This window comes from Chenopodium album, chromosome 9 (genome assembly GCF_948465745.1).
Source record: "Chenopodium album chromosome 9, dcCheAlbu1.1, whole genome shotgun sequence".
In the NCBI taxonomy this organism is placed as follows: domain Eukaryota; kingdom Viridiplantae; phylum Streptophyta; class Magnoliopsida; order Caryophyllales; family Amaranthaceae; genus Chenopodium; species Chenopodium album.
This window is the reverse complement of record NC_137842.1, coordinates 60,766,743-60,838,831: the sequence shown is the minus strand read 5'-3', so window position 1 is coordinate 60,838,831 and position 72,089 is coordinate 60,766,743. Positions and strand designations below refer to the sequence as shown.

The following is a 72,089-nucleotide window of genomic DNA, read 5'->3' as shown; positions in this document are numbered from 1 at the left end:
CTTTAATCTTGGTTGGATCTATCTCTATTCCTCTAGAGCTTATGACGTATCCCAAGAGCTTGCCTGAGGTTACTCCAAAAGCGCATTTTGAGGGATTTAACCTCATATTATATTTTCTTAGTCTTTTGAAAAATTTCCTTAAGGCTACTTGATGGCCTGGACGGTCTTTTGATTTTACAATCATGTCGTCTACATATACCTCGACTTCTTTGTGCATCATGTCATGGAGCAAGGCAGTTGCTGCACGTTGGTAAGTAGCACCTGCGTTTTTCAACCCAAATGGCATTACCGTGTTACAGTAAGTGCCCCATGGTGTGATAAAAGTTGTTTTCTCCATGTCTTCTTCCGCCATGAGAATCTGATTGTACCCTGCGTATCCATCCATGAATGAGAGGAGCGCGTGATTTGCTGTGTTGTCTACCAGAATATCGATGTGTGGCAAAGGGAAGTCGTCCTTTGGACTTGCCTTATTTAGATCTCGATAGTCGACACACATCCTTACCCTTCCATCTTTCTTTGGTACTGGGACGACGTTAGCGACCCATTAGGGGTATTTGGATACCTTGATGAAACCTGCAGTTATTTGTTTTTGAACTTCTTCTTTTATTTTAAGTGCTACATCGGGTTTCATTCGACGTAGCTTTTGTTTTACAGGTTTCATTCCGGGAATTAATGGTATAGTGTGTTGAGCTATTTCTCTGTTAATGCCTGGCATATCTTCATATGACCAAGCAAATACATCGATAAATTCTTTAAGCAAGTTAATTAAATCGGTTCTTTCTTGTTTATTTAATGTTAGTTCGATTTTAACTTCTCTTTTATGAGTTGAATCATTTGAGATGTCAACTGTTTCAGTCTCTTCAATTACTGGTGTTTTCTTTTCAAGTGTTTCCATTGCTTTAATAAATTCTTTATCTTTTTCATCGTTAGCTAAGCAATGTTCGTCATCTTGGGTTAGGGAAGAACACGAGAAGTAAGGAGAAAGAGCGATATTATTATACTCTGAGATCATTACATCAAAGAGTGATATGTCCTCAGGGACTGGATCACTAACTATCCTAGGAGAAGAAACAGGAAGGGAAGGCGTTATAACTAAAGACTTAGAAGATTCTAAAGGGAAAGACTTTGACTCAGACTCTGACTCTGACCCTGACGATTCTTCAAACATTGGCCCTTGTCCTGTCGTGATTGATATCTTCCTCCCACTTGGAGTAATCACCCTAATAGTCTTGCGCCACCCTTGCAGTAATCCTTCAGCTGGAGTAATTAGCTTCGAGGGATCGAAGTTTTCACTTTGTAGGACCGTTTGAATGAGTGAGGAGTTGTCTTCCTCATAAATTGGCTCATTCTTTTCTCGCCCAAACAGTAATCCCATGACGTTAAAGTCAAAGCATGGAGGTGCTTTCTCCTTATGGACGGGAATTGGGATTTCATCAGTGAAATAGCAATCCAAGAAAATCTCGAATCCTGGTTGTCGTATGCCATTTACAACAAATGGTTCAGGAAATTCATAGCATGGATAGTCCTCTCCTTCCTTTATAAACTGACCATTAAGCGTAAGAGGGTACTGATCCATGGAAATTGCTTTCTTTTGAATGCGAGCGTCCCTACGTGCTTTTAATTTGTCCTGGGCTCGCTTGAGATCTTTCCGAGTCGGTTCGAAACCAAGTCCGAAAGTATCTAGTTTAGGGAGGCCAGGTGACTCTATTAATTTTGCTATCCCCTTTTTCTTTCCTAAGGTCATCCCAGGGAAGTGTCCTTGTTTTTTCAGCATAGTGTTGATAATCATGTTGGAATGGGGGTCGTGGCAAAGAGATGTCCTTTCATCCTCTTGGATTAAGGAGACTTCTTCGTTAAAGCCCCATAGGTCTTCATCATCTTCGTCGTGCTCCACGTTGATGATTGGATTCTCTATTGACTTGATCCTCATTGGTGAAGCATCAATGGTGATGGGAATTCCTCCAACTATAGCTTTCACTTGTTGGTGGAGAGATGAAGGGACGGCCTTTAGATCATGGAGCCAAGGGCGTCCTAACAACAGATTGAATGAGGCTTTGATGTCTACCACTTGAAAAGTAGTAGCATGTTCTATTACTCCTGCCGTCACATTTAGGGTTATTTTGCCAAGAGCTTGACGTCGAGTATTATCGTAAGCTCTTATTCCTTGTGTAGACGGAGTTAAATCCTCATTCTTTATGCCGAGCATCCTCGCAGTCCTAAGTGGACAGACGTTAATAGCCGATCCATTGTCTACAAGTGTCATGGGAACATTCATTCTCTTGCAGACTACTGTGAGGTTTAACGCTTTGTAGTGCTTGTCACCTTCCGGGGGTAAATCTTTATCAGAGAAGGTGATTAGATTAATTGGACTAGGGAGATCACTCGTGAGGAAGTTAACTAGTCCCTCAGGAGTGGTGTCAGAATCGATCCCAATTTTATCCAAAGCATTCATCACAGCCAACCTATGTTCTCGAGATGTTGCTAGAAGCTTCCATACATTCATCTCAACTTTTGTCTTCTTGAATTGTTTAACAATGTCATTGTCCTAGATGATAGGTATGGGAACTTGTTGTACGGTAGGCATGGGTTGCGTTGAAACAGGAGGTTGTATTCTCCCGGATCTTGTGAGGACGTCTATTGATGTATCTTCTTCAGCCCAAATGTCGTCTGTGGTGTATGATATGGAAGGTGAAGGTTCTAATATGTCTTTTAGATAGACATCTTCTTCATCACTTTCCCATACTCCATTCACATTTATATCCTCTTCTTGTTGAACTTGGACTAATTCCTTTCTATCAATCATTTTCTGCACCAAATCCTTGAATTTGAAGCAGTTTTCTATGGTGTGTCCTCCTGACTGATGGTATTGACAGTAATATCTATCTGTTCTTTTTAATGATTCAAATGGTCTCGGTTCGAGAGGTTTGACCTTGCCACTCTCGGAGAGCATTTTAAACATTTGTGCATACGGGATCCCAATTGGAGTATAAATTTTATTGCTCTTCTTGGGTCTTTCGGTGACTTGTAAGGGAAAGTATTTTGCCTCATAAGTCGTTTTTACTGGTGTGAATTCTCTCTTGGGTTCTTGATCATATTCCTTGCAAAGTTCATTCAGAATTTTGAGAGTTTCATGTAACAGTTGTGATGTCTCCCTCAGATATAGTGTGAGTATTCGTATCTCTACCTCATTTGCTAGTTCTGGAGGATTATCCTCGATATCGAAAAAGATCTCTTCTTCTTCTTCTTCGGTCATTTTAACAGGCTTAATGAGAGATGAGGGGTCGACTTCGCTTTCTTCATCGGAGATAACCAATGTGTGAGCTAGAGGTGCATTATCAATACTCGGTTTCTTACTGGCAGGAGGCAACGGCAGCTTATTACTGTCAATCAGGTCTTGGATAGCTTCCTTAAGTTTCCAACAGCTTTCAGTAGAATGGCCCCTACCTTGATGATACTTGCAATGTGCATTAGGGTTCCAATTAGGCGACCTTTTCTCGACTGGTGGATCTCCAAATGGTCCAATGGGAGTTATAAGACCTTTTTCATTTAGCCGATCAAATGCGGTGTCATAACTCATGCCAATAGGAGTGAAGTTTCTCTTAAACAGTTTCTTTTGTCCTTGGTTGTTCATGGCAAGGACTTCTCCTAGATTAAAGGTGCTAACATTATTTGAGTGGGCGGTTTTGGAAGAAGAAGGATTGTCGTTCTTCTTTCCTTTCCAGCCACTGTTGGAGTTATTGTTGGCAGCTTTAGATTTAGCTAAGTCATCTTCAATATTAATCCCAATATCATAAACAGCCTTAAAGGTATGAAGGTTATTTTGATATTTAAGATGTTTTGAATATTTTTCTTGGAGATTTTTAATAAACAATCTCACGGACTCTTTTTCATTTGGTACCTCAATCATTTTAGCTGAGGTTTCTCTCCATTTGTTAAAGAAAGATGTGAAGCCTTCATTCTCCTTCTGCTTGAGAATTTCAAGTTCTCTATGGTCAGTTTCGACTTGAACGTTGCACTTGTACCTATCAACGAAAGCGTTTGCTATGGATTCCCAGGTAGAGGTCTTTTCTTTTTCAAGAGAAAAGAACCATTGTTGGCAAACGGTCTCGAGAGATAGCGAGAACAGCGAAGGGAAAATTTTCTTATCGATACCCTTGATACTCATTATTGTTTCAAATGCTCTTAGATGGAAGTAGGGGTTGTCGATTGCCCTAAACTTTGGGATGTCGTTGGCACTGAACTTCTGCGGAAGAAGATCCTTATCCAGTGAGACCCCTTGGGATGTGAGTTCTTGAAACTTGTAGTCGCTGGACAACTTGCTTAGGCTTTCTTGCATGAGGTCCATTTGTTGTTGCTTCGCGGGATCCTCGATCTTAAGTGCGAGAAGCTTTAGTGTCTCAGTTACAGTGGCCAATTGGTTCTTGAGATCGTTAACTTCTTCCTGAGTTGCCATTATAACTCTTGCTTTCCTCTTGCGGGCTATAGGTTTGTCGAAAAGTTGGACTTGTACGAAGAGGTTATCTTTGATTAATCGTCCTTCCTTTCTTGACCACGCGCTGTAGATTAAGCCAGTTTGCGTTTTAATTACTTGACTCGAATCAGTTTGACTCTATGGCTTTTGTTTAAATAAAAGAAAAAAGTATGCATATTTTTAGGGAGGAATAATGTACATGTGTTTAGGGAACTTAAGTACTATTATTTATTGGAGGATTAATATCCGACTTACCCCCCTAAAAAAATGACGAAAAATAACGCGCGCACACAAGACTCCCTTAATCATGGTCAAGACATGTGTAATAGTGTGTGTATTGAGTGTAAGTGACATGTTTGGACTCTTGTGTAAGACCATGGGACTTAGTGCCTAAACTCGAATATTGATTCAATTAAGCAGAATTAACCGAATTAAATAGGAAACTGAATAATTAGACATTAGGTGATGACTCGACAAATAATCCGAACTGTCGGCCAAGCGACAGGACTGGCGTCACAATATGGTGGTTGGCGCCAGACTTTTTAGTAAATGTCTGGCGCTACACACCATACAGTGGCGCTACAGCCCAAATTTTGGCACCAACATTGGAGCCTCGGTCTGGGACTGTTTTCGATATTATTAGTCAACTTGGGTATGCCTTAAGTCGTACTAGGTCAATTCCGATTAAAAGAAGAAAAAACGTTATGGACTCGAATTAATTAATTAATTAATTAATTAGGCAAAGTTCTTTAAGTCACTAATTATAATCTCAACACAAATCAACAAACGGTTAGGAGGAGCATGGAAAATATATGCACAACAAATAATGCACAATTAGTCAAGTAGGCACAATATGATGCAATGAGTTCGCAACCTAACCATGGCTCTAGTTCTCTAAAGTTCGGGATATGGTTTAGTCAAATAGGGTCCATGGTTAATTGTTCAGATGCACCGCATAGAATCCTAACCGTGAAGGGTTAACGCGTGTGGATAGAACACCGCGAGTTTTTAGAAAAAACTCACTTCCATGGTTTGGTGAATTCAACATCTCAAATGTACCCTTTGTTGCCAGGAGCGTTCAATCGGGTAGATAGAGCATGAATTCCCAGAGGGTTATGTCCATATGTAGAACACATATGGGTTTCAGAAAAATGAGAAAAAAATTCAATCAGGAAGTAGGATTGAGCAAACAATACGAAAAATCGGTCGAAATTAGAACGCATATTTCTGGCTCGGTATTGGGGGAAATTGGCGCCAGCAAACAGAGACTGGCGCCAACTTTTAACTGTAGTGCCTGGCGCCAATACTGGCGTCTGGCGCTACGGCTAAAAGTATGGCGCCAAGCTCTGGCCCCTGACGCTACTTCCCACATGCCTCAGCAGCTTTCTGTGCTCAATAAAATCATCTAGTTTCGCGCGGTGTTATTTCAGTCCTAGTTGTGAAAGACATTTCTCAAATTTCCTACGTGTAAAATCCTTATGTTTTTGACTCATTACGGATGGTCTTTCCAATGAGAACCTTTTTATGCATATGCCACAATGTTAATCAAAATTACGCACATGAAATACTTAGAACTTTTCGAGTCTCATCCACTCATTCTAAATCATTGCCGAAACAAATTCAGGAATTAAAATAGAAATCCTCCCAAGTGGAGTCGCCAAAAACTGTAGGGAATAGTTTCAAGCCTTTAAAATCCCACTAGCTTGAACCCCACTGTGATCATACACTAAAGTACGGTGGCGTCCAAAAGGGAAGAAGATAGAGCAAAAGAGTCGCCAACAAGTTTTTAAGGAACTTGTAAACCGTTCACGAGGTGAAGGTTACACCCCTTAACGATCCAAGAGATCGTCAACTCCATAAGGTCATGAACCAAATAAGGGTCCGGGGATGAAGGTACAAATCCAACCTAAAAGAGATTGAACCTGCCCTAATAATAGGCCTCTACTTTATTCTGCTCGTATTCATGTACGCTTTCTGATTAACATACAATCAATAGGATTAACCCTAAACCTGTTTAATCTATGTTGGTTGAATTTAATGCACAAATAAACTATTATTGGCGATCACTTGAATTATAATCACAATTAACCTAACAAGATTATTAATTATCTTATTAAGCGTGATTGCAAGTACCAATTCCCTTTAACCTGCAATAAAAGGTGATCAAGCAATAACAATATACAACAATATGCATATCAAGCAACATAATAAATAATCATCATCAATCATAATCATAAATATAATAATCATAATCATGTTAAAGCATAGCAAGATCCTAGGCATGATACTAACAAGATTAATAACAAACCCTAGCATGTCACTAAGCATTAAAAATCAAATCTTTAACCCTAACATGATACTAACATGAATTAATATTAGGAAGAGAATAGGAAGCATCGTAACAATCATATTTAATATTAAAAATACCTTAGACATGATACTAGGAATCATAACAACAATATAAACATGATTTCTACATCATAATATCAATAAATCAATTAAAGCACTTACTTGGATGCCTCGTACCTCTTTCTAATAACAAAATACACACGTTAGTAACTTCAAGGAAAATAATAAACAAAACAATTAAATTAAATAATTTAAATAGAGATTTGGGACCAAACCCTCAGAAATTAAAACCTTTCACGTCTAGGGCGAAGGCAACTTCGAATATGGCTAGGTGTTTCTAGATCTAATGAATGCGGAATTTTGTATGAAAAAGCAAGAAAGAAAGAAAGAATGCTAAAAGATTAATGCTATTGAGAATTGACGAAAGAAAGATGACGAATAAAGAGAATTAGGTGAATGAGATGAATGATGATAAAGAATAAGGAGAATTAGTGAATGTTGATGATTGTTGATTGTAGATTGATTCGTCCGTCAATCAAAACGGAATTTTTGATACGATATTTATAAAGAAAATCGGCCAAAAAAGATAATTTATCAAAACAGAGTCTGAAGATCACAGAACCAAATTGGCGCCAGCCCTGGCTCATTGGCGCCAGGACCAGTGGCTAGCGCCAGACGCCAATGGCTGGCGTCTGGAGCCAATCCTGGTTCCAAGCGCCAAGGCCTGGGGTTGGACGCCAAACCGGCTTTTAACACGTTTTCGAAAATCTGATAATTTTACCGTACTGGAAGATAAAATAATATAATTTCAGTCGAAAATGCTATTTGATCTAATTAAAACTCTAAAGAATCCTAATTGAATTAAGAATGATAAAACCTTCTAGAATGTTCTAGAAGACCAAAACCATTCCTAATTACATTAGGAATGATAAATCATATTAGGCCCTCCCCTAGATCATTGGGCCGTACTTAAAACTCAAACCGGGCCCAGTCTAGTAAATTGGCCATAACTTCCTCAATATTCATTGGAATTGGGCTTATAATATATCGTTGGAAAGGTCTTTGCAAGCCCCATCCAACTACACCACTATTGGACCCATATCATGGACCAACCAAACTGGCTCGGCTGTTTTCCCTAAAATAAAGTTTTCAAAAACAGAGAGAAGAGAAAAGAAAAGAAAAGAAACTTTCCGCAACACTAGACCTTTCCACACTTTCGTTTCATTCGATTATGATTCGACGTGAAAGGTACTCATCACTGGGTTTGGTTTTGGGGAGACACAAATGGGTGTCTACACTCATATATACTCCCTACTTTTTTTTCTTTTTAAAAATTTACTCATTTTCCTTTTTAGATATGTTTTGTTATTTACTCATCTAACATATACCATTTTAAGAAAATGGCACTCACAACTTGTACTCTTATTATCTAATACTATTTCAAAATTTACTTTCACAATAAACAATTGTCTTTCTCCTAAATATAATTGTTAGGAATATAGGAAAATATATTATTGTGATATATTTTCCATATAGATCTTATGATATTATATTTAGGATAATAATATATCTTAGTGATATTCTAAAATAGATTTATGAAATTTTATATGATAGAGTTTATATTGTGTAGGTTATCTTTTGTAGGCTATAAATAATAGCCAAGATCATCAATACAATTTAAGCTATTTTCTCATAAATAATTTAGCATGGTATCAAGAGCAGGTTAAATCTTGGGGCCGTTCACAAAAATTTTCCCCCTGCCGGTGGGTTAGAAAATAATACTCACCGGCGGGATTCATAAATTTTACCGAAAAATTCCGCTGTGCAATTTTTTTTCTTTTTTTGTGAGTTGATTCGGGCATGATTTTGCTCTTTTGGATATAAGTTTGGTTTTACTCTAAAAGACCAATAAGAGAATTGAGTGTGGTTTACTCTGAAAGACCAATAAAAGATTTGAGTGTGGTTTACTCTGAAAAACCAAGATTTGAGTGTGGTTTACTCTGAAAAACCAATAAAAGATTTGAGTGTGGTTTACTCTGAAAAACCAATATTTGATTGGAGCTTGGTTTTGCTCTGGAAAAACCAAAAATTGTTATATTTGCAGGTTCGAAAAGAATGACGTTCCTGTTTGATTGATGACAGATGAGTTCGAAAAGATGAACGTTCTCATCATTGAAGAAAAAAAAATTGAAGGCGACATCAACAGAGTAGTGCAACTCGATCAACTTCAACAAAGTGCGAATTTCCAATCGTAACGTTCGTGTTACTGCCGTTACGATTGCGGGAGGGTGTTAGGAATATAGGAAAATTATTATTGTGATATATTTTCCATTTAAGCTATTCTCTCATAAATAATTTAGCAATAATTGATTGCAATCTTGATTTCGTGAAAAGGAAAGTGTGCATATAGAAAATAAACGGATGTACTACAACCAATCCCCCTTTTAATTTCCTAGGCTAGCTTTTTCTACAAAACATGTATTCCGATTTGTTAAGTTTCTCATCAAAGTGGTTAGAAATTTTATTCCTCTTTATTTTGGCTTATACGATATTACTAATGCATGCTATTATGCAAAGTTATGTACTACACCAGAAATTGATTAAGTTGTTCAATTTTTTTGTTGGTTCAATACTTAAATAGGTATTAGAACTTTTTGTGTGAAACTATCTAATAAAACTAAAATTTTGTCAGAATCTAGCTAATAAAAAAATGTTGTAAAAAATTACCTATTAAAAGGTAAAATTTAATAAGATACTATCATTGACCGAATTTCTACCATTGACTTAATATTACGACTTTGATCCACCTTAAAATACCCCCGAAACAACTGTAAGGGTTGGTTTACAAGGTGGTAAGGTAATTTTCCAGGTGCTTGGGGGATATTCCGAGTTGCAGAGGATAGATTAGTGTTTTGGGATGGTGGTTTTTGGAGTTAGAGGTGGTGGCTTTGGGGTTGAAAGGTGGTTTAGGTGTGATATGATGGGTGCAATTTCAGAAAGCGATGGTTTCAAGAATGTTTTGACGCCGTTAACGGTGGGTTTTATAACATTTTACCATTTGTTAGGTAGTTTATATGTAGCATTTTACCTTTATTCGGTAGTTTATTCCTTTAAAAAAAAAGGTAGTTCATTACAACATTTTTTCATTAGCTAGTTTCTTATAAAATCTGGTTTTATATATTTTTTTTTAATTAATATCTTCGCAATCATTACCCATATCGTCCGTGCCAACAATTAGTTTTGCATCAAATGAAATCTTGTTTAGAAAAATAACACCAAAATCCTTATATGGGGTACACACAAAGAAAGAAGACCGTATATGTCCATTCAGGTCTTGTATACTTCACTTTAAAAATTATACATATATAATAAAGATATTTTCAAATTAGAAAATATAATTTCAACTTAGTAAAAATAAGTTCAATAAAGTAGAAATATTTCAATTCAGTAAAAATAAGTTAAGTTTAAGAAAATTTAGTAACTTTAAAGAAGAAAAATAATCGCAAATCGGTTAAAAAATCAGTTTAGCAAAAGCAATTAATTTCAGTTTAGTAAATTATTTTCATTCAGTTAAATAATTTACATTGCGCCAAAATAGTTTCAGCTTAATAAAAATAATTTTAGTTCAATAAAAAGAATTTCAATTCAGCAAAAATAAAGTGAAGTGAACGGGGCCTAAGTGCTCAATATCCTTCTTACTTATTGCAACTTGGACTAAATAATGAATTAAAAAAAAGTCAAAGCAACTACCAATTTATTTATTTATGGTATTATTTATCATCATTGTAGCAACATTTTATGTCAACAAAATGAAACCAAACACATTTATGTATTGATATAATAGTATATACAGACTAGATCAAGAGTATATCCATAATATAAATGTATAATACATATACTCTATAGAAATAAGTGAATGGAATAATATAAAGAATTATGTATAGCACATAGTGGCGACATAATATAGTATGAACCTTTCGTTGAGTACGTATTAGAAAAAAAAATAAAAAGAAAAAAATAATAGTAGAAAGTTCCTATAAATAGCAAGAAACATAACTAGGAAACTCACAAAACAAGAATTCTCTCTTTGTATAGTATTGGAGTACATACATTAAAAAAAAACAGTTTTGATAATATAATCAAACCAAAAATGGAGAACAAGGCATTCTCGAAAAGAATGATGCTAGCTACCCTTGCCACTTTCGCATTAGGTATTTCATTCTTCACTTCATTCATTCAATATGTAGTAATTTAATTTGTATGATGACTACTAATTATTTTTATGTTATATATATAGTGATGATGCTGCAAATTCATACGGGAGAAGGCGCGTGTCCAGCAGCATATGATGATCCATGTACCAATCCTAACGAATTATGTTGCTCAACCAATCCAAACTTGCATTGCGTTCAAGTTGCAACCAATGTGTACAAATGTAAAGATGATACCACATGTGAGGATCACCACGACCATGAGTGTTATCCCAACTTTTTTGATTGTTGTACTGGCTTAAATTGTGTCCAACTTGCATCTGGTAAAAAATGCAAAGAGGGCACTTGTGAAGCCCACAGTGGACATGAATGTACCCCTGGTGTTTTTGAATGCTGCAGTGGCACTGGCCTAGATTGCGTTCAAGTTTCAATTTCACCCGAAGTTTACCAATGCCTGTAAATGCCATCGTATATATATATGATCATACACTATATATATGATCATATATATGTTAACTAACTCTACAATGCACTCAACAAGCTGAGGCCGGGTGTAGAGCTCATTATTATCGTGTGCTATGTGTAGTTTCCATTACACATTCTTTTTTAATTTCCTTAATTGGTTGTTGTTTGAGATTCTCTTTTCCTTTGATTTGTCTTGTTTCCTTTCTTTTGGTTCATATGTTTAGTATGTATGGCCTGGTTGGGATTGTATTTTTCATCATTAATGAATTCAAATATATGAAATCATTTTCAATTTTCTGCATCACTTGGTTTTTTGTACTTATATCATTATAATTACCCAAAAAAAAAAAAAATTTACATGTAATATACACTGCAAAATTTGAAACGTCTATCTTATCGGAATATCACACCCTAATCTTTCTAATAGTTAAAAAAAAAAACCTCCTTTTCACAAAGGGGTCAGATTATTATTTTCATGAGTTGGTACGGTGTAGGGTAGCCAAGCAAAGCAATAATCAAAGTATATAATTGTTGCTCGTTTTCTTCACGATAAATATGTCGGGATGCAAAAGTCATTAAAGTCTCCAAAATTATATTTCCTTTAGATCAGCTAAAAGCAGGTGCAAATGTGCAAGTTCCAAGCCCAAACAATTTGCAAGTCACAAAAAAAACCATTGTGAATACGAAGCTTCTACGACGACTACGGACAACTACAATAAGAGATTAAATCTGATCCATCGATATAGTTTGTTGCTTAATCTTAGCCTTTGAATGTTACATTTTTAAAAAAATAAAAAACCTAATTTACACATCATTTAAGTCATGACAAGTCATCGACCAGTCAACAAAGAGTTGTTTAGTTACTAACTTTTAGAGGGTAATTTTTTTTTTCCAAGTTATAATAATATAATTTATAAATAACCAACCAAATTTGAAATAAGTCGTCCAATATAAATTAAGGAAAAAAAAACATTTGTACAAGTACATCCCATTTTGATTGCTTCCGTTACACATTCTTTTTTAATTTCCTTAATTGGTTGTTGTTTGAGATTCTCTTTTCCTTTGATTTGTCTTGTTTCCTTTCTTTTGGTTCATATGTTTAATATATATGTGGCCTGGTTGGGATTGTATTTTTCATCATTTATGAATTCAAATATATGAAATAATTTTCAATTTTCTGCATCACTTGGTTTTTTGTACTTATATCATTATAAATACCCAAAAAAAAATTTACATGAAATATACACCGCAAAATTTGGAACGTCTATCTTATCGGAATATCATACCCTAATCTTTCTAAAGGTGGAAAAAAAAAATTACTTTTCACGGAGGGGTCAGATTAGTTTTTTCATGAGTTGGGTCCTGTTCTTTTGAGCTTCTGGGGAGAGCAGAGCAGAGCAGGGCAGAGCAGGGGCAAGCAGAGCAGAGCAGAGCAGAGCAGAGCAGAGCAAATTTCAGCAGAGCAGAGCAGATTTCAGCAGAGCAGAGCAGATTTTAGCATTATTTTTATTAATATTAATACAACTATTATTATTAATTTTATTATTATTATTATTATTGTTATTATTATTATTATTATTATTAATTTTTTTTAATTTTATTTTATTATTATTATTTTTTAATTTTAATTTTATTATTATTATTATTATTATTATTATTATTATTATTATTATTATTATTATTAATAATAATGTTGTTACTATTTAATTTAACTACTATTACTATCATTATCGCAATGTACTACCATTATTATTAGTAGTATTAGAATTATTTTTTAATTATTATTATTATTATTATTATTATTATTATTATTATTATTATTATTATTATTATTATTATTATTATTATTATTATTATTATTATTATTATTATTATTATTATTATTATTATTATTATTATTATTATTACGACTACTACTACTACTACCACTATTACTACTACTATTACTACTACTACTACTACTACTACTACCACTATTATTATTATTTTTACTACTACCACTATTATAATTGATGGGTGAATGAAAACATAAATAGATGTGTACCACGTTAACATATGTTTATACTAAATAGATAAAAGACGATAATGGTTTAAAATATTCAAATTATTACATATTCAAATTATTAAAACATTGTGGTGAATTAACCATCTACTTCCATATGATCTTCATTTTCATCATCTTCATTGTCATCTTGATCTTCATTTTCATCATCTTCACTGCCATCTTGATATTCATTGTCATCACCTTCATTGTCGCTTTCCAAGCGATTAGCCCTCCAAATTCGGCGTGCTATACGATGTCGCACTTTGGCCATACTAACTTTGCGCCATTGTGCATACATAGTTGAATCTGCTACTCCTATACTTGCGTCATGTTGAATGATTGGTATGCCAAGCTTATGCATCCGAATAAAATTATGTAGTGTGCAAGTGGCTATAATGATTGACATTTGACTCTTTTGTGACACTTGTGGCATGTTATGTAGTATCCTCCACATTTTTTTTAACTGTCCAAATGAACATTCCACCTTCATTCTTAGCGATGAATGAAGCTTATTAAAATGTTCTTTTAATCCTCTAGGTGACAGTATTCTAAAATCAGGCATATGTATTCTTACTCCCCCGAAGTATGGCGTCATATATCCAAGAGTATTTGGATATGTCGAGTCCGCCAAATAATATTTTCCTGAAATATATATATTTAAGAGTACTTTACACATAATAAATGAAAATATATATTTAATACGTAATTGAAGAATCAGAGTTTACCCGGAGGTGGATGAGGGAAATTAAATTTTGGATCACCCAAACTGTGAATTTTTAATTGTTATAATTTACTTTTTTATTTTCTTTAAATAAAAAAAAGGTAACAAATTAGTAAAATATCTTCCTTTTTATATCATTATTTTTCACTATTATTATAATAATGTAGTATTATTGTTCCAAAAAAAAACATGTATTATGTGTTATTATAAAGATCAATATGTATTTAGAAATTGTTAGACATTATTATTAATAAATAATAAAAAATCTGTATTGTGAATTTTTTATTGTTATAATTTTAAAAAATGTACTTTAATTATTATGTACTTTAATTATTAAGTATTATTAATTATTGGTTTATTGATATTATTAATTGATATTAACCCAGAGCAGAGCAGAGCAGATTTCAGCAGAGCAAAGCAGAGCAGAGCAGAGCAGAGCAAAGCAGAGCAGATTTCAGCAGAGCAGAGCAAGGCAGAGCAGAGCAGAGCAGAGCAGAGCAGCTCTAAAGAACAGGGCCTTGGTGTAGAGTAGCCAAGCAAAGCAATATTCAAAGTATATAATTGTTGTTCGTTTTCTTCACGATAAATATGTCGGGATGTAAAATTCATTAATGTCTCCAAAATTGCCTTTAGATCAGCTAAAAGAAGGTGCAAATGTGCAAGTTCCAACTTCCAAGCGCAAAAAATTTGCAAGTCACAAAAACAGATATTGTGAATAACAAATATGCACACTTAGTTAAAAATATATGTAGATTTAGTTAAAATATAAATAATGCATGTTTATTTTTAATAATATGCGCTTCGGAAAAATACAAGCGGGTAAACACGTTGCTCCAGGGTGAGTAAAAGGTCCAACTAGCTGTAACCAGAGGAATTGAAAAATTAGCTCTCTGTTATCTGACTGAAGCCGTAAAACTTAGCTCTAAATACCCAAGTCCCAAAAGGGCCCTCGCGAGCCTTACTGATTTAGGACAGGGCTCGTTCCGGGGAAATACTTCGGATAAAGAAAAGGAGACCTTACTTTCACACGCATGAAAGCGAACGACGCGACGGGGTAACCAAATATAGCAGCTGCAAGACCCTTATTTTCCTTAAAAAATATTGTTGTTCACGTAGCTTATAATTGGAATAGTGTCGGTGTGCGTTTTTGGTGGTTATGGTGGGATGGGTAAGAGGTGAATGTCAGGATTTGGTGGTAATGGGGTAGGTAAGGCGGTTTCGGTGACGTTATGGTGGTTAACGTAGTTGGAGAGTTGTTTTTAAAAGGTCACATATGTCTCGCACGCGGTCGATTCAACGCCACGAAACAGGAGCAAACCCTCTTTTCCGAACAAATGTGTCATTGCAAAAAAAATTTATTAAGGTATGTCATTGCAAAAAAAAATTATGAGGTGGTTTCTTGCAAAAATCTAATAGCATACTATATCACTACTCCCTCCGTCCCTTAATACAAAGTCTCTTTTGGTTTTTGCGCGAGAATTAAGAAAGTTGTAAATTCTTTAAAACTTTTTATTAAAAGTACATATATGCATGTGAGGTTAGAGAGAGATAGAGAGAAAGAAAAAGTAGTTAGTAATAATTGAAGAGATAGAGAGAAAAAGTGTTGGAAATTGATGTTAAACAACAAAAAAGTTAAGGAAAAAAGATGACAACTCATCAAAAAAAGGTAATAATGTAAAAAAAAAAAAATACAACCTTTAAATAGAAAGAGGCATTGTATTTTGGTTTACCCGGCCCAAAAAGAAAATGAGGCTTTGTATTAAGGGACGGAAGGAGTAATAAATAAAGCCGGTCTCGCAATCAGGCCACGAGACAGCGACATTTGACCTTTAACTTTTTTGCCAAGTGTCGAGCCACGTAGGCAAAAAAAATAGATATTATTATGACGCATATAAATGATATGATGCTATTTGGATAGATTTTTTTAGACAAAAATGTTGTATAGAGTTTTATTATCGATATACTTATGATGTTTCTTATATATTAACAGTCCCCTCTCAGACATTTTTGGAGCTCGGAGCAAAAACTTAAATAGGCGTCCGACCCTAAACTACAAAGGGTAATTTACGTAATTCAGTAACAAAATGATTTTCCCCTTATTATTGGATTATTAATTGAATTATTATTATTATTATTATTATTATTATTATTATTATTATTATTATTATTATTATTATTATTATTATTATTATTATTATTATACCACCATATTAATTAATAGGAAATTTTGTCAAAAACTACCTATTATACTCAAGAATTTGCGAGAAACTACCTATTAAAAAAATGTTGTAAATGACTACCTATTTTTTGAAAAATGTTGTAATTTACTACCTGTTGCCGGATTTTGAATTTTGACCATATTTCTCCGGCGTTGACTTAGGCACTTGCTACTCACGTGAGACTTAATGTTCATATTTTTCCCAAATTTCCCCCAAATTTTGAAACTTGCACTGTTCATCTTCTTCATTAAAAGAGAGAAGAGGGAAATAATATACTCCTATATCATAATAATCGCAACACTAACACATATGATGTCAATGCACAAATTTGACTATTAATATTTCTAATTATATATTATTAAGAAGTATAAAAGGTTAATATAATGAAAAAATAAATAAAAGTTAATCCAAATATATTTTACAAAATATATGTTTCTTATATATTGATAAAAAGTATTGTCAAGTAAAATAAGCATAAGAATATTGAGTGGCGTAAAAATCAAGCTATATATTATGATTATCACTAAACAAAAGTAGTAATGATTATGGGTATAACCAGTGATAATAATTAAATAGAAAAAACCAAATATTTCTCATATATATCTAGTATTTAAAATTTCATTTTATTTTGTAAAAAAAATATTGTTAAAATGACGGGGCCCACAAATAGGGGGGCTCTGAGCCGTCACTCAAAGTGCTCCCCCTAATAGACGACCATGTATATAAAATTAATCATAAATTTTTAATAAATATCCTATAACTTGGTTCTAATTTCATCACAATATTCATTTTAAAAAGTACTTTAAAATAAGATTCATTTATAATAAATTTAATTTATTTAAAAAAAATAGAGAATTAGTAAAAATAAATTTAAATTAATTTTAATAAAAAAATATATAATAAGATTTATTTATTTATAAAAAATACAAAAAGTAAACTATTATATAAATATAAATGACATGAAATTTAAGATTGTATTAAAAATTTAAAGACAAAAAATTAACCCTAATACGGTGTCAAAAAAATAAATTCTTATCAACCATCTAGGCATCACCCAGGCAAAAAATTAGTATATATGGAGAGTTTATCCCATGTTTTTAGAGAGCCACATAAAATAAAATTTTCTTAATGCACCATGTAGGATTATAAATTTTACTGATAGTCAATCAAATAAGAGATTTGTAAATTTTACTGATAGTCAATCAAATGCCAAAATCGGCAAAACTGAAGTATCATGACAAAAATTTTGACGAAAACTAAAGTAGGCCCGAACCCAATAATGAATATTTTGACAAAATATAATCCGTCAATGTTAATGGTATTGGTATGATAAAATAAGCACAAAGTCTTATATGTGGCTAATCATATGGTGTGGCCACTTCACATAATCACATATAAGACAATTAATAAAGTAATAGCGGGTTGCGGTGATGAGCAAATGAGATTATCTTAACGTATGTAATTACTTGAATGATAAAAAGGGGTTACTTTAATAAAAAAAAATGGAATTATTCTTTCATTTTTTTTTAAACAAAAGAATACAGGTTACTCAAATGAACAGATGGGGTTAATTACTTATTCTAAATTACTTGATTCACTCGTATAATGAATTTGGGTTACTTTTATGGACAACATGGGGTTACTCTTATAAATAAATAAAGTTACTCAGATCATACATATAAATAAATATTACCCTAATACACTACAAGAAAACAGCCTATCTCCGACGGACTAGTTCCGACGGGCACGTAATTCCGTCGGAAAATTCGAAATTTCCGACGGATTTTTGATCCGTCGTATGTTTCCGACGAAACTAAAGAATCCGTCGCAAATCCGTCGTAAATTTACGACGGAATTTAATTCCGTCGAAAAATTAGTACTTTCCGACGGAATATTCCGTCGAAAAGAGTAATTTCCGACGGAATATATAACTTTAAAAAAAAAAAAAATTTCAAACCCTAACCCTAAAGCTCTTCCGCCCCTTTTCTTTTTTTCCCTCTCTTCTCTTTCCTCTCTTTCTCTCTCCTGTCCGCCCTTCTCTTCTCCTTCCTTCTCTCCTCTCTTCTCTTTCTCTCTCCTCTCCTTCTTTCCTCTGATCTTCCTCTTTCTCTCTCCTTCTTCTTCTTTCCTCTTCTTTTTTCTTCTCCTTCTTGCCTCTTCTCTGTCCGCAGTTCCGCACTCTTCTTTCCCCTTATCTCCTAACACCACCGCCATCACCAACTACCAACAACAACGGACACCATTACATCCGTGCAACAACAACGGCGACCACAATAACACCGGCAACACGCAACAAAACCAATTGCACAACCACCGTCGCGAGAATCGTCAACCGCTCAAGTATTGTAGATATTGTTTTAGTTTAGTTTAGATTGTAGATCTAGTTGTATTTTTTAATAAATTTTTGATTATGGTTAATTTTTCAAGTAATTTTAATATTAGTGTATGAATTTTTTAGGATAATTGTATATTTATTTGAATCCTTTTGATTTTTGTGGTTCGATCTACTTGTTTCGACATTGTTTTGGGTTAATTGTTGTTGTTTTGGTGGTTAACTTTAGATCTATATGTTGTGGTTGTTGTTTTTTTTTTTATTGGGTTAATTTTATTTTAGATTTCTGTTTTTGTGGTGAACGGTGGTAGTGGTGTGGGGTTTGAGCTGGTAGAGAGGTTAAGGGGGAGGTGAGGCCGTGAGGTGGTGGTGGTGGTTCTGGGGAATATTTGAGGAGTTTTTCTAGTTTTATTTGTTGCGGTGGAGGTGGTGGTATTGCGGTGCGGGCTGGTGGTGGTATGGGGTGGTGCATCTTTTTTTTTTTTTAAAGGGTTTTCCGACGGACTTTTCTTGGACTGAAAAACCTCTGACGACGGAAATTTTCGTCGGAATTTCCGTCGGAACAGTGTTTCCGACGGAATTTTCGTCGGAAAAGGTCGATTTTCCTACTAACATTTTTACGACGCCACTTTTCGACGGAATTCCGTCGGAAACACCATTACCGACGGAAATCAGGATGTTTTCGAGGGATTTTTTCCGTCGGAAACAGCCTTAATTCTAGTAGTGATAAATCAATGTGGCCACACCGTGTAGCTAGCCACATACAAGACTTACCCGATGTATATAAATTAAAATCTCCAAAATTGTCTTTATAATAGCCAAAAGCAGGACCAATTCCAAGTTCAAACAATAAGCACTTTTTGAACACAAAATATGCACGTTTGTAACAGCAAATATGCATACTTAATTAAAGATAGGACATTATGTGAAAAACTACCTTATACAAGCCAATTTTTGTGAAAAACTACTTTATTAACAAAAATGTTGTAAGAAATTACCTTTTAAACAATATATGTTGTATGAAACTACCTTATAAAACAATTAATGCACTTTTATGTACTTTAATTTGAAAAATATAATTAATGCACGTTTAAAAAAATAAATAATATGCACATTTAGTTGAAAATGTATGCACTTTTAACTGAAAAATTATGCTGGATATGGAAGGAAAATAGGGATAGGAATATGGGAAAGATAAAAAGAATTGGGGAAAAGTTTTATTTTAATGCTAGATTAACCCCGTGTGATGCATGGTTTTAAAATAAGAATTGATTTACAGACTTTTAACACGTACTGTAAGAAAATAACTTCCTCATTTTCCTAACGAATTTCTGATTAAATATGAATATACAATTCCCGAAAGTGCATAATTTTCATATTTAATTAAAAAATTTCAATTAATTATATTATTAACAATTGTTAACAACTCGTAAATAACTAAATAGCATAATATGTGTAGAAAACCCAAGTTTTAAAATTAAAAAATTCAAATAGAATATATTTTCAAAGCTATGTTAAATAGGGTAGATTAAAAAGGAAAAAAAAATATGACATCATCCTCACATTTTGGAGGGAAAAATTAAATAAAAGTGACACGTAGGCAATGATGACATCATCAGTTGTTATTTTAGTGTATATATATTATTATTATTTACAGTTTTGCCACTAATGAAGCATGTAATGAGGGTCATTTGATCATTTTTTAACGAACCCTAAAGCTTCTCATCCTTATCATTATATAAATGTTATCATTTTACCCTAATTTACTAAGAATTAAACGCAACTAACCACCCCTCCCACTATCACAACCCACCCATCACCCCAAGTCATTGACGCCGGCTAGTGGCTACGCACCTTTGACTGGCGCCATTATAACCCCTTCCGCTATCAAGCCCCTAACTTTCTTCCTCGCACTCCTGCTTCCCTTACCCTATCGCGAACACAACCAAACGTAACAACGAAACAACCAAAAAACCGATCACCCTCATTCCACCCTTAAACCACCACAAAACAGTCACATATTAATCCTTTTTACCCACCTCAAAACAACCCTCATCATTTCGGGGTGTGAGAAAAAGGAGGAGGGTTATCGGGTGGTTTGGTTTTCGAGAAAGAAATTAGACGTAGCAGGCCGGGGGTTAAGGTAAAAGGAAGGGGTCAGAGGAGGGTTAGATGTGGCGGTATAGGATCGACTGACCGATTTAGGCGGTTAAGATGGTTGGATGACCAATTTTTGGCGAGCTGAATTTAGGGTGGGGGCGGGGAAAGTGGCCGGGGAATTTATTTTTAATTATTTTTGTTTTTATTTATTTGTCTTTATTTTTATGTTTTTTTTTTTAATTTTACACCAATCATAAGTTGACACATGGTTATTAACACCAAAAAAAATGAAATCTTTTAGCAGATTACCGGTCACTAAGACTATTAAAGGCAAACAAATAGCATAATATAGTTAGAATTATTAAAAAAAAATAAACCTTAGTAGGGATTATTAAAGTAAATCGCCCATAGTTAGGATTATTAAAGTGTAATAATAGTTTTTTTATTTACATATTTATTTAAGGTGATTCAATTTTGCTAGAGCTGTGTGATTACTATGTAACATTTATTATTATTATTATTATTATTATTATTATTATTATTATTATTATTATTATTATTATTATTATTATTATTATTATTATTATTATTATTATTATTATTATTTTATGTTATCCATTTATCTTGATAATTTTTTTTTTCAAAAAATGATATATTTTCCTTTTCAAAATATTAATTTTTTATCACTTGATTTTTTTTAAATTTTTGTTAAAACTGATTGATTAAATATTTTCCCCCTTATTTTCCTATTGTAACTTGATTGAAATCTAAAATAAGAATAAGACTTAGGGTCTGTTCTCATTTACTAAAATGAGCTGAATTGAACTGAACTTATTAGAGCTGAATTGAACTGAAATGAATATTTTATAAGAGAAGGAAAATAGAAGCTGAACTAAACTGAACTGAACTAAACTGAACTTATTAGATCTGAATTGAACTGAACTGAACTGAATTGAACTGGACTGAACTGAACTGAATTGAATTGAATTGAACTGAAAATAATCGTATGAGAAAAGACCCTAAAAATAACAATATTTAACTTTAAGGGCAATTTCGGTGTTCAAAATTGCATACAAAATTTACTCTCTCACTTAGATTATGCACTAGAGATTGTAATTTGTAAGGGTGTAATTATCATACTTCCCTTGTTTCGGTTATATGATGCATTATTTTCAAACTATATGCATCATTTTTTAATTTGTAAATAAAAATTTCTATCTCTTTCGTATCACATGGGCTTTCATTTTTCTTTCTTTCTTTTTTTTTTTTTTTTTTTTTTTTTGTATCTCCAAAAACTACCTTGTTAGGTATTCGTAGTTTTAAAAACAATGCATCTAAAACGAAATGGAGGGAATAAATAAAAACATAAACATAGTACATACAACACAGTGTTGTAGCAATTTACTCCAAGTGATGATCAGCTAAATTATTAATAAAATATCTATTTTTCTGTATTATTTTCTTTTAATAATTGCATCTTTAGATTATTTAGGAATTAAATCAGAACTTTGAAGGTTGTTTACTTTCTTCATTCCCAATTATGGGTGACTAGTTGAATAGGTTCTGATGACGATCTATCTGTACCTTTTGTTTTTAAAAATTTACTCATTTTCCTTTTTTTTAGATATACTCCCTACTTTATTTTTATTTTAAAAAATTTACTCATTTTCTTTTTTTAGATATGTTTTTTTATTTACTCATTCTAACATATACCATTTTTAAAAATGGCACTCACAACTTGTACTCTTCCTAATACTTTTTCAAAATTTACTTTCACAATTAACAATTTTCTTTCTCCTAAATATAAGGAAATTTTAGATTTTTACACCTGTTAAAAACCCGAAAATGGTTTTTAACACCCCCATAAAAAAATTGAAATTAACACCACACAAATTTCCAAAAATTAGGTATTACCACCACTTAACTGATTCCGTTTAGGAATCCGTTAAGTGGGGCCATAAAGACACGTGGCGCTTTATGATTGGGAAAAAAAGAAAAAAAAATTAAAAATAAAAAAGAAAAAATAAAAAAAAAACCTAAAATTACCCAGCCACCCAGCCCCACCACCGCGCCACCACCGGCCTTCCCCCAACCTGCCCCCTGTCGGCGTCCGCCATCCCAGAGAACCGCCTGACGCCGGTGACCCCACCCCCACCCCCCTTTCCGCCACCTACGCATCCCACCCTTCTCTTTCCTCACTTTTGTTTCCTGACCCCCGCCCCGAAACCACCCTCCTAAACACCCCCTTCCCCCGGAAACCGCCCCTCCTCCCCTTCCTTCTCCCCAGAAACGCCCTCCTTCTCCTTTTCCCCTCCCGTAATTGTAACACCCTAGAAATTCATGTACTTTAAATACACACTTTACTCTTTTTAATTAAAATACGTTTTAGGAATATCTAAGACATTACCGCCACCGTGAAAACGGCTAAGGCAACTATCAAAGATACACAGCGGAAGACTTGAAAACCAAAACTATTTAAATAACACAATTTAAAAACCAAACCAACGAAAGTAAAGTTGAAAATCAACAAAACCAAAGTCAAATAAAAATCCACTACAACTTGGAATCATTTAAGGCCCTTATTCAAAATCGAAACAACCAAACTTTTGTGTTAGTCCATAAAGTAATATAATAAAATATTCAATGCATAAAATACATCATATCCTAATGGAAGCTAGCATGATTCTCTCTTCACTCATGCCCCGTCATGAACATGCTTCAATACCTGAAAAGTGTATCTCTACTTGCCCCCACTACTCTCCATTAAAATGGATCATCGTAGGGCCAAGATAAAGACATGGCCAGACACAAACAACACACACAATCAGCAAAGCTGAGTACATAAGCGTAATTAAACACACTAACATGCATTCTCCTATCATCACACACACTTACCTCATTGCACCTGTTTACAAGCACACACAGCAATCAACAAGACACTTTAACTGGACACTAAATAATTCATTTAGCGTTGATTACGCATCAAACGGGTTTCCAACTATACCTCCCCCAATAAATTGAGGTTAACTGACACGGGAGCTAACCGTGCCGGCAACAAACCTGTGCCACACATAGGTGGCGGAATTCCAGCGCATAATAATAATAAAAAGGAATATACAGCGTCTTGTACTCCGTTAGAAGTTATGATCAAACATAAAGTCACATAACTCCCCCCATATGTTCATACTCAAGGTATATACGTTCCAAGAGTTTTGGTGCGTAATCTCTTTCACTTTACGTTATTTACATATTATTAAACTTGGTGATGACCCTCAAAGCATAACAATTCAATCATCAATAATAATTCAATCACTCAAACATACCAATTTAATTCTTGAATATTTAGTGACCACATAATATTTAATGTTGAACCCTTTTTAATTCTACCTCAGTGTCAAAGACACCTTAAACGCATAAAGTGCCAAAAATCCTATCCCTCGGTGTTAAAAACACCTTAAGTGCACATAGGCACCAACATACAATTTACTCCTTGTGTACATAGACATTTATATAGCTCCTTTCTCATGCTTAAAGCATCAATAAAAATTATATGAACCATAATAAAATTTCTTTTCAATATTCCAAACATAATTAAACAATTAGTTTAATTAATCATGCTCTCTATCATGCCATAAATAAATATGTAGTCCATATAATCATGCCAAAATATAATTTTCCAATCCATAAACCATCACAAATAATTCATACTTCACAATTCAATCACCAACACCAATAATTCATGCCATTCAATACATAAACCTTAGCATGATACTACTTGTAATTGATTGAAATTAAACCTAGCATGATTCTACATCATCAAAATATGCTAAGTACGCGAACGTACCTTGAGTACATTATTAAAACTGAAGCAACTAGTAGAAATCGCTTACTTCAAAGTCTCCTACACATTAAATCCATAATAGAGTATTAATATTCACTCTAAACAAATTTCCAGCAATATATATTATTTTAAAACCCTTCATAAATTAATTAGAATAAGCTGAAATTATATTTAAAACACCCTAAATTAAGTCCCAATTAATGGGTAATTAAAATTTCTTCAAGAAACCCAATATTAAGTGTTCTACATAAAATTTCAGCACTTTATTATACTTAAAACTTGCTGTAATTTGGTTTTAAAACACTTAAAACAAAGGCCTACCCTATTATACATCATAATCTTTCAATAAATCATGAAACAAGAACCTAGGGTTTCAAAAATTGGGGCTTTTTAATTAAAAACCAAATCTGAAAATTAATTCATACAATTACAATTATCAAACATCAAAATTAAACCCCCAAACTCATAATTTATATTTAGATCCAAGAATAGATTAAATTAAAACAAGAAAGCTTAGTTTTTTTTATATATATATATATAGTTCGAAAAAGAAAGGGGGAAAAAGAGGAGGAAGAACGGCAGCCACCACCGGCTGCCGGCTGCTGGCGGCGGTGGCTGCCTGCTGCCGACGGCTTGCGCTGCTTGCAGCGGCGGCCACCAACTGCCGGTGGCTGGCAGCGGTGGTGAGGGAGAAGGGCAGCCGAAAAAAATAAGGGGAAGGGGAAAAAGAAAAAGAAAGAAAAAATAAGGAGGAGAGAGAGAGAAGTTTACCTTGGGTTTTCTCCACTCTGGGCAAAGTTTGATTTGCCTCATAAGTGGGATATTTATACCCCTTCTCTACTAACCCTATTCCCTAAACTTTCCTCTTTTAGGTTTTCCTAATTCCTTCTCTAATAAAACTTGTTGAAAATTAAACTTTCCTAAAATAAAACCACAACTTTTAAATAAAATAATTAAATAAACTTTCCTTTAATAATAATATTAATTAAAATACTTTAATTAAAATAATTACAACTATTTAAATACTTTATAAAATACATACTTTAAATAAAATACGTATAAAAATACGGGGTATTACAGTAATCGATTTTCAACCTTAAACCACCACCCCCAAACGAAACCCTAAAACCCATGTAGGGTGGTTTCGAGGTGGTAGCTTAGGGCTTGGGGTCGATTAAGGGAAGGGGAAAGGGGAGAAGTGTGTTTCCGAGGGAGGGAAAAGAGAGGAGGGGTGTTTTCGGGGGAGGGGGCGTTTAGGGGGGTGGTTTCGGGGTAGGGTCGGGAAACGAAGTGAGGAAAGGGAAGGGGTGGGGTGCGTAGGTGGGGGAACGGGGGGTTGGGGGAGGAGGTCGCCGGCTAGGACCCCGAACGCCGGCAGGGGGTGGGTTGAGTGACGACGGTGGTGGAGCGATGGTGGGGCTGGGGTGGCTGGGGGTAGTTTTAGGGTTTATTATTTTTTTTAAAAAAAAAAATTAAAACAAATAAAATAGTGACACGTGTCACTGTGGACCTCACTTAACGGAATTTTGTGACGGAAACCGCTAAGTTGTGGTAATACCCATTTATGGAAATTTTTGTGGTGTTAAAATCAAAATTTTTTTTTTTTTTTTTATGGAGGTGTTAAAAACCATTTTTGAGTTTTTGTGAGGTGTTAAAATCTAAAATTTCCTAAATATAATTGATTGCAATCTTTATTTCGTGATAAGGAAAGTGTGCATATAGAAAATAAACGGATGTACTACAACAAACCCCCCTTTTAATTTCCCAGGCTAGCTTTTTCTACAAAACATGTATTCTGATTTGTTAAGTTTCTCATCAAAGTGTTTAGAAATTTAATTCCTCTTTATTTTGGTTTATACGATATTACTAATGCTATTATTTAAAGTTATGTACTACACCAAAAATTGATTAAGTTGTTCATTTCTTTTGTTGGTTCAATACTTCAATAGATATTAGAACTTTTTGTGGAATACTACCTAATAAAACTAAAAATTTTGTCGGAAACTACCTAATAAAAAAAATGTTGTAAAAAACTACCTAATAAAAGGTAAAAGTTAATAAGATACTATCTTTGACCAAATTTCTACCATTTTAATATTACCACGTTGATCCACCTTTAAAAATACCCTTAAAACCACGCACTGTAAGGGTTGGTTTACAAGGTGGTATTAAGGTAATTTTCCAGGTGCTTGGGGGATATTCCGAGTTGTTGAGGGTAGATTAGTGTTTTGGGACGGTGGTTTTTGGGGTTAGAGGTGGTGGTTTTGGGGTTGAAAGGTGGTGTAGGTGTGATGGAAGCAATTTCAGAAAGCGGTGGTTTCAAGATTGTTTTGAGGTAGGTAAACGGTGGGTTTTATAACATTTTACCATTTCTTAGGTAGCTTTTTTTACAGCATTTTACCTTTATTCGGTAGTTAATTCCCGTAAAAAAAACAGTAGTTTATTACAACATTTTTTTATTAGCTAGTTTCTTATAAAATCTTGTTTTAATTATATTACACAATTAATATCTTCACAATCATTACCGATCGATATCGTCTGTGTTAACAATTAGTTTTGCATTAAATGAAATCTTGTTTAGAAAAATATCACCTAAATCCTTATATAGGGTACACAGAAAGAAAGAAGACCGTATATGTCCATTCAGATCTTGTTTACTTCATTTTTAAAAAATGTATAAAGTAAAAATATTTTTCAAATTAGAAAATATAATTTCAGCTTAGTAAAAATAATTTCAATTAAGTAGAAATATTTCAATTCAATAAAAATAGGATAATTTCAAGAAAATTTAGTAACTTTAAAGAAGAAAAATAATAGAAAATCAGTAAAAAAAAATAGTAAAAAAAAAAATTTAGCGAAAATAATTAATTTTAGTTTAGTAAATTATTGTGTATTCAGTTAAAATAATTTAAGTTGAGCAAAAATAATTTCAGTTTAATAAAAATAATTTCAGTTCAATAAAAATAATTTCAATTCAGCAAAAATAAGGTGAAGTGAACGAGGCCTAACTGCTCAGTATCCTTCTTACTTATTGCAACTTGGACTAAATGACGAATTAAAAAAAGGTCAAAGCAACTACCAATTTATTTATTTATGGTATTATATATCATCATTGTAGCAACATTTTATGTCAACAAAATGAAACCAAACACATTTATGGTGTTGATATAATAATATATACAGACTAGATCAAGAGTATATCCATAATATAAATGTATAATACATATACTCTATAGAAATAAGTGAATGGAATAATATAAAGAATTATGTATAGCACATAGTGGCGACATAATATAGTATGAACCTTTCGTTGAGTACGTATTAGAAAAAAAAATAAAAAGAAAAAAATAATAGTAGAAAGTTCCTATAAATAGCAAGAAACATAACTAGGAAACTCACAAAACAAGAATTCTCTCTTTGTATAGTATTGGAGTACATACATTAAAAAAAAACAGTTTTGATAATATAATCAAACCAAAAATGGAGAACAAGGCATTCTCGAAAAGAATGATGCTAGCTACCCTTGCCACTTTCGCATTAGGTATTTCATTCTTCACTTCATTCATTCAATATGTAGTAATTTAATTTGTATGATGACTACTAATTATTTTTATGTTATATATATAGTGATGATGCTGCAAATTCATACGGGAGAAGGCGCGTGTCCAGCAGCATATGATGATCCATGTACCAATCCTAACGAATTATGTTGCTCAACCAATCCAAACTTGCATTGCGTTCAAGTTGCAACCAATGTGTACAAATGTAAAGATGATACCACATGTGAGGATCACCACGACCATGAGTGTTATCCCAACTTTTTTGATTGTTGTACTGGCTTAAATTGTGTCCAACTTGCATCTGGTAAAAAATGCAAAGAGGGCACTTGTGAAGCCCACAGTGGACATGAATGTACCCCTGGTGTTTTTGAATGCTGCAGTGGCACTGGCCTAGATTGCGTTCAAGTTTCAATTTCACCCGAAGTTTACCAATGCCTGTAAATGCCATCGTATATATATATGATCATACACTATATATATGATCATATATATGTTAACTAACTCTACAATGCACTCAACAAGCTGAGGTCGGGTGTAGAGCTCATTATTATCGTGTGCTATGTGTAGCTTCCGTTACACATTCTTTTTTTAATTTCCTTACTTGGTTGTTGTTTGAGATTCACTTTTCCTTTGATTTGTCTTGTTTCCTTTCTTTTGGTTCATATGTTTAATATATATGTGGCCTGGTTGGGATTGTATTTTTCATCATTAATGAATTCAAATATATGAAATAATTTTCAATTTTTTGCATCACTTTGTTTTTTGTACATATATCATTATAAATACCCAAAAAAATAATTTTGATGTGTGCTGTGAGTTCCTTCCATTGTTTTCTGTTTTTTGTACTTGGGTTTCATTCGATAACTTCGAAACTGTTTGATGGTGTTTATATAATGTACACTTACCTTTTACTAGATCTTAAAATAAAGGACTAGTAAAACTTAGGTTGTACTATTATACGATTGCATAATAAAAGTCAAAGTTATTATTGTATTGTTATTGTTTGATGATCGACCACAACTTATGATAATTATACTGGGGGATAAAACACAATTCATGAAAATTTTCAACTATATCTATTCATCAAAACAATCAGTAGTTTACTTGAAAATTTTTCTTTTTCTTTTCTTTTTATTTTGGTTTACTCGAGGAAGAGTAAAGGTTAGATGTGGGGGATTTGATAACACGATAAAATACACGGTTTATACTCCATATTTATATGATATTTATCGTACTTTCTCCCTACATTAAATTATTTGAGCATCATTTTACATCTATTTCGATATTGCTCTCCTCGGGTTCTTTTTTAGTTTTTTTGTAGGAATAAGTTATTTTTCGAGTTGTACTGATCGGAGATGATTTTATGTGACAAAGTGAAAGGAATTCCTTTAAAAGAGCTAAATGGCAGCCTACTCCACAACCGAGGTGTAACATATGATATTCTCCACAGCCTACCCGCGGATAGCACATTAAAGAGAAGAAGAAGAGTGGTGTGGCAGTCCACTCCACATCACGCCTGTGGCCAATAGAGGTGCGCCACAACCTGGTTGTGGCATGCTCGTGAATGACGATTTAATACTCGAAATTGGGCTTGTTAGGCTTATATGTTTAGAATCCAAATTGTATTTAACTACTCCAATGTATTAGCTAATATAAATAGCTTAAGTTAGGGATGTTTTGAAGGGAGGGTAGCCACTTTAGTATTGAAGGAGGCTCATATCTCGATCGTCATGTATTCTAGTGTAACTTTAACTCGTCTTATAATAATTTAGTTATTTGGACTTTTTACGAGAAACTACTATACCCATAAAAAAAACTACCTAATAAAAAAAATGTTGTAAGAAACTACCTAATAAAAGATAAAATGTAGTACGATACTACCTTTGACCGAATTTCCACCGTTAACTTAATTTTACGACGTTGATCCACCTTAAAACACCTTTAAAACCACCGTGAGGATTGGTTTTCAAGGTGGTAAGGTTATTTTTGAGGCGGTTGGAGAATATTTCAAGTTGGTGAGGGTAGATTAGTGCTTCGGGATGGTGGTTCTTGGGGTTAGAGGTGGTGCTTTTGGGTTGAAAGGTGGTTTAGGTGTGATGGAGGCGATTTCAAGCAAGTTGTGTTAATTTTGGGAATGAAAGCTATGGTTAAAAGAGTATTTTGAGGTCGGTCAACGGTGGAAATCCGGTGCGGTAGTATTTCACAACATTTTATCTTTTCTTATGTAGTTTTTTACAACATTTTATCTTTATTAGGTAGTTTATTACAACATATTTTTTATTAGGTAGTTCTCATAAAATCTAGGATTTATTAGGTAGTTTTTGACAAAAATTCCTACAGTTAATGAAAGTCTGTATTAACCAAGAATTTGTGCAATTATGTATGGTTGCCAATTGTATGCCAATCAAGTCCCAATTATTGTATTCCCTCTGTCAAACGATACAAAGCATGTATTCCTTTTTGGATAATTCAAAATACATACAAAGCCTATTTCTGTTTAAAGGTAGTAATTTATTCAAAATGTTTCTTTTTTCTTTTTCTTTTTGTATAATAAGTTATCAATTGACAATTATTAACACTTTATCTTTCCATTTTTTCAATAATTTTCAACTACGGTTTTTTTTTTTTTTTCTCTATCTCTTTCTAACCCCACATGTACATATGTACACTTACTCATTAATTTTACTAGAACAATCTCTTTAATTTTCGTGAAAAAAAACTAGATAAGCTTTATATTGTGTGATGGAGTCATGGAGGGAGTAAGAAAAGGTACACCCACATTGCCATAACCAATAATTTGAATATGTACATAATTGAGATGAATTAACAAACTCGTGTGATTATGTATGAAATTCCTAATTAACATGTATGCATGGTCATGCTTATTAAGTTAACAGCAAAATTTTCCTTAAAAAATAACTAATAATCATAGGAATATATTACTTTGTATGTTCATCATTCTCCTGTATTTTTCAAATGACCACTGTAAAATCATCTGTCATAGATTATATTGAAAAAAAAAATCAGGGCAAGACATTGAGAATTTCTTTAACCATCATATCTTTTAAAGTTGAAACATACAATCCGAGCCATATCACATATAGAAAATACAAGCGACAAAGGAAAGAAGACAAAGTAAAATAAGGTGGATCTCAAATAGCAAACACAAGGACATTAAGCATGAGGTCAAGTGGTTAGGGTTTCCTCCCGATTCCAGCAGATTTTAGGATCGATACTCACCCCTGCCCTTGTGACTCTCTAAACACCAAAAAAAAAATTGTGTAACAAAAGCTACACATAGCACACAATTAAGGATGAGCTCCACAGCCGGCGGGCGTCGCGTGCATTATTGTATTGTGATTGCATTCACTCCTGGCATCTGAGAACCCCACCCTCAGAAGTTGCGCAAGTTAGGCTATCGCAACAGTCGAAATAACCAGGATAACACTGATGTCCTACGTGATCCTCACATGTGGTATCCTCTTTACATTTGTACACCATGTCCGCAACTTCAATGCAATGCAAGGTTGGATCAGTAGGGCAACATAATGTGTTAGGAGTGTCACAGGGATCATCTTCTACTGCCGGACACGCGCTTTCGCCAATGTGGTTTTGCAGCATCATCACTAATAACGTAAAATTAATGGAAGACATCAATTAGTAGTCATACATATTTATCTATGTCTAACACACTTATATTTATATAATGGTTGGTTTAGAAACATGCATTATTTAAAACTGACAGAAAGTACATAATAAAAGTATAGAATAATAAAAGCAAACCTAATGAAAAAATGGCCAAGGTAACTAGCATGATTCTTTTGGAGAAAGCCTTATTTGCCATTTTTGGTTTTTTTTTTAGCTTCAATTTTTCACAACTTTTTTTTTTTTTTTTTTTTTTTTTTTTTTTTTTTTTTTTTTTTTTTTTTTTTTTTTTGTGATACTCTAGTAGAAAGATTTTTTTTCTTTTGAGAGTTTTCTAGTTCGTTATATTTCTTGCTTACTTATAGGAGCTTTCTATTAGTTTGTTATGGATTTTATTCAACTATGTCGACACTATGTGTTTGTTATTGTGTTATAATAATTTTTCCATGGTGTATTTCATTATTTTTTAAATTAAAAAATTGATAGTTTTTCAGCAAAATCTTTTTATCGTATATAAATTTATAAAATTTATGTTTTATTGTGCGGACATTTTAGGCATGCTGCTAAAATGATATGATGCATGCCAATATGCCATTGTCAACACGATTAAATACTTTACTTGCTTTGAGTGTGAGGGATAGCTCAAGTGGTTAGAGCTTTCCTCCCGATTTCAGGAGATCCTGGGATCGATTTTCATCCGCCCTTGTGGCTCTCTAAACACCAAAGAAAAAAATACTTTACTTGCTTTGACTTTGTCAAATTAGAGTGAATAGATTTTTCTGTATATCGTATTAAGGTATTCACAAGTATATATACAACCTAACTAGATAAGGGCTCGTATCTTCGGCCCAAGTACACTAAATAGGCTTAACACCCCCCCCCCCCTCAAGTTGGAGCATGCAAATCACAAATGCCCAACTTGCCAAGTAAATACATAAATTGGGTTTTGCCTAAAGCTTTAGTGAATATATCAGCTAATTGTTCGGTAGTTTTCACATATGATGGACTAATAGTACCATCCTGAATCGCATCACGAACATAATGACAATCAACTTCAATGTGCTTAGTACGCTCATGAAACACCGGATTCTGCGCAATATACAATGTCGATTGACTGTCGCAGAATAAACTCATCGCACGACGATGTGAAACTCCCAAACTAAGAAGCAAGGCCTTCAACCATTTTAACTCATCGGTGGCCTTAGACATTGAGCGATATTTCACTTCTGATGACGACTTAGCAACTGTGTCCTGTTTCTTAGTTTTCCAAGAAATAGGTGAATCACCCAGAGATACAAACCAACCAGTGATCGAACGTCTTGTCAAAGGACAACTAGCCCAATCGGAATCACACCAACCTGTCAAATGTAAATTACAAGCAGAGCTCAATAGTATCCCTTGACCCGGGCAACCCTTCAAGTAGCGAACTGTACGCAGAGCTGCTTCCCAATGATCCTGACGAGGTTGTTGCATAAATTGTGACAAAATATGAACAGTATATGCCAAATCTGGTCTAGTAAAAGACAAGTAAATTAGACGACCCACAAGACGTCGATACATTTCGGGCTCTGCAAAATGAGGAGTCTCTTATTTTGCCAGAGTATGATTTTGCTCATTAGGTGTACCTGCCGGACGTGCACCAAGTAAACCAAACTCTGCAATAATATCAAGAGAATATTTTCGTTGACACAAAAATATGCCCTCCGGACTACGTGCTACCTCAATGCCAAGAAAATACTTCAACACACCCAAATCCTTCATATGAAAACATGCACTCAAGTATGATTTGAATTGTGAAATAGCAGAAGAATCATTACCAAAGATGATTAAATCATCAACATAGACCAGAACACTAAGTTGGATAGTACCCGATTGCAGAGTAAATAGAGAATAATCAGAGTACGATTGTATAAAACCGTACCTTTTCAGAGAAGTAGCCAACTTAGAGAACCAACACCGAGGCGCTTGCCGGAGACCATACAAGGACTTAAGAAGGCGACACACCAAACCCGGTTGAGTGCCATGAAAACCAGGCGGGGGTGTCATATAAACCTCCTCATCAAGATCACCGTGAAGAAAGGCATTGTGAACGTCCATCTGGTGCAATTCCCAATTTTTCGCAGCAGCAACAGCCAGAAATGCACGAACAGTGACCATTTTAGCAACGGGAGCAAATGTCTCGTTATAATCAATACCCTCAACCTGATGATTACCAAAAATAACGAGACGGGCCTTCAACCTCTCAATAGTGCCGTCAGAATTAAGCTTAACTTTGTAAACCCATCTGCAACCAAGAGCTTTCTTCCCTGGAGGTAATTTTTCCATTACCCATGTTTGATTATTTTCTAATGCAGATATTTCTTTCTGCATTGCCTCTCTCCACCCTGCATCTTTCATGGCCTCTTTGAAATTTCGTGGCTCTACCACAATATCCACAGCTGCAATAAATACACGATGTCGCACAGAAAATTTATCACAATACACAAAATGTGCTAAAGGATAGGGAGTACCTGAGGAGCATGAAGGAGGCGATGAACTGGAGGAGATAGATGGACTAGTAATAGCATGAGCGACATAATCCTTGTGCCAATTCGGAGGGTTCCTAGGACGTTGTCCAAGTCCTAAATCGGGAGAGGGAGTGTTCGTAATAGCAGCGGCAGCAGGGGTGGGATCTGCCTGGGCAGCCACGGGTGAGCTGCGGACTGTCCCGCTCCCAGCAGTCCCCGGGGCAGCAGGTTCCCCCAAGGTGGCAGCGTCCCCCGTGCTGCTACCAGCAGCCATATCCGAGGCAGCAGACCCCGAGCTGGCAGCAGCAGACCCCCTGGCAGAATTGGCGGGGCTGCTGTGATGTGAGGCATGTCCAACGGATGCTTCACCAATTTCTAAGACGTGCTCAAGGTCATCCAAAAAATCAACATCAATTCCATTTTCCACTCTTTCGGGTGCATCAGTAGAGGAACCATTTGAGTGATCATCAAGCATAAAAGGAAATTCATTTTCATGAAACTTAACATCTCGTGAAACAAAAATATCACCCGTCTCTAAGTCATACACCTTCCAACCTTTCTTCCCATGAGGATATCCCAAGAATACACATTTTCTACTCCTAGGAGCGAATTTGTCACCCTTGGCTTTTTTATTATGAGCAAAACAAAGACACCCAAACACCCTTATAACATCAAAATTAGGTAGCTTGCCAAAGAGAAGTTCATATGGGGTTTTATTGGCTAACAAACGAGATGGAGTACGATTAATCAAATATACCGCCCCAAGTACACACTCTCCCCAAAAAGCTATCGGCAAGTTGCCTTGAAACATTAAAGCTCGACTCACATTAAGGATATGTTGGTGTTTTCGCTCTACCCTCCCATTTTGTTGAGGTGTGCCAACACACGAGGTTTGAAACAGGATACCATTTGCATCAAAATAAGGAAGCATGGTTTTAAATTCCGTACCATTATCACTCCGCACACATATTACAGAGACATCAAATTGACATTTAATCATAGTAAAGAAGGAGCAAAAAATAGAATAGACTTCCGTTTTGTCATTCAATAAATAAACCCAAACACCTCTCGAAAAATCATCCACAATAGTCAAAAAATAGTGCGCACCACAGGTAGACGGTGTCTTATATGATCCCCATAAATCACAATGAATTAATTCAAAAATACGACTAGCTCTACTATCACTAATAGGAAAACTATCCCGTGATTGTTTCGCTTGCGGGCAAATAGTACAAGCTTTATTAAAAAAATTACTACTAGAACTACCACTAAGAGCATGCACTAACTTGACTATATTGTCCGACGGATGTCCCATACGACGATGCCATAATTCAAATGTAGAAACCGCTGAATTTGTCACCGCACATGCCTTAGGAATTCGCCGGAAATAATATAGTCCATCTATCCGTTCACCGGCTCCAATCAGGCTCCCCGAGTGTTGGTCCTGTATAGCACATAAAGAGTCAGTGAATCGGACAAAACAATGTGAATCATCAATCATTTTAGACACCGAAATTAAATTGCAATTTAATTTTGGGACAAATAAAACATTCTCAAGAATAATTCCATCTGCCAAATAAACTCGCCCCTCCTTCATAGCCATAGCATGGGCACCATCCGGGAGACCCACAGGGCAAGGAGAAATAGAATGTACATCCATCAAACAAGAATCATCACCAGTAACATGATGTGAAGCTCCGGTATCCACAATCCAAGACAAAGAAAAAGACTCACCGGTCATCTTGTCTTGTTGGTGATTATTTACCATATTCAATAGCATCCGAACATGCTCGGGTTGGAGCTCAGACAAAGCAGAAAGGGTGTCCTGTGAAGGCAGAACAGAGGTAGCAAGAGGGCTGCCCACGGCATTGGCACGAGCCGTGGGCTTGTGGTGATCAACGGCAGCAGCAGCAGGCTTCGAGGATGAAGCAGGAGGTGCGGCAGAGGTCTTCCAAGGCTGCTGCCCCGTAGGTGCAACCCCCTTCTTCCCATATTTCTCGACCCACCACTCGGGGTAACCATGGAGCATAAAACACCCCGAATTCTCATGTCCCGAACGCTTACAATGAGTACAAAAGAGCTTCGACTTATCCTCACGAGTAGTCGATTGAAAGGGCTTTCGATCACTAGGAAGAGCAAACACATGCGCATCCACCCTTTCGGCAGAGGTTTGATGGCTACGAGCAATTGCACGCGAACGTTTCTCTTGAAGAAACGCTTGATACGCGCGATCTAAGGTAGCAGGAGGTTGTTGAGAGAGCAAATTCGTTCTCACCATGGCATATAAATCATCATCAATGCCAACAAGAAATTGATGCAATTTTTCTTCCTCCTTATCAAGTTCGTACGAGGCAGCCACATTACAGGAGCAATTACCACACGTACAGCCATGTGGAGGCTTGAGACGGGCCAAATCATCAAAGTAACCCATCAATTGGGTATAGTATGCTTCAACAGAGATGTTCTTCCCCTGTTTGCAGCTGGTGATGGAAGCCCTTAATTGCTGTAAGCGCATTCCATCAGCCACACAAAATCGAGATTCTAAATAATCCCATAATTTTTTCGCCTCTTCAAAGTAAGGGAGTGATGCCGCAAGTTTTGTGTCAACAGTTCTCAAAAACCACGAAACAAGCATAGAATTTACCGTGTCCCAGTCCATCAACTTCTTCGTCTCCGTCGGTTTGGTAATGGTTCCATCAACAAACCCATACTTCCTCCTAGATTTCAAGGATAGAGTCATGGCCCTCGACCACGCAAGATAATTTTCGCCCTTCGACACCACATGGGTAATCAAATTACCAGGCTGATCCCCGGCACCAAGGTAAAAAGGTGAAGAAGGATCAAGTTTCCCTTCGTCTCCCATTGATAATCGATCGATAGAGTAATAGAGATTAGAGCAGAGTAGTGATTAGAGGAATAGAAATTAGAGCAGAGTAGTGATTAGAAATCAAAGATTAGAAAAAAAAAATTAGGGTTTAGAGTATAGAGGCTCCGATACCATGTCAAATTAGAGTGAATAGATTTTTCTGTATATCGTATTAAGGTATTCACAAGTATATATACAACCTAACTAGATAAGGGCTCGTATCTTCGGCCCAAGTACACTAAATAGGCTTAACAGACTTTCAATTTTTTATATTCTTTTAATAGTCATTTCTCCTAAAATACCACCCGACCAGGCAGCCTTCATTATGGCTAGAATTCGTGATATTAATCAGGCCATGGCAAATCCCATTGTGTTCAATCTAGGAGGCTCAAGCAGAAGAGTTGAGAGATGTATTAAGTGGGAAACTCTGAATGTCGGATGGGTAAAGCTCAACACAGATGGAGCTTCGAAAGGTAATCCGGGTCAAGCAGGTGTTGGAGGTTTGATTCGGGGTTATAATGGAGAAATATTTGAAATGTTTGCTACTAATTGTGGGATTTGCTCGAACAACAAAGCAGAATTGTTGGGTGTGTTGTGTGCTCTGGCAGTAGCATGGAATGCTGGACATAGGCTTGTTCAAGTTTCCCTGGACTCGGAGTGTGTTCTTCGAATGTTAGTTGAGCCCATGCCCAGCTAACTCTCCCTTCATTAATATCATCAGGAAGTGTAAAGCCATCATTTCTCGAGAAGGTTGGAAAGTGACGCTTAGTCACTGCTATAGAGAAGCTAATCGGGGTGCGGAGTGGCTAGCCAACTATGGTGTCAACTTGGTAGAAAAGATGGTGATTTTTGAGGCGGTATGGCCTTCGTACTATTTTATTGGAGGACTTGAGTGGTGTGGCTAGGGCTAGACTTGTCCCTTTGGACAAGGCCTAGGGTAGTTTTTGTTGGTGTTTTTGATTTTTTTTATTTCTTGTTTTTGTTTTCCTTTTCGTCTTAGGGTCTGTTCTGTTCACCTTATTTTCACTTATTTCAGGTTTAATAAGTTCAGATAAGTTTAGATAAGGGTTAATAAGTTCAGATAAGTTCAGATAATTTCAGGGTTAATAAGTTCTAAATTAACGTTCTCCTCACCTTATTTCCACTTATTATATTTATATAGAGTTATTACTAATCAAGATTGCTTTTCACTTTTTTTTTTTTGTAAAATTTTATGTGTTATATTATCATGATTTCATATAAGAATAAAGTAACATTTGCATAAAAAATAAAATTAAAGTAACGTTATACTCATAAGTTATGGTAAGACTAGATAAATTTTGCTTATATAAAAGTTAAGCAAATCAAAAAGTTTATCCGTCTATACGAATTTTATCCGTTTGTCATTGTTGCAACATTTACGCTTCACAATATTATCCGTCTATACGAATTAGGGATACCAATATTTCAAGAGGTTGAAGAAATGGAGACTAGAGCAGATTATAATTTGTATGATATCCAAAGGAAAAAAGCTATGAACCGTATTCGGGATAAAATAACAAAATATATATGGAAGTCGGTTGGAGGTGTCGTAGAGGATGATACAGAAGAAGGAGATGATGAGAATGATGATGATGAAGCATTAGAAGATTAAAATTTTATTTGGTGTTATTGCAACATACACTTTTGCTTGTTTCATAGTTTATTTTTTTTAATATTTGAAATTATCAAAATGCTAATATTTTCATATTTTATTGCTTTTATTTTAATATATTGTTATATATATAATCATATTACCAATATGTTACACAATATGTTTCAAGAATGACAAATAATGTCTAATAAAATCTTATAAGTGTTAATAAGGTTTAATAAGGTCAAATAAGTGAAAATAAGTGTTAATAAGGTGTAATAAGTTCAGATAAGGGTTGATAAGTTCAGTTAAGTTCAGATAAGTAAAAATCAGGTGAATAGTTTACACCCTAAATTAACCCCGTGCGATACACAATTTTAAAATAAGAATTGAATTATAGACTTTTGACACGTACTGAAAGAAAATAACTTCCTCATTTTTCCTAATTAATTTCTAATTAAATATGAATATTTAATTCCCAAAAGTGCATAATTTTCATATTTAATTAAGAAATTTCAATTAAATTATATTATTAACTATTATTAACAACTTGTAAATAACTAAATAGCATAATATGTGTAGAAAACCCAAAATTTAAAATTTAAATATTCCAATGGAATATATTTTCAAAGCTATATTAAATAGGGTAGATTAAAAAGGAAAAAAAAAATATGACATTATCCTTACATTTTGGAGAGGAAAAATTAAATAAAAAGTGACACGTAGGCAATGATGACATCAGCGGTTGTTTATATATATATAAGAAAGAAAATATTATTTTGTCAAAAAAAAAAAAGAAAGAAAATATTTAAAACAAGATTTAATTCAAAATGAATTGTTGACCTGATCGTTTTTTTTTTTTTTTTTTGAAATAAATTCCATAAGCAAAGCTACGATCGTTGTTGCAAATCGTACATTCTTCATACCCTCTTTCATATCGCTGTGATTTACAGCCTTAATCGGCGAGGGGATCTATAGATCTGTTGTATCCGTGCAGAAATTTTCCGTCTGATTCGCTAGATTGTAATCGAAATATTAACCTCTTTTTTTATCCCGCACAAAATTTTACCCATGAAACAACTCTATAAAACTCTTTTGCGGGCTCCGTAGCAAGAAATGAAAATCCATAAAATAAAAAAGCAAATCCTCCCTCAAAAGAGAGAAGAAAAACCCGGTTTTTCGAAGGAGCCAAATCCTCCTAAAGAAGAAGAACCCTGTCTTTCGAGGAAGAAATATTCCTCCTAAAAGAGGAAGGGTTATTATAAACCTAAAACAATGTAAATAAATAAATAAATAAAAAATAAAAAACCATACAAAAACAAACGATTGGGGCTTTCCACCGATAAAAATGGATGGAAGCCCCTCCAAAATTCAACAATGGAGGCTATGGTTTTACAGAGAAAAAAGAGGAAAGAGAGGCTAGGGTTTTAAACTGTTGTCCTGATCATTATTATAAATAAATATATGGATCGAAGAAAATTAAATATCACATCATTATTAAATAAAGAGAGGCTAGGATTTTATGTTATGCATAATTTTCTTGGTACTAGGTTAAATCCCGTGCATGCACGGTTGTTAAATATTTTTGACAATTTTATTATAAATTTTCTAATATAATGACTTGAGTATTAAAAAATATAGAGTATATTAAAAATAAAAGCATGCAAGAGAAAATATTTACAAAACATGTCATAGTTATAAACTTATAATGGATAGTTTAATCTTTTAGGAAAAGATTTATATTTTATATAAAACAAATTATGTCATAATTTAGATATAATTTTTTTTCCTTTAGTAATAATAATTTATTTAGAAGGTACTTTTGGCAGGAAATTTTTTATAATACGTTGACAAATGTGTCTTAAGATTCGCTTTTAGTAGTATGTAATTGATTGATTTGAGTCAATGTAGCATTAACCCTAGACATTTAAAGTTAAATTAGCCATGGTATTCCTTTTGGTAGCAGGTTAATTATAATCTCCACACTCATTATTATTACTATTATTATTATCACAAATTTTCATATGTAATGTGACCAGCTACACCATGTGATCAGAGTTACTTATTCAAGGGATAACCCTTAACCAATCTAGTAACCCCTGACCAAGTAACCCCTCCTCGAGTAATCTCTGAATAAATAACAACCTCTTGTATGTGTTCAAAACTTTACAGGTGCTTACCAATGCCAAGTTTAGTAAATGATAAGTTGGCTTCACTAAATTTTGTTCATTTATTAGGACTAGCAAATTTTAGATGAATATTTCACCATACACCTAGTGTACCATGAGCATGGTACACTCGATCATTATATCACGAGACTCACGACATACCTTTCTCATTATGTCTAAAATGTTTTTACTAGCTAACCATGACACATATTTTTTTCAAAAATTTTGCATGCTTCCGATTTACATTAAGGTTAATGCAGTGCCGCTGGCACGTGCAAGTAAGTGAAGAATTTTTTTAAAAAAATTACAAAAACAAAAACGCGGGAATAAAAATGGAGAAGAGAGAAAGTAAGAATGTGTAGAAAGAAAGAGAAAACATGGAAACTCATACCTTAGGGCTTCGATCATCAATGGAAAATTCATCAACAAACTTCAATACCTCAAATTCCGGTAATCTAATCCATGAATTACTACAAAAATAGAGGCAAATTGAAACTCCATTGTTAGGTAATTTTGAGAACTCGAATTCATTTGTTGAAATCGATTTAAATCGCTCGAGTATAGAAGAAGAAAAAAAGATTTTTGGAGATGAATTTGTTCCAATATTGTACGATAATTACAAAAACAAAACAACACAAAAAACTTAAAATGCGGGAATAAAAATGGAGGAGAGAGAAAGTAAGAACGTGTAGAAAGAAAAAGAAAACAAGGGAAACTCATACCTTAGGGCTTCGATCATCAATGGAAAATTCATCGACAAACTTCAATACCTCAAATTCCGGTAATCTAATCCATGAATTACTACAAAAAATAGAGGCAAATTGAAACTCCATTGTTAGGTAATTTTGAGAACTCAAATTCTTTTGTTGAAATCGATTTTAATCGCTCGATTATAGAAGAAGAAAAAAATATTTTTGGAGATGAATTTGTTCCAATATTGTACGATAATAACAATCCTGACACTGACTTTGAAGGTATGTAATCAAATTTTTGGACATAATAGCAACCTTGACATTGAGTTTGGAGGTTTATAACTTGTTATTTGGTATGATTTTAGGGTACTTTTGAACCTTGTTTTCATGATTATTCGACATCAAAGTTCATTATTTATCTTACTTTTATACAAATTTTGTACCATCCATGCTTCACGGGTTGTTTGTGTTTTTGATGTAATGTAGCTATTTTTTGCACTATATATGGACGTGATCAAGCATGAGTGAACAAGGAGAAGGGAAATCTTGGTTGATAGAGCAATTAAGGAAGAAGGATGAGTGCCTTAAAGAGAAATGAAAAGCTTTTGGAAAGTTTTGGAAGGATTTTTGCACTAAGGTCAACTTCAACTGACCATAACTTTTGTTCAAGTCAAAATTTTGAAGTTATTCAAATTGGGGATTAAAGTTCATCTCAAGATCTTTCCAACGACTGGTCACATGCCTTATTCCAATGAGTAACGAAGAAGTTATGACCTTCCGAAAATAAGCTATTTTGCTAGAAAAGGGCTGCACATCCGTGCCAATAAGTGGCACGCCCGTGCAAGTCACTGCACTTCCGTGCCAAATGAAACACGTCCGTCGAAGGTCAGGAAGTAGCTAATGGTCGTATTTTAATAGGTCTGCACATCTGTGCAACCTTTGGCACGTCCGTGCCGACCTGTAGACGGGTCGTTTCCTCGTGTTCTCCATCCTTTTACTTGGGGGTTATATAATACCCCTTTGGCTTCATTTGTAAGGGGTGATCTTCTTAGTGTAGTTTGAGCTTAGGTTAGGTTTTTAGAGAGAGAACTCTCAATTTTTAGAGAGAGAAAGTGGGAAAAACTTGTTGAAAGCTTGGAATATGAAGAATTGAAGGAAGGAGACTTGAAGATTTGATTATTTCTTGCATTATTAATGAGAATTTCTTACTCTCTCTCTTATTTTATTGCTTTAATTGCTTATTTTTATATCTTTTCTTGTTTTATTACTTGTTTATGTTCAATTAGTGTTTGATTTCATGTTCTTAGTTGTTAATTATTCATTTAGTTTTGCAATTTATTATGATTTGTGAGTAGTTCTTTTACTTGGGATGGTTGAAACTATTGATGAATTCACAAATACTTGTTTGCATGTGTTGATTTAGCTAATGTGGGATGTTAATTAGTTGAACTTAAGTGGTTTTATGGTTAGTTCTTGTAAGTGGCCATTGCTAGAACTATTTATCTAAGCTTTCTCAACGAAGGATCGAGAGATGAACTTGAGTTAGCTCCCTTATGCTTAATTGACTTGAAATGCCATGAGAATAGGAATTTCCAGTCAAGGGAATGTTTATGTCATCGTGATTATGCTTTAACACTTTTTTTATGCTTTGTAACCACGAGAGTAGGTTGTATTCATGACTCAAGTAATCCCTCTAGCTTGAGAGAGTAGTTGGGTACCTTAGATGACTTCCCCTAATTTATCCCCAAATTGCTATGTTTTGTATGTTAAATTGTAGTTTGTGAATGACTTAATTGGTGGATACCTTCCCAAGATCCTTTTTATTATTGTTTGTAGTTTTTCTGTATAACTCAAAACCCAAAAAGACTTGACTTAGCTTATCACAAATCGATACTTGTTAGTGCTCCCCTTAGTCCTTGTGGGATCGACCCTTACTTGCCCTTTCTACCCATTAGAGAGACCAAGTTAGGTTTTTATCTTTGGTATGCTCGACGACGGCCTATCAGAGGTAATCAGATTTTTGGCAATTATAGCAATCCAGAAGAAGCAGACAATGCAAAAGAGAGAGAAAATCATGTTGTCCCTCATAAATCAATTGAAACAAACATCTAAATCAAATTCAATTGAAGGTAGATTCTATACAATCAACCTTCGTTCTAATTAATAGTATTAGTTAGGATTCTGTTAGTGGTCGGTCATTAAACGTTTTTCCTCAATTTGTGTGTCGTACAATGTTCCATTACAATTTTAAAGAGGTTATTTTAGCTTTTAAGGGTTCAAATTGTGCTCGAAATTGACAAAAGGATCGATGTAAGTGCCTCATGTTGTCATCTCACCGATAAAATATCTCCACTTTTTTTCTTAATTTTATTTTTCTTTTAAAATAGTTCTTTATACTCTATCTTTTTACTAGCAAATTTTGACTTATCATTTTTTATTTTTGAACGAAATTTTGACTTATCATTTAATTAAACTTTATCTTGAAAGAAACTAAAAAAGGGGATAGTTTTTTTTAAAAAATATATAATAAAATATGATTGGGATATTTTAGGAAAATAAAATTTATCACCCAAAAACCCCCTTCACTTTTTTTTTTTTTTTTTTTTTTGACAAAAAAAAATACCCCCTTCACTTTACATATTACTATAGATAAATTAAAAATAATAATCATACACCAATAATGACATGAGTCTAATATAATCAGATTTTATAGATTCATTATTACATACGCCCTTCGTCCCCTTTTGATAGTCCTTTATGGGCATTTTTCACGGGAATTAATAAACACAAAAAATAATAGTTAAAGTACATTGAAAAAGTAAATTGACATTTGGTTTGCAAAAAAGTAACAAAAGTACATGGGAAAACAAAATTTATATGAGAAAGTTAAATATGTTCAAATATTGTTGCAAATTGAAGGGAATTTTGGTAAAAAATTAATATTAATAGTTGTTGGAAAAAGCAAATGGGGTGAACATTTTGGGACTAAAATTTATCCATAAGGGACTATCAAAAGGGGACGGATGGAGTACTATAAAGACTAATGTAATTAGTCTAATACAAGAATAATAGTTTTTTATAACATAAAGGGTAACTTTAAATGCCTTTAATATAAATTAATCCCGTCTTATCATAAATTAGTGTACACTCACATTTTTTGCAAGATTTGTGAAATTACAGGGTAGGTATCAAAAGAGGACCTTTTTTTAAAAAGAAATTCAATAGAGAAGGTTTTTTCTAGAATATGAAATATAGTTTGATAGTTCTTCAAAAAAAAAAAAAAAAACTATAGTTAGTAGGCAAGTAGAGGGTGGGTTTAATTACTTCTCTTTCCTAGCTACCAACTTAATAGAATTGAAACTTAAATGTAGGTAATATAATGCCGAATGTATGTATAATATAACCATATATTATAGAGACATTTTAGATTACTTATTAAAAACATGAAGCAATGTTTACGAAAAATAGGTAACAACAATATATTAAATTAAATAGGATCAGAATATGTATGCTGTCATAGTTGGCAAATAACAACATTCTTGGACATAATGAGTAATGTTGTAACACATTCAGAGAGGTTGACGACTTTGTATTATAAAATATGAAGGAAAAAAAAAAACTCAAAGACATTAGAATAATATTAGATGTGCTCACAAAAGTAGTATAAATAGAGAGAAATTCAATGAGAAATCACAAACAAAAAAAAAACATTGTATTCTACTTTGTACGAAATTAAGAGTTGAAAAGATAAACTGAAAGAAAATGAAGAAAGCAATAATGGCATTCCTTTTGGCAGCAGGTTAATAATCTCACGTACCACTTTATATTATTATTATAGCATATAATTAGCTCTCTAGTACTCCGTACGTGATTACATTTTCTTTTATTATAATACACTAATCGAATACTTGTATATAATAGGAAACAAGTGTGTAGCCCGGGCGTTGCACCGGTTGTTACTTTAATAGACCTTGTAATTATCTATTATATACATTTATTTTCATGTTTATAGCATAGCTTATGATTGACTTAGATGGTTAAGTAACTATCTTTTTTATAAAAGGTTCGGTGTTCGAATCCCCTTTTAATATATTAGTAACGCTTTTTAATATATTAGCATAGATTTAGTTACAAACCCTCTTTTAAAAACCAAATTTTGTTAAAAAGCATCTTATAACAAATTTTTTGTCAAAGCACACTTGTTTTGAAATTTTTTTTGTGAAGTCCCACCACTCCCCGGATTTCGACTAGTGACTTACATTTTTCGGCGTTGACTAGCATGTGCAGCTCATGTGATCCACTTAACCCGCTCTTTTTCCCCCCTTTTTCCTCCATTCATTCCCCTCTTCATATCCTCTGCTTCATGCAGTTACGGGGAGTGGTGGGACTTACAAAAAAAAAAAAAAAAAAAAAAAAAAAATCTTATAAAATGGTTTTCAACAAAATTTGGTTTTTATAATATGGTTTTTGAACAAATTCTAATATAAAATATAAATGCTCGTAATTGATCTGATAGATACTCTAGCTGATAAACAACATTTTGATTTTGCAGTGTTGCTGCAAATCGTTGCGATGAAAGCGGGAGCTGTGTGTCCTGCTGTATCCTGTACTTCAAATCTTCAGTGTATGTCACCATGTGTCTGTGGAGTCAGCTTAAAGTGTTGTGAGCCCTATGACACTCCTTGTGATCCTACAAATAATAACTGTTGTGAAGGACTTACTTGCAAAGAAGTTACTCCTGGAGTTTTCAAATGCAAGGAAGAATGTGAGGACCACCCGACTCATGAGTGTTTTCCTGGTTTATATGAATGCTGCCCTGACAGTGGCCTATCCTGCGTTCAAGTTTCTACGGGTGTTTACGAATGCCGGGCCCCTAAATGATTTGTCTATCGACTCTAGCTACTACACCCTTGCACGGCTTTTGCTCATACGACGTACGGCTAGCTGTAGAGCTATCTATATTCTGCTTGTGTATGTAGCTTTGGAAACCCATTCTGTTTTCCTTATGCTTGTGGTTTGAGATTGACTTTTTCTTCGCCTTGTTTATTTATGTTGATGTGTTTCCTACTATCTACGGCTTGGAGCCTTGGATTGTTATCGATTGTCAACTCTTAATAAAATCATGTATGAAATAATGTTCAACCATTATGTTTTCATTTGCAACTCTTAACTTTACCTTTTCATTTCTTAGCTTCCTTTATTTTCTCGATCGGCATCTTTTTTAACATTTCAATTCCCCGTTTATGTTACTTGACAAATTTTAATTTTTGACATTATTATTAGTTTATTACCATAGTTTATTATAAACAATTCCAATTATGTGTCAGGATTTAATTTGCTTTGACTAATGTTTAATTCACCATTTCCTTCCTTTCTTTTAATTGGTACATGACATGATCAACACTGAAAAGGGTAGTCTCTTATAACATTTATCCTTTTATAAGGTAGTTTCTTATAATTACAACATTTTTTTATTAGGTAGTTTCTCGCAAAAATAAGTGCTTTATAGGGTAGTTTTCACAAAATGTCCTTAAAAATAATATCTATCAAAATTTTATACCGGCATATATATATAAGTGCATAAGGATAATGTTTTATTTATTTAAACACAGATGGAGTACTCATTATCTCAGAAAGTTATCTCATATTCTTAAAATGTTATCCCATATTCACTCAATACCTAATAAGAAAGCCCAATGTAAAAGATCTAGTAAAGCTACAAGGAATTGGTGAACATCCATGATTTCTAAGCATGTTAGATTAATTCTATTGATTGCATGTATTGGCGGTGAAAAATTTGTCCATTTCGATTAAAAGGCATGTTTTCAAGACGACCAAATAAACCTACATTAATAGCCTAAAGTTCCAAAAAAACCCATGCTATATTAATCTTTATTTTAAAAAAAAAAAATCCCATGCCAAGTTGATTAAATATGTTTGGGATAGGATTCGATCCAACTCCCTCATGAAAAACACCACTCCTTAACCAACATAATATGGACTGCAAATCTGGGCCGGGGAGGCTGGGCCTCCACCAGCCCCCGGTCCCTCCGCCACTGTAACTGATGGAAGATAGATAAATTAATAATGCGATAAGTTATAAACACAATGGTTATGGGCTATTATTGGGTTTACTCTAAGAGTATGTTTTATTTGTGTAATATCTTTTACTTAATTACTTCTACATTTAGAAAATAAAAATTAAAAAAAGGTAAAAAAAAAAAAAAAAAATTAAAGAAAAAAAATCTTTGACTTCTTTTTTTTTTTTACTTATATGTTCACACCAAGTCAATGTATCACGTTATTCATAATGTCCAAAAATGTTGTTATTAGCAAACTAATAGAATATATAGAAGTATATATTAATACGTTTTTCATCCATCTGATTTAAGTGAGTATTACTGTTTTTGTAAAACATATTACAGCAGTAACTATTGTTTTTTTAAAACTTACTAAGTATTAGTAATTATTCTTTTTTTTAAAACATATTAGTACCATTGTGCAAGTAACTGTTTGTTCCGGGACCAGGCACTACTGCACCAGGACCAGGAGTCCAGGAGTGCTAGTCTGCTTGGCAGTTTCTTTTGTATCCATGAAAGCCATTGATCTTCTTAGTTTAGTAGATCAGAATACATCTTCATGGAAATGTGTTAGAAACATGAACCTCGTAGTAAACAAAAAAAACATAAAATTAACATGCATATAAAAGAAATAGTGCTTATTTTTAAGTGTTAGATATAAAGATTACACTTTTGGTGGCTTTAGACATTGGAATACAAAAGCTAAAGAACCTCCATTTACAACTCCAATTTCCTTTCAGCTAACTGCGAGTCACCTAAATGCATCACGATGCACATTCGACTCTTCACAGGATGCCTCCTCCAACATTTCCATAAATCCTTTGTGAGAAGTATCATTTGAGATGGGAAAGTTTAGACCATTTGTTGATGCAGCTTCAAACCTTGTCCACAGCTCCTTCTTCAGAGTGTTTTCACCTGGACGCTTGCCTCTGTAAATTGTGCTTTCAGACCCCTTCCACAAAGGAGTGCTTTCTACTGTTGCAAAGTTGCTCCTTGTGTTCCCTGCAATCGATACATCTTAATCTCAGATGGTGTCTATAACGAGTTTAGTTTAAAGAGACAAGTAACAGAATTGAATTAAAATACTATACCTTTTAAGCAAAAATTCTTGTTTTCTTCATCTTGATTATGAGCATTAGTTCTGCTTTCCTTGGGATCAAGACATAATTTCTGATTGAAAGTAGTAGCTACTTCTTGCAAGCTAGCATGATCCTTTGGTTGTTTTTTATCAAGTGGTTCCAGCAATGTACAACATTTAGGTGGCGACGTTATCCATGCTGGTGAAGCATCTAGAGCTCTATTTCCATATGTTGATTTACAGGAGGGTTTTATTCCAATAAGCTCAAGGTACCTATTGCCCAACTTCTCTTGATCTTCATCACTGGAGCCTTCAGAATCTGTTGACTCGAATATTTTTTGGTTTCCAGTTGGAAATGGTGTTGATTTATGGGATTTCGCAATTTTTCTGTAGGTCAGATCATGACCAGGCTCAACGTAAGCTCTTACAGGTGGGTTTTTGGGGCAGGGGGTAATCAAACTTGTAGATAAGTCACCAACCGGAATGTCCTGAGCAGACACAATTCTCATATCTGAAATGCTCTCTAAATTTTCAGAAATAACTTCGATCTTTTCCTTTTTAGATTTTTCATTATCACAAGGTGAGGAAAAAATGGCAGCAGTTACACTCGAGGAGATCCCTTCACAAACGGTTAGCTTGGTTGAAGCATGAGCTTTGGAAGTTGTTGATTTTGGCCTCAGCAGAGGAGTAAGGAAAAAAAGTTGTTTACCTCTCTCTTCTACACAGCCAGTAGCACGCCAAGATACAAGTGGGGAAGGAGAGACCAATGATTCAAACTTTGCAGGCTCCGGGGTACCAACTTCATGCACATTACCTTGATCAACCACAACAGGACCTTCAACACGAGTCTCACAAAATTGAATCTCAGATTCAGAGTGAGGAACATCAATTGCCTTTTGAAGCCTAGGAACCCACGGCTAAGTATAGTGAACAGGAAAGACACAATTAGTCATATATGGTTGGTGAAGTAAGCAGGCTAACTTGGCAGAGGATTTGAGGGCTGACCTTAAGAGAGGAATGGATTTCAGACAGCACTGTTGTGAAGGATTTAATTTCTGTAATCTTTTCATTGTCAGTTGTATCCACTTTGACTGCTTGGACTACAATTTCATCGATCTGCAATTAAGAAAAATATGCCTGAATCTTGCTTTTAACATCACAAGGGTCCACAAATTCCAGCAAATTACACAAGTATAGATGAATATGGTCCACAGGCAAATTACACAAGTATCGCACGAGTACATTCCATATAACATTACCAGCATAGAAACTCATCATTTACCAAATAATAGGTAAAGTTGCAAGAAAGAGCATTAGACAAAAAGATGATGAAGAGTATTCATCATTTGTTATCAAATGAAAGATTATCCATCCCTCCATTTTCCTTCCTTTCCTTTCCCTCCATTTCCAATAATCCAAAGAAAGTGTTACCGAGCATGTTCTAAAACTGAAAACATGCAAATGAAAGCCAATCAAATAACACAGACAAAGCTCAGTTGTGCATAATTTATTCCCCCTAGCTCCCTGTGCACTGACAGTTCTTCATTCCCTCTTGAACTGGACTAGTTGATTTTACAATCCCCAATCAAATAACTAGTGATGCAATAAACTCAATACTGCAGTCTTAAGTGATGAATTTGGTCAGTATAGTTATTAGCTTACTAGCTTATAAATTTAACATAGATTATATGAGCATTCTATAACACATGCTGATAGAGTATAAAACATATTCATGAGCCTCGACCATTAAGCTTAAGTTTTTGGTTGAGTTGGTCCTTTAACATGGTATCAAGAGCCACGCCCAGGAATATGTTTTATGCTCTATCACATGCAAATATTTGATGATAGTAATTCATTATAGCAATATCCTTTTTTACATTAACATGTTCCATTACCAGGTCTAAGCTCAATTGAAATCTCACAAAGGACCCTCATTGAAAATTTGATCTAGATTCATTCCCCTAACTTACAGACTCAAACACCAAAACAAGCAGCTCTTAAGGTAAACTCAATACATGTACTACTCTGTATAACACAGTTGCTGATGAAACCCTTACTTTGACTCCAAAATATGCTCATCACTTGCATATGCATCAAACAAGCTAAACTAGTAAACCAATACATTACGATACAGTAGAAACTTGTAGAAAGTTCCAACTAGCACACAAAGAAACCCTAACCTGCACCAGAGTTGATCAAAAATACAAAATCATTCTCAATTATAGGAGAATCTTACATTTAGACACCACAAAAGCAGGACAATTTTACATGCCTAAATCGGTTGTTTCCAATCGAATCAATATGATAAGTGCCTACAGAACTATGAAAACATTGACATGCCCCTTATCTTCACTGAAAATTGATCAAAAATGCCAAAACATGTCTCGATTCTAGGAATAAATCTTCTCATCCAGGCACCATAAGAGCAGGAAAACTATACACCATACCATATAATTCTCAAATATTTCGATCAGAACATAACGATACATGCCTACAGAACTGCAGAAACAATCACCTTAACAATCTAATCTCTTGATTGTACCTCCCCAACAACATAACAAAAGCAATAAAAAGCTCTAAATTGCAGTTACGATTTCCAGGCACTCAATGTTAACCCTAAATCTTGCTCAACAAAACAAGTACCAAATTTTGTACAATAAGCAGGTGTTAGCTCCAATTCAACCCCTAAATGAAATCAATAAAATATTTTCCTACGCTTGTCTTTGTAAAATTGAAAATTAATACTATCACTGAACAAATAATCGATACAAAATAATGTAATCCAAAACATTATCATCATACATTTCCAGAAATTGAATGTTAAGGTATAATAATCCAAAAATCAAACCTCAAAGCAAGAAACCATGCTGTTCAATCTGAAAACTTAGGGTTTTTGACAGTATTTACAAATATCAAACAATCTGTAAAATTTGAAATAAAATTGATTAAATTACCTGACGAAGAAGAGAAGAAATATCGGAATGAACTAAGAGAAGACGATCAAGTGGATCGGCAATGTTTGATTGTTGAGTTTGGGAATGAGGAGGAAGTTCTTCCGCCATTTTCAACTTCGTTTGATTTTTAGAGGATTTATTAATGGATTTGAAGCCGCCATTAGAGACATCTCGCAGAGGTTTCCTCCTTGCTGATTTGAATTTGCTGTCGCCGTCGGTTTTCGTCATCGTATTGTCGCTGTTTTCCGGTTGGATTGTTGTAAAAGTGTTTGTCTGAGTTCAGGTGGAAGAAAGGCGGGCTTCTTATTTTTTTGAATTTTATCTGAAAGGTTTTTTTAAGGAAAAAAAAATTTTTTTTTTTTTTTTAGGAAATTTTTTAAGGAAATTTTGATATCAATCATCAATCAATCAATACTATATACTAAAAGACACACCAGCGATGACACGTGTCATCTCCTGGTGTGTCCTTAATTAATTTTTTTTAAAAAAAATATATTTTAATCAGGGAAACAAATCATTTACAAAAATCATTTTATTTTGTACATATTCCATATTGACACGTAATACTTATTATATTTAAAATAAAAGATTTATTCGCAAATCTTTCTAATAAAAATTGGGTAATATATACCAAAAATCAATATTTTTAAATAATTAGTGATCTATTTTACAATAAAGATTTTTTTCTACTTTGTTTTAGTTGTGTATTGGAAGCTACAATTAAAATTGCAAATATCAAATTAACATATCACATACTTTTATTATTTCTTGACTAATTTATGATTATAATATTTCTCAATCAATAATAAAAAAAAAAAAAAATCAACGTGCATGGCACGGGATCTAACCTAGTTTGCTACTAAGAAAAACACCATTATTCATATTTGATACCTCCTGTCAAAAAATAAATAAAAAAATAAAATATATATATATACATTTGCTACCTATTTAAATTTTTTTTTTTTTTTTATTTTGCTACCACATAAATCACAATTTGTTAAAAATTGTTATCACATGTATTTGTTTCCGTTAGTGAGGCTCAACCACCTTCTAGCCACCCCTCCCTCCTTCCAGCCACCCATACTCCCTGCTACCACCAACAACCTCCCTTGTCTCACCACTACGGCAGCAGCAACAGCCAAACGCAGCCGCCGTCACCAAATTGCGGCTAATCGCAACAATCACCCTAAAACGGTGGGAAATCATAGGAAAGAGAGGGTCGTGGGGTCGTTTAGGGCAGTTTTAAGGGTGGCAATTGCGGCCAATCGCAACCAACACTACCACCCTAAAAACGAAGCCCTAAAACTCGTTTAGGGCGGTTTTAAGGGTGGCGTTTAGGTGGGAGGGAGGGTCATGGGGTCGTTGGCACCGAGGGATCGGAACAGCCGGCACGGAGTGGGAGGGGAAGCGGTGGCTGACGGGCTACATGCAGCTGGCGACGGAGGTGGGAGTGGTGGCTGGCGGGCTGTTTTGCCAAGATTTTTATTTTTTTTTTAGTTTTTTTTAAGATAAATTGAATATTATTTAATTAAATATTAGGCCCCACTTAACGGAATCTTAATGGATTTTGTTAAGTGATAGCAATTTTTAACAAACTGTGATTTAGGTGGTAGCAAAGTAAAAAAAAAAAAAAAAAAAAAAAATTAACAGGTAACAACTGTGAAGAGTGGTGTTTTTACTTGTAGCAAATGTCAAAATTGCCTTTTTTCTTACTTTTTTTTTTCACTATATACCCTCAAGTTTTTTATTTATTCACCATATACCTCTCAAATTTTGTAAATTTATCATATACCGTACCCCCGACTTTTCACAAAAACTACATCATATACCCTTTTATGACTATTTTTTTAATCCAAACGCAGATGAATACATCCAAGAAAAAGAAAAAAGAGCAGGAAAAGAAAAGGCAAGCACACAAAACAAACTAAGCAACTACCTACACTCCTAAAGAGGGATGAGGTGAGGCAAAGCAACACCCCTAGCTAATATCCTCCTCTAGAAAACGACTAAACTCTAATGGAGAATTATTCAAGAAAACTAATTGAGAGTTCTAAATGACTCTGCAGTTGGCCAACCAATCCGCCGCTCTATTACATTCTCGGAAAATATGTGCCACTCTCACTTGCCAAATATCATCATTGATTAGCTTTAGGCATTGCCTAATGATTGTTAAGTTCGTTAGCCATTAAGGATAATTATGACCTGAAACCGCCTTAAATACGTTTCCCTACCCCCGAAACCACCACATTCCGTTTTCCTACCCACAAAACCACACTGAGGTTTCTTTTCTCATCCTCAAAATCAATCATATATAGGCATATGGTTATGGAGATTTGGAGTTGTTTTGGGGGTTAAAGAAAGAAGAAGAGTGTTTTCGGGGAAGGGGGATATAGTCATATACTCCATCCGTCCCAAATTACTCGCAACGATTTGACTTTTTGACCATCTTTTTTAGCTATTATGTGAAAGTCAATGTAATTATGTAAGATGTTTTAATTTATTATATATTTTAATTTAAAAAGATTATAAAATTTAAAAAGTTGGTAACATCTGATTTAATTTAGAACACCTGGGGAAAAGTTAAGAACATCAGATTTAAAATTTAGAACATACGAGTAAAAATTTAGAACATGAATAGTGTTCTCATATATATACTGCAGTTCCTTTTCGGGCGGCTGTAGGACGGACGGCCGCCTATAAGTGGTAGGGTAGGGTGGGTGGTACCGCTCAGATTGCGGCCAATCTTCCGAAACATTCGGGCACTCCTTTCTTCTAACTCCCATCAAAGCCTTTCTGACTTAGCCTGGCCCGGTCGCCCTACGCGACTGGCGCTTCAAAAGGTAGTTTCTACTTGCCGGGAGGGCGATCCTCCCAGTGAACTGACCGAGATCAGGAAAAGATAGTGTTGGTCACTACTATAGACCCCGTTTTTCAACATTTCAATAGTTGGTAGATCGGGTCCTCGCATCATATTTTTTCCGAAAAGAAGAATTTTGTGCAGATATGATTGCAGAACTTTATATAGGGGGAGGCTCTCGTAAGAATTTTTCTTATGTGAGAATTATTTTATGTGAGAACACTTTTTATGCTCTAAATTTTTACTCGTATGTTCTCAATTTTAAATATGATGTTCTAAACTTTTTTCCGGGTGTTCTAAATTGGTACTCACATGTTCTAAACCATAAACTAATTAAGTTAGATGTTATATATTTCGAATGACTTATTCCGAAATTTTAACTTATATGTTCTAAATTTTAAAACGTGCGTGTGTTCTAAGATTTTTAGTTATATATATGTTCTAAATTCGAAAGCATATGTTCCAATTTTTACTCGCATGTTCTATATTTTTACATATATGTTCAATATTTTTACTCCCATTTTCTATATTTTATACCAAGTGTATTAAATTTTTTATTCAGACGTTCTAAATTTTAAATCAGATTTTCTAAATTCTAATCATATGTTCTAAATTTCATAAAGCAAATTTTTAAAATTTTTACTCACATGTTCTAATTCTTGAATCATATGTTCTAATTTATTGCTCACACACATGTTCAAAATCATTATTAACATGTTCTAAATTATTAGTCATATGTTTTAAATTTAAATTTGAGTCGCATGTTCTAAATTTTTACTCACGTGTTCTAAATTATAGATCAGTTCTCATATAAGTATGAATTCTCACATATTAACCTATTCTTACCGGATCCCTCCTCTATAATATATATGGGGGAAGTCACAATTCATGGGAATTTTCACTTCCCACAAAACATGGGAAGTTACTTACCCACCCCGGCCCTCTCTTGGTCATTCACAATTCCCATGATTTATAAATTCCCACATGACAACCAAACATATTTATGTAATTCCTAGGAATTTTAATAAAGGAAGTAATTTCCCATCACCAACCAAACAAGCCCTAATACTCCGTATGTCGTAAATAGAATAAAGCACAATGTGCTAAACATACCTAAATCTAAAATCTTTTAGGAAAAATGGAAACTAAAAATCCTACTTTTCGGTTTTCTAAAAATCCTACTTTTGGGTTTTCTACTTTTGGGTTTTATAGTTAGGAAAATTTGCAAATTGCAGCCATTTAAAAATAAAATTGCAAATTGCAGCCCAAAAGTTCATATAAATTGTAAATTGCAGCCCGATTCAACTTTTTATCGGTTTACTAGTTGAAAAATCTTCGATTAAGGTTTTAGAGGCCAATTTAGGGCTTAGAGGTCCGAATTGAGATCGGAATTAGAAATAAAATAACGCAAATATCTCGTTTTGCGTAACAAAAATGTATCGATTTGTGGGAAACTGTAAATATGAGACACTTAGGTTATTTTTTTGCTGATTTCGAGCTCAATTCGAGTCCTTAAGGGAAAAAATGACCCCCTAAAACCTTAACTGAAGATTTTTCAACTTGTAACCGATGAAAAAATTGAATCGGGCTGCAATTTACAATTTATACGAACTTTTGGGCTGCAATTTGCAAAAAAAAAAAAATTTAAATGACTGCAATTTGCAAAATACTAACTTTAAATGGCTGCAATTTGCAAACTTTCCTTATAGTTAAAACAATTCTATTTTTGACCCATTGATAGAATAAAAATTAAGCGGAAAAACTAATTATCTAAATTTCATGTAAGTGGAAGTTGTCCGATTGAACAAAGACGCAAAAGTAGCCAAGTTAACAAACTCAACCCCCACACACACACACACAAAAAAAAAAAAAAAAAAAAAAAAAAAAAAAAAAAAAAAAAAAAACCTCACACGTTTTAAACCCACACTTTCACTTTCACTCTCATACGGCATCTGGCATCATCACCTCAACAATGGCGGAATTCTTCACAGAAATCAAACTCCCTCAACAAAAACACTACAACAATCACTCAACCTATTTCCCTCTAATTCTATCTCCAACCTTCAATTCCTCGTTTATCAACACCATTAAATCCCACAAAAAATGGCTCGATTCCCGCCTTCATTCCGCCGGCGCTATCCTTTTCCGTGATTTTCCGGTATCAACCGCCGCCGACTTCAACGAAGTCGTTGAGGCTTTTGGGTATGAGGAATTCCCTTATGTCGGTGGCGCTGCTCCTCGGAGTAGCGTCGTTGGCCGTGTTTTTACCGCTAATGAATCTCCCCCTGATCAGAAAATCCCTTTTCATCATGAAATGGCTCAGGTAGTTTGTTTGATTTAATAAAACACAATTTAATTGCTCGGGTTTTTCTATTATACACCCGGGTGTACCTTATCAATATCGAGTGCTTATTTGCTCATTTCAAATGAGCAAATGAGAGTACTGTGTCCATAACAATTTTGGACTCCTGATTGTGTAATTGTCTGTTTTTATTAAGTTTAGTCAATTAATTATTTTATTGATATGTGATGAAATACTTTATTCATTGAGTTTTTTAATTCATTTTGTTGATCTTTGAAATAATTGGCATTCTTGAATATTCTAATGGTTTGACTTTGTTAGTCAATTCTGGTCAAAATTATTTGCTTCATTACGGGCTGTTCGAAATGAATTGAGCTGAACTGAACTGAACTGAAGTGAATATTTTATAAGAGAAGGAAATTATGAGCTGAACTGAACTGAGCTGAATTTCAACGTAAGAGAACAGGCCCTAATTTCAGACTTTGTGATTGTCATTTGGAATAAATATGATCAGTAATTAATAATTATGCTAGTTATTATTCTGTCATTTAAAATTCATATGTTTGTAATTTTGTATTGTCACTTTGTAGTTTAATTATTGGGGGTTGCTTGCAGTATGTAATGTTGGAATATATTACTAGGTTCCCGAGTTTCCGGCGAAATTGTTTTTCTATTGTGAAGTAGAGCCCAAGACTGGAGGAGAAACTCCTATTGTTCTTAGCCATATCATATATGAAAGGATGAAAGAAAGACACCCGGAATTTGTTCAAGAACTCGAAGAGCATGGACTGATGTATATTCGGGTGTTGGGTGAAGGGGATAATCCCGCGTCCCCTATTGGTCGTGGGTGGAAATCTACATTCTTGACTGATGATAAGAGTGTTGCTGAGAAAAGGTTTGTGGCTTATTTGATCTTTTAGATAATACATAGATCATTGCGATTTGTCATAGTCCATAACTCCATAGTTATGTTACTCTAGCTTTCGTTTTTTTATATAATGTTTAGCATTTTATTAAATGGATGACAAGAAAGTTAGATTGAGCTTATCTTAAAAATTGTCCATCCATAAAGTACAGGATTTCGTGATTGAGGGAACTATGTTACTTGCCTCTACTTGGATTAAACTTGTTACCTTCAATGTGTGTCACTTGAACATGTACTCGTTTTTTACACAAGTACCCGAGTGTCTGAGTCTGAATTACATGCTGTGGTAACAGCATTAGCTTGATTTTTGCCATCGCCAACAGTCCTACACAGCCCAACATGGGACTATGGGACATGAGAGTTATTACATTAGTAACTCAGAATACCTTCCTACATTTTATTGTCTTAAGTAATGACCATAAGAATACTTGTTTTTCAGCTTTTGAACTGTGGTTTTATTACACTGCTCGTATTTTCCATGGAATATTTGAATTATATGGGCAACTGATCAGTAGAGTTTGAGGGAGTTCGTTATGTACTTGATAATCTTTTTAAAGCGATTTTCAATTTTGTTGAAACTGAAGTTGCAATTGAAACCTTGAAAGAATTCATAAACAGATTCTGATTGTCTAAGCTGACATCGGATCTAAAATAACCACAAGCTCTTAAGTAACATATTCTGACATCAGATATTGATAATGCTTCAGAAATATTAGATGAGAGCATAGGATCAGGTTATTTGTGACTATTTATTACTTTGTGTTGCTCAATATCTGCCAGAATGTTTTGTTTGTGATACTGTACGTTTGGCGGTTCTTTAGCAGTTTCCGTTTATTTATATGGCCATTTGGCAAAGCTATTAAAACACTGGCCTGTTAACCTAATGCCACAATATAACTCTTACTGGATGCTGCTTGCCTGCTTCCCTCCACTAAAGTAGATGTCAATTGTATTAATACCCTTTTGCTTGTTTGACAAAGTTGTGGAATTGTATGCCACCCAGTACATAACCTTTTTGTCTAATTAGTGTGCTTTGTAATGAACTAATCGCCACAAAAAAGTACTTGGGGATTCATGACTCGTACTTGTGACGATGTGTTGGGGGGGGGGGGGGGGATTGATTTTTTCTGTTCAATTGTGCTTAAATTTGGTGACCTCTGTATAATTAGAGGATGTTCTGTATAATCCTATATCCGCTGGTTGTGAAAATCAGCTGTCTTTGAAACTTACATCGTATGGTCTTTTCCTCAGGGCGGCTAAGTTAGGAATGAAGCTGGAATGGTTGGAGGATGGAGTAAAAACAATAATGGGCCCTATCCCTGCTATTAAATACGATGAAAGTAGGCAACGTAAGGTCTGGTTTAACAGCATGGTAGCTGCTTATACGGGTTGGGAAGATGACCGAAATGATCCTGTCAAGGCAGTTACCTTTGGTGATGGAAGACCATTGCCTGCTGACGTTGTATATGACTGCCTTAAAATTCTTGAAGAGGAAAGTGTTGCTATACCATGGAAGAAGGGAGACGTCCTTCTAATTGATAACTGGGCTGTACTTCATTCTCGTAGATCTTTTGATCCACCACGCCGTGTGTTAGCTTCTCTTTGCAAGTAGGCAGTAAGTTTCTTGCTTGTTTACTGCTTTGCATCTGTAAAACATATTTTTCCACTTTCGCTGCAAATAATTTATATATAAACTGCTATTAGTTAGATGGAATCACAAAGCAAGATAATGTGTATATATTTGATAATAATGCTGCAAAGCTTTCACTAGTGTAGCACAGGATAGTATGTGGGAAACATAGTGCACTTATTTTCCGAACATCTTCTGTGGCTTTGTCAATTATTTGCTATGTGCATGCCTAGTAACCTTTTGTGTGCTGCAAATTTGTGGTTATTGTAGGATGCTGCTAACCTGCTTAGTTGCTCTCATATTGTTCTTCTCGATACCTGTCTATAGTAAATAGCAATAATATGTTGATAAATTTGGGAATTTTGAATCAACGATATGACACCTTCAGATTTAAGTGTTGCTAACTTGCTTCCGCATAGCACACAGACACGAACATCTGGTGTACTTCAGAAACTATTTGATTTAGATTATCAGTAGCTGAAAAGGAGACCTTGCAGAACTTGAGGATATTTGATAATACAGAATGTTGCCTAATATGTTTAACCCTTTCTGAAATAAAAGAGGGTGAAATACTTTGTTCTTTTACCTTTCTTGGAAGCAAATTCAGAACCAATACATTCATACCAAAGTACGATTCACAACCAAATAAGTTCGGACAAAATTAGTCCAAATAAAGCCTAATGTTCAGACGAAGGGTACTCTGATGAAAACTGAAAAGATCAAAACCTTAAACACAACACTTAATAAAAACATGGAAATTGATCTGTATGTGCAGGCAGTTAGGCCATCGTAAAGAAACAATCTTCACTTCACAATTAGTCCAAACATAGCCTAGATTCACAATTGGCAAAACGTGCAAAGAATGGCATCAGGAAACAATCAAACGGCTAAATAGAGAAGCATAATCTTAGTAATAGCTGTTTTTCTATGTTATCTACTGTAGAACATAAAAGTATAAAACACTGGTGCCCTTTAATCTATAAAACTTAGGCCTGATAGGTACATGCCTTACTATAAGGACAGAACAAAATATTTGTATTTACAGAACACGGTATATGACCTGACTAACACATCTGAGAAATTCTATTACAGCTATGAATGTTCAATAAATTGAACATATCTTACAGATTTTGGGAGAACGCAAAAATTGAAGCCAAATGGATAAGTGGAATCACTAATTCACAACCATTACCCTCTGCCACTGTACACAGATACAAGCAAAAAAATATATTTTGAACATTTAACTGAGATTTTGAGATTCATATCAAAACGCAGTGATTGACACACCAGTCCCTCTCTCATCGTCCTTGAACAAGGCCACTGAATACTTGGCTATTCCCAGCAAGTGTTGCTTCCCATTCCACAGAAGAAAGAAGGATTTGCGAAAGAGCTATCACGATTTGCTTCATGTCCGGTCGCAAGATGGGATCATCATCAACACATTGCTTTGCCAACATGGCCACCTGCGCAGATGCAATGAAGAAACAAGAGAAGAATATAAATTGCTTGTTTTACTTTATAGGAACTCTAATAGTGATTTGTCTCAAAAAAAAAAAAAAAAAAAAAAAAAAAAAAACTAAACTCTAATAGTGATTTTTCTGAAATTCTATCTCCCTAGTCCCTACCAAATGAAAAGTTAATTATGTTACAGCTTTTTCCATCCCATTATAAAGAGCTTAGAGTTAACATAGCTTTAACCCTGATAAAAAATTTCAGTTTGTTTTGGTTTAGGCTGTTATATTGGGATACTTTACAACAGTTGTCACACACAATGCAGTTGGAGGATATGTAAAAAAAATGGGCTCTTTTCTTAAATTGCGTTGCTATGTTCAGTCAGAAATCATGAGCACGTGTATCTCACCTTATATACACAGTCATGTGGATACAAATCCATTAGATTTGTATCAATGTAGTCCCTCAAGTTTGACATGCCCATTGAATCAGGTACATGCCTCAGTACAGCCAACATCTGCGTTTAAGCACCATTTAGCAATAATCAGTTCACATGGGTACTACAGGGTAAAGAGTCTTAAGACAAAATGGATATATTTTCCTCTATTCTAGGAGTATATTTTTAAGATTATACTTACAATAGAAACAAGTGATCGCCTTTCTGGACCTTTAGGTGTGCTTTCAGTTCTTATTACCGCTTCTTTTCCAGATATTAACTCAAAAAGAACCACACCAAAAGCAAAAACATCACTTTTGGTTGTAGCAAGGCCATTGCTCAAGTACCTATATGAAATAGAGATAAATAACCAAACTATCCTTTAAATAATCGATAAGCAACCTTAAAGAAGGGTAGGTGTACTCACTCAGGAGCTAAGTAACCATAAGTTCCAACTACTCTTGTTGCCGAAGCTTCTATATCACCTGCTGTACCAACAAGTTTTGACAACCCAAAGTCTGATATCTGAAATAAAAGAAACAACTGAATTAGAGATTCCAGCATTAACCAATCCCGCCTTCCCGCCTTCATGGTGTACAAGAAAAGTAAAATGAGAGACAAGACAGTAATTACCTTTGCCCTAAAGGCTCCATCAAGCAAGATATTGCTTGATTTAATATCTCGATGAACATAATGAGCTTTTGTGTGCTCATGAATATACTCTAAACCTCTAGCAGCATCAAGAGCTATCTGAACCCTCATGATCCATGAAAGAGATGTATGCCCTGCACAGCAACCATCGGGTTCTTTAGATAACCAACCTTAATCTTGATTAGCCAGGTAGATCAGATTGTAGAGCCTCAAAACGAAGCTTGTAATTTGTAACCTAGGAAGATGTAGAAGAAGATATAGAAAGCAACTATAAAAATGACAAGTAACACACCTTTATTATGAGAATCATGTAAATGGCTCTTCAGTGAACCTTTTTGTGCATACTCGTATATAACAAAGAGCTCATCGTCAGTGGCTGCATATCCAAGCAACTCCACCTTATAAAGGAGAAAAATGAGAGTATCATTCAAAAATTTCAAACTGAGACTAAAAAGGGTTTTGTTGGTAACAACAGAAGTTATCAGCATTGATCCTGTATAGAACTTACCAAATTTGTATGATGAACCTTACATAACAGTTTCATCTCTGTCATGAATTCTTTAGTTTTAGTCGCAGTCATTCTCTTGATTGCTACCTCCTATAAGAATCATCCAAAGTAAGTCATCACAGGCTAACTTGCCATGAGCAATTATTGGGAAAAATAAATAATGTTCATAGTAAATGGAGTTAATCTTGAGAAGAAATCTTTACACTTCCCAGCATTTTACCTGGTCATGGAGAAGACCATAATATACAGAACCATAAGCTCCATGCCCAATAAGATTTGACTCAGAGAATCCTTCCGTTGAAGCAAGGATATCTTCATAGGTGAAGGTAACCGGCTTTTCCACTTCAAAAGCGTCATTGCCTATGGCTGGATCATATAGGAGGATACTCAAATCAGGACATACATGTAATATCTAATGACGAGCCTTATTTTTACATACATGAGAGATGAGACTAAGGTCTCAAGTACAACAGAAAACTTGTTGAACACAACACTTTCAAATTAGCGTATTGAATACACAGTACAAAATTATGCATAAACAGTTATAATCATTGACATTTATTCAACGCTTGCCTGAACAAAAAAAGCATTTAGTCTTCTCTCTTATGATAAGAATAAAGGTGGGCAGGTCCACCCAAAAAATTCCTAGTCAAACATTTTACTTAATCCCAGATAAGAGCAATGCCATTCTTCTCTCTTTCTTGTAGGGGAAACTGATGGTTTGCCAATTAAAAATTGTAGAGCAGGATTTTACGGTGGCCAAAATTATTACCAAATTCACAAGTCAGTTATCTCTATATATTTTTTCAACAAATTTCTAGAGAACAATACCTTTAGGAATGTTTATTTGATGTTGGCTGTTCGGTTCAACAACACTTTGTTTCCAATCATCTGATCTACTGCAGAACCTTCTAGAAGCACAACAGAAACTAGTATTCCGCAGAACATGAAACTTATGTGAACGTCTCTCACTAGGATCTTTTGCATGACCTTCTTGCTCACTCTGGGAGCAGATTGATGATCTGAACACAACAATAAAGAGTACAAGTATCACAACCACAGCTAAACCAACACCAAGGCCTCCTAGTATCCATCCAAAAGGCATATGCTCCTTGTGACTCGTTCCGTTTTCTGTCAAAAGATTATCACATGGTCAATAGAATTTCTATCATAAGACATGAAGCAGATGCTCTCACGAGGCACAGTGGTATCAGAAAGAAAACCTTTTTCTTATAGGCTTCAAACTCAGAAGTGATAAGAAAATTCTGAATAACCTTAAGCAGAAACTGTGGTGACCTGACTTTATATGCTAATTAAATCAGAATTTAGTTTTTCTGTTTACAAAAATTGTTAAACCAAATACACAAAGCCAACTTCATATTTTCCAGTTGACGAAATCCCAGAAAATGGATTGGAAGTTTTGAAACTTGACTTTAGGCAACCCTGATCATGGCTGATTACATTATTGCACTAGTCTAACTTGATATTCTCTCAATAGAGGTTGTTATAAAAGCTTGTTACCATGCATCATCAACAATGATGTGCTTTGATCTTCATTAGTATTACACTGACAACCAGATTGTAGCTACCAATGAATTAAATCATTGTTTTTATTATTTGCCTGTACATCCAAAACTTAAAAGTTATACCTTTGACATCACTGACTGATGGAGCAGGCTCTGGAGCTGGAGGCTTACTCGTCTCTATTGGATATGGATCGCCGGGAACTGGAAAAAAATTACAAGAAGACTTAATGAATCAGGGCATGATGCAGGGAGTATAAGGTTCACCACAGAATCTGTATACAATGGAAGCCACTGTGTGGATAGGAAGTTTCACTTCATCATCAGCAGTAATCACAGAGATTTAGGCTTTCTAGAGTTTTTATCAAAATCTATACGAGTTAACAATTTCAGTATAACAAACATTCTTAATAAATAAATAAATATATTTTTGTTTACCACACATTTTCCACACGATTACATATTCTGTTGTTTAACAGGAGATTGCTGCATCCCCTGCCCTCAAACCTCCTACAATCCTACTTTCTCAGCTTGCTGTTCTACTAATTAATGAACAGTAGGTCTCACCCAATTGAAGGAGAGCTCATTACAAAATGTTCTGAGAATTGCTTAAGCATTCAGGATCACTAATTTACCAAAATCAAGGCTTTTACCACTTATAGAAAACAAGGATGCTTCTGCATCACAACCAAGAACTTACGCTGGTCAAATGATACTCATTTATTGTGTTGTTGATCCAATTCTCAACCAACCCTTGTTGTTTCCTCCTTCTAAGTGAATGACAAAGAAAAAATACACATGCCACGATGGTGCTTATTTTGAAACTGACATCATACCACCAAAGATATTGTCCATATTCTGAATGCATCCTCAATTGAACAAACCACCACACACAGTCCACACATTCAGCTGCTTACCAGCTTCTAAACAAGAGTTGGTGCATTCAAACGGTCCAAACTCATCATTTGATCAACCCGTTACATTATCTCGATTTCATAATAAACAAAAACTCAAATCAAACCCTTAATCAACTTTTGTGTCAATCTTTAAGGCATTCAAAAGGGTGACACAATTGACCCCAATATTAGTGTCACAAATTGACCTCATTATCTCTATATCTACTTTTTACAAAGTTTGGAGACACTTAAACTGGCACTAATTTTCCAGTAACTCCCCAAATTGCACAGAACATATACCAGCTTGGTCAAACTGCCACTATTATTCCAGTAACTCCCCAAATTTACCTTTTCCTTTCTAAAAACTCCCACAAATTGATAAAGATTGACACAGAAGAATCTCAAAAATAGTAAACTTCCTTCCAAACTTCTCTTACACAAAAGTTGTAATTCTAATTATGCTATCCTTTCAGCATTCAAAGATACTTCATTAACTACAAGTCTACAATAGACTTTACTCTCTATCTCTTCTCACACTTTCTTTAGGGTGATACCACCTACTCCTATTTTCCAATTCTTACTCTTCTTTATCTAAAGCACTGAACCTCTTCTTTTCTTTCCAACTCATATGCACTTTTTGCTGGTGCATAGGGATCGACAAAGGACAGTAATGTAGAAGGGATACACCCAAACTCATATTTTCACTTTAATCAAATCAAATTTATAAAATTATCAACTAACTTCACTATTTGGTTCATAAGGAGACACAAAAGGCAATAATAAATACATGATCCAATCAAATTCCTATTAATAATATGATAAACTTAAATTTTAATATAACCATTCTAAGAATATAAATTCACTTTTTTAGATGTAGATACTAGCTAGGCTAAAAAGGCAATGATATAGACGAGATTCGATCAAGCTCATATATTCACTATGAGTCTATAACACACCCAAAACATGTAATAACAAGTCTATAATCCCAACACCACTCCTAACAACAACAGCAGCATAAACAAAGAATCAATAATCAAATCAAACTCACACACCAAAAGTTAAAATTTAAATTAAAAAATGGACTAACCTGAATTCAAAGGAATATAATAAAGTTGTCCAACAGTAATATTATCAGGATTATCAATCCCATTAACTTGCTCAATACTATCCATACTAACCCCAAATCTACTAGACAAAGAAGAAAGAGTATCCCCATCTTTCATAACATAACTCATCAAATAATTCCACAATCCACTTGAACACCCACATAACAATCTCACTGAAACAACTTCATTAATCCTTGCCATCCTACTATTACTGTTATTCTGTACCAAAGCCAAACCCTGATATGCATCTTTCACCAAATCATTCACTAACCCACTACCATTTCTCACTGTAAATGTTGTTGTTGTCAAATAATCTCTCAATCTAGGGTCACAAGAACAGTTTTTTCTGACAAAGATGAAATCTTTATCACTATTTTCAACTGTTACATCTTTTGGGAGGACATCAAACATGCTTTGGATCAATGGCAGAGTCAGATTTGAGGTGGGTTTTAGAGCTAAGAATGAAGCACAAACTCTACCAGCGTCAGAACAGTTCATGGGTTGTGTTGATGATATTGATATGGTAAGTGTAGAGAGAGAAAGTAGTGAGAGAATGAAGATGGAGATTGAATTGAAATGTAAAGATTTCATCTTTTTTGTGAGTTTGAATTTCTGGATTGATTTAGTGAGATGGGTTTGTAGAAAATTTGAGAGAAAATGAGGAATTAATTGATTGTAATATTAAGGGGGTTTGAAGAAGAAGAAGAAGAGCATAGTAGTACTGCAATTGTTTGTTTGTTGTTGTTGTTGTTGTTGTTGTTGTTGGTGTGTAAGGTGGTTTTGTGTTGGTGTTGGTGATGGTGAGTAAGAATGAGCTGTTTTGTGAATACAGGGGTTACTGCAAAAAGGGGGGTCTGTCTATTTTTGGGGTTGAATATTTATTATAAAAAAAAAAAAAAAAAAAAAAAAAAAAAAAAAGTACACTTTTAACACTTTTACTACTGTAGTGAAGTAGTGAGAAGTTAGGGCCTGTTCCGATTGACTGAAATCAGCTGAACTGAATTGAACTGAACTGAGCTGGACTGAACTTAGTAATTAGTGATTTTTAACTACGGATTAGTGATCTTTGATTATTTATTGATTATTTATTACTATACATATGTGTATATACAAATGTACATATTAAAATATTTACGAAAAATATACTATATAATTATAATTATAAAATGTATGGAAAATATATTATAAAATGTACGGAAAATATATTAAAAACTTGAAACCTCTAAACATTTTAAACACATATACTATTTAATTTAAAAATAAAATAGTATTAGGACAAAAGAACACAAAACACTTACATGTATCTAACCCATTTAAACAAATTTTAAGTTGTGTAGTACTCTAATTTTCTCAATGAGATTAACATTAGAAATATGTATCAAAAAAATAGAACCATTTGAACAATGAATTGTATCAATATTATTATTATTATTATTATTATTATTATTATTATTATTATTATTATTATTATTATTATTATTATTATTATTGTGATTATTATTATTATTTATTGATTATTATTAGTAGTAGTATTATTATTATTATTATTATTATTATTATTATTATTATTGTTATTATTATTATTATTATTATTATTTATTAATTATTATTATTAGTATTATTATTTCAATTATTATTGTTATTATTATTATTATTATTATTATTATTGTTAATATTATTATTATTATTATTATTATTATTATTTTATTTTTTTTTAAAACATTATTATTATTATTATTATTATTATTATTATTATTGTTGTTGTTGTTGTTGTTGTTGTTGTTGTTGTTGTTGTTGTTGTTGTTGTTGTTGTTGTTGTTGTTGTCGTCGTTGTAATAACAGCTTAAAAGAATGAAATTTGGCTTTATATCATTAGCAATATCATTAGACATAAATTAAGAGCTGAGCTGAACTGAACTGAACTGAACTGAATTTCAACGGAACAGAACAGGCCCTTAATTTGAAAGGGGGTGACTTGGGGTTTAAGTGGAGACTGTTTAAATTAATGTACGAATCTAATTAGTCGCGAGGCAAAAGCTTTTGATTTTACTCTTACTTATTCCATATTTATTGCTTGTGTGTGTGTTTTTTTTTCTTTTTTTTTTGGTAGAAAAATAAAAAATAAAAAAAAAAAAATTTAATTGAACTAGTAGAGCCATGCACAAGTCAATTTGATCTGAATTACGGAGTATGGGACGGAACAAGGTTTTTGAGAGGAGGGGTGGGAGATTGGAAGGGATTTTTATCTGAAGGGGTTTGAACTTAGTGCTGTGTATATGGAAAGACATAAGACTTGTTCACTTCAACTTAATTTCAGATCAATTCACCTTTTAATTTTCTTCTCTTATAAAATATTCATTTTGACTCTATTCAGCTCCAATCAGTTCAGTTCAATTCATCTCAGTTCAGTAAATGTGAACATGGCTATAGTCATATGACTCTAATTTGATTCATTATAATTTTCATAATCACCTATTTTAGGGTTTATAATAAATGGGAGTACTATAAGTTATACGGATAAAATTTAGTAAGAAACTTATTATCTTAAAGTCCATGGTAATACAATCATATTCCAAACTGGTGTTTACTCTAAACAAATTTTCATTTCAATAACACCACTCTAGGCCTCTTGCTACATTGATGAAAATTTAAGAAAAAATTAAAATAATTTGAATAATTAACATGAACATTACCATATCCGGTAAAATTCAATCATAGTTCATAAACCATTTACTAACCTACGAATCAAGTAATTGGGGGAAGATAGCACCTTTCAACCTTGATTGTGGTAAGGGTTCAATCTCCATTAGAAACACTTTGAGAGTAAGGATTTATTATCCTTCCTCTTACTTTTAAAGTATCTGATCTGTAAATATTAAACTAAGGGTCTTTTCTCTTACGTTGAAATTCAGTTCAGTTCAGTTCAGTTCAGCTCAGTTCAGTTCAGCTTAGTTCAGTTCAGTTCAGTTCAGCTCCTAATTTCCTTCTCTTATAAAATATTCATTTCAGCTCAATTCAATTCAATTCAGTCAATTGAGAACCGGCCCAAAAAAAAGTGTAAGCAAAAAGGCCAAAACAACTTTGAAACAAATAAGTACTGATATAGAAAACCAGTATACTAGAAGTAAGATGAGATAAAGATAGCTTGATTTAAGGTTTGGTAAGAAGTGAAGGTTAGAAGGTGGCGCCAAAAACCCACCACATGAAGTCGCCAATTATAATGGCTCCACCACACATGTCTTCAGTCTCTTGACTTTTTTTGTTGACCAACTCGATATTGACACTCAATATTAACCACATAATTAACTTGAAAACTTTATTAACACTCCATTGTTTTTATTTGACTGTTTCATTTTTAGACAAATTTCTATTGCTTGTTTTTTATATCACTCACATCCAATCAACACTACGTTGAGTAATTGTGTAATTAATTGTTATAATTGCATTGAATGATTGATTAGGAAAATAATTTTTGTACTCCTCATATTTAGTTGGCACCCAGCCACTCACTGGCTTTGTACTCGTACATTGCAATATTGCATACATATCAATATATCATGCCTTGTTGCGTCAAAATTTTCAAAATTATTACAGTTTATATGTAAGACTCAAACCTGTGTGATACTATGTTGTGCAAGAACCTAATTTCACTCATCTTGATATGTTACGTCAAATTGTATCATAGCTTGTCAAGTTTTTTTTTTTTTTTTTTTTTTTTTTTTTTTTTTTTTTTTTAAAGTCTGATTCATGATCCATTAAACATAATAACATGCCATGTATATCGCGTCGTGTTATACTATACATTTTTAGTGTAGGGCATGACAACGTATCATGGGCCTACCTAGTGTCATAATAGGCAAAGAAAGAGGTTAGTTAAAACCCTTAATTTTTACAAAGAATTAAAGTCTAATTTGTTCACCTAATTTTCACTTATTTCAGGTGTAATAAGTTAAGATAAATTCAGTTCATGAAACATAAGTTCTAATAAGGGTTAGCCAGGTACAAATTATAATACGTTTTAATGGGGTCGATAAGTTCAGATAAGATAAGATTAGTTCAATAGAACACATCCTAAGCAAGAGTTCTACCTTATTACTTCAGTCCGATTTAATACCATCCACATATGTAAATAGAGCAATAGATAATAATGTGCTCTCACAATGAAGTGGTATGATTAAGGAATGCCAAATTTAGTTTTGTGACTAAGGGCCTGTTCTCATTGACTGAAGTCAGCTGAACTGAACTGAATATTTTATAAGAAAAGGAAATTAGGAGCTGAACTGAACTGAATTGAGCTGAACTGAACTGAGCTGAGCTGAACTGAACTGAACTAAACTGAACTGAACTGAATTTCAACGTAAGATAACAAGCCCTAAGCTTCAGCAATTCATCAACATTCAAAGTGATGATTCTCACAAAGCTAGCATTATAACCTCGAAGTGGGACAAGCTAGCTAGCTATCAAGACAAAGTTTATAATTAAATACACAATTAGTTTATTAATTAAGTAGACTATTAGATCAGAAAGTATGTAAACTTTACTAAGCAAATGTTATTATATACCCTAATCTAGGTTTGATCGATGTAGTATAATCCATAAAGGGTAGCAACGTGCATGTAATGTAGAGGCGCACGAGCGCATGCAAATTAAACAACTGTAAAGCAAATTAGTAATAATAGTTTTTATTCCTAATTACATTTAATTTTTTTCCCGACATATCCAACCTAGAGCTTAAGTCAAAAGCTTCTTCATTATGATTTATTTTTGTAGGATTAATTAGAAACTCTGATATAAATTAAAAGTTGCATACTAATTTTTTTGTCACATCTAATTTTTCTCTTTTTTCACGTTTTGTTTTTGCCCTTTTCCTGCTGGATTTAGTTGCCTCACTTTATCCGAAATTCTGGATTATTGCTTTACATTTCCAGCTGTCATTGTCCTTGAGTAATTAGTACTGTATAAGTTGAGTTTTTTCTTACCTTTTATTTTACTCCGTATTTTATAGTGAACAAAGAAAAGGGATTACTGTATAATTCATTACCACTTTAAATTACAGTATTATACTTTAACTTAATTTATTTTGTATAATACTCCATTTGTTTCTACTTTGCTAGGATATAAGCATAATTTAAGATAAAGTTGCATTATGAACATTATCATTGCCAAAAGATCAACTCTTTCTTACAATGTTACAAATAAACTTGTCATTGTGTGTATGTTAAATAAGTTGTAAATGTTTATATTATTAGCACCATCTTCTACGAGAGATGATTAAAACTACTCGTAAATGCTAGAGATTGGTAAGATTGTTTGATTGTTTTTGATGCTCTACACCCATCAAACCCCTATATACTCTTTTTGTCTCTTAAAATAAAATTGTCATATATTACTCATATTATGTTGAGTTTTCCTTTATTTTGGTATTTTTCACTTGCTCTCTTTCTTTACCTTTTTCAGGTGCTCAACGTTAAACTTATGTGCATATAACTTTGTCAAGTCTTAATAAAGTGAAACTTATATTATCATTCTTAAAATGATTATCAAAACTCCAAAAAAAAAAAAAAAAAAAAAAAAAAAAAAAAAAAAAAAAAACCAAAAACTAATTGTATTATCTACCATCACATACCTCAAAAGTAATTCGAGTACAATTATTATACATTATCATTTATGGCCGGGCCATATATACATAACCCCACCAAAAACATACAATTGGACAATTATTTGATTTTGTTGATTGATCAACTATTTAGTCCCAATTCTTCCCACAACTATGACAAAACTTAATTTTTGTGTTGGTTTACTTTCAGTTTGCAACAGTCACAATAACGTACGGAGTAATAATAAAGACAATGCAGTAATAATACTTCAATTTGTACTCGTATCAATTT

General features: G+C 33.9%; 3 protein-coding genes across 3 annotated transcripts; 1 reads left to right on the top strand and 2 right to left on the bottom strand.

The window, feature by feature from the left end:
• Positions 1-48,525: 48,525 nt before the first annotated feature.
• LOC145560022 (uncharacterized) lies at positions 48,526-52,083 on the bottom strand. The gene is made up of 4 exons (XM_081621280.1): positions 51,916-52,083; positions 49,967-50,077; positions 48,975-49,878; positions 48,526-48,885 (listed from the first exon to the last, which is right to left on the bottom strand). Exons 1-4 carry the CDS (start codon positions 52,021-52,023, stop codon positions 48,635-48,637), a joined length of 1,374 nt encoding a protein of 457 aa, XP_081477406.1. The 5' UTR covers positions 52,024-52,083; the 3' UTR covers positions 48,526-48,634.
• A 4,580-nt stretch (positions 52,084-56,663) lies between these two features.
• LOC145560021 (clavaminate synthase-like protein At3g21360) lies at positions 56,664-59,818 on the top strand. Its single transcript, XM_081621279.1, has 3 exons — positions 56,664-57,095; positions 57,716-57,969; positions 59,251-59,818. Exons 1-3 carry the CDS (start codon positions 56,745-56,747, stop codon positions 59,609-59,611), a joined length of 966 nt encoding a protein of 321 aa, XP_081477405.1. The 5' UTR covers positions 56,664-56,744; the 3' UTR covers positions 59,612-59,818.
• A 683-nt stretch (positions 59,819-60,501) lies between these two features.
• On the bottom strand, positions 60,502-66,792 carry LOC145557850 (lysM domain receptor-like kinase 3). The gene is made up of 11 exons (XM_081619031.1): positions 66,183-66,792; positions 64,326-64,403; positions 63,508-63,807; positions 62,897-63,042; positions 62,677-62,766; positions 62,461-62,566; positions 62,151-62,302; positions 61,945-62,042; positions 61,720-61,864; positions 61,491-61,598; positions 60,502-61,092 (listed from the first exon to the last, which is right to left on the bottom strand). Exons 1-11 carry the CDS (start codon positions 66,790-66,792, stop codon positions 60,928-60,930), a joined length of 1,998 nt encoding a protein of 665 aa, XP_081475157.1. The 3' UTR covers positions 60,502-60,927.
• Positions 66,793-72,089: the final 5,297 nt, after the last annotated feature.

Bases quoted from the DNA above. Each gene is read 5' to 3' on its own strand.
- LOC145560022 (XM_081621280.1), bottom strand. From the start codon at position 52,023: ATGGCGGAAGAACTTCCTCCTCATTCCCAAACTCAACAATCAAACATT. The intron at 50,078-51,915 runs GTAATTTAATCA...TCTTAATTGCAG, and splicing joins TTTCTTCTCTTCTTCGTCAG to ATCGATGAAATTGTAGTCCA. The intron at 49,879-49,966 runs GTCAGCCCTCAA...CACTATACTTAG, and splicing joins AAATCCATTCCTCTCTTAAG to CCGTGGGTTCCTAGGCTTCA.
- LOC145560021 (XM_081621279.1), top strand. From the start codon at position 56,745: ATGGCGGAATTCTTCACAGAAATCAAACTCCCTCAACAAAAACACTAC. The intron at 57,096-57,715 runs GTAGTTTGTTTG...ATATATTACTAG, and splicing joins TTCATCATGAAATGGCTCAG to GTTCCCGAGTTTCCGGCGAA. The intron at 57,970-59,250 runs GTTTGTGGCTTA...TCTTTTCCTCAG, and splicing joins AAGAGTGTTGCTGAGAAAAG to GGCGGCTAAGTTAGGAATGA.
- LOC145557850 (XM_081619031.1), bottom strand. From the start codon at position 66,792: ATGAAATCTTTACATTTCAATTCAATCTCCATCTTCATTCTCTCACTA. The intron at 62,303-62,460 runs GTGTGTTACTTG...GTTGCTGTGCAG, and splicing joins ACATGATTCTCATAATAAAG to GGCATACATCTCTTTCATGG. The intron at 61,599-61,719 runs GTAAGTATAATC...GCTTAAACGCAG, and splicing joins GGCGATCACTTGTTTCTATT to ATGTTGGCTGTACTGAGGCA.